The sequence below is a fragment of the Camellia sinensis genome, chromosome 6 (genome assembly GCF_055761805.1).
Source record: "Camellia sinensis isolate YWXY chromosome 6, ASM5576180v1, whole genome shotgun sequence".
Taxonomy (NCBI): domain Eukaryota; kingdom Viridiplantae; phylum Streptophyta; class Magnoliopsida; order Ericales; family Theaceae; genus Camellia; species Camellia sinensis.
Window position 1 is genome coordinate 22,757,529 of NC_138966.1, and position 72,089 is coordinate 22,829,617.

Below are 72,089 nucleotides of genomic sequence, written 5' to 3' on the forward strand. Positions count from 1 at the left end.
TCTCAAAGGATGCTATCACCTTGGTAGGGTATTCCCGCTGCAACTTAGTTGCCGCGGTAGTAGTTGCTGCGGTAGTCGTTCCCCGCGACAAGTTCAGGTGGCATGACCGAATATAGTAGAGATGGCGACGCCGACAGAATGCCTCTGCAACTTGGGCGTTGCAATATTGCCTCAACAACTTAGTTTCCTCAGCCTTCTCTTTCCTTTGGCAACTCCAGATGATCATGACACCGACATTACTTGGAATGGTGGCGGGGCCAAAGATACTTGGACTGGCAGCGCCGAGACAAAGTGCCTCAGCAACTCTGCTACTGCACATGTTCCCTCGGCAACTTCCAGTGGCGGCAGAACCGAAGTTAATAGGAATGGCGGCACTGAGACAATGCCTCAGCAACTCTGCCGCTACACATGTCCCCTCGGCAACTTCACCGCTACAGTTGTTGTCTCTGCAACTTGACTTGGGCATTTTTCTCACTGAGTCCATCTGGAGCCTTGGTGGATTGGACCTAGCTCGGCCCACTTGTTGGCCCACTTCCCTTGGGCATTGACCCACGCTTCTCTCTTATCCCTGGTCGCCTTCTCAGGGCGATCTTAGTGCTTGAGTCCATATTTAGTTTGGGGTTCAATTTCTGAAACTCTACAGTTATTAACACCTGTTTCATGGCATCTTTAATCTGAACTTCTATCTCATGAAGTTCGGTGAATGTAAACAAAGGTTGGACAATCATTTTTTGCAACAACTTCCCGTGCAGATTACGGACTATCATCCTTATCTGATCTTTCTCAGAAGGTCGGATACTCATCATTGATGCCTTGGCCATCCACCTTGTTACGAATTTTGAAAAGCCCTTTTTTGGCTCTTGGCACATTGCCTTAAGATCACGGGTTGTGATCTCGATTTACGTGTTTTATGAGTACTGTGCGGTAAAGGCCTTAGCCATTTCCTCCCAGTTCTATTTCACAGAATCCTCCAACTTGGAATACCATATAGCCGTCATTCCTGACATAGTTCAGCCAAAGAGTGAGAGCTTCTGTAATCTGGTCAAGCCCATCAGCCGCAAAATGTCTGAAAATAGCCGAAGATAAACCATGGGGTCTCTAGAGCCATCGAACCGATCGATGTGTGGCATTTTGAACCGGTCTGGCAACGTCACTACAAAGTCGGTATACCCATTTTTTATGTCAGGAATAGAGTTCACACCCGGCGCTTTCTTGAATAGCTTCTCCAACTTGTTGACTTTGAGCACGGTCGGGTCAACTTCAAATTCAAATGGAGCCTCAGTTAGATACACAGGTGCTTTGGAGGCCTGCGGTGGGATTAGCTCTGCCGGACTTCCTTGATTCTCAGCTTGGGCATTAGCAGTATGGACTGTGGCTTTGGGTGCTAGAATACCCATAGGAGGTGCATGGGATGCGAAAGCCGCTGCCAGCTGTGGTTGTTGTTGTTGTTATTGTTGTTGCAGCCTGTTTATTACTTTGGCTTGATGGGTTGTGACTTCAGCCTGATGAGCAGCATCTTGCGGCATGGTTTTCACTATTTGTTGGAGATGACGTATCAAGTCTTCCATATTAACTGAAGGGTATTGTGCCATCAGAATTGGTGAGTGCTCTCGTGTTGACCTAAATATAGAAGACTTAGCCTGATAAGATGCAGGTGATCGTTGGACTGGTGAATTATGCCTAACTCTTCTCTGTCTAGTAATCGGTGGGAGTGAAACAAACACAGACTGTCCTCTAACAAAGTCTCCAGATCTGTAAAGCCTCCTGACACGAGTCCAGAGTGCTCGGGGGATATCTGAATGTTTTGAAGCTATTGTGATAAACTACCTAGCAAAAAGAAATAAAGCAAAAAGAAGGCAGAAATCAGAAAAATACACAGCACCTTAACTCAGACGTTAACAACACACAAATGTAATCAAAGCTGCAGGATCGCACTTAACACTGAATTCTGCCCCCAAAACTGATACCCAACTTGCAACTGATATGCACGTTCCTGTATAGTTTCACTGTAAAGCACATACCAAAGCACCCTTATGAAGGGGTAAGGTTACCCTGTCCTAGTTTCGTCAGGAACTAGGGTTAAATATTCAAACAAAGTGGTTTCATGCAATCCTGAATTCGAGTCAGCAACCTATCCTAGTTTGGAACAGTCTCTATGGCTTTTCAATATGCAACTAGGCCAAATGGTCAAAAGGGTACCTCGGCAAGACTACTTAATATACATCTCACACCTAACACCGAGAAGTGAAAGGAGGATCAAACGTTACAGCGGTAGTCCAGATCCAAGGGTTGTGCTCCCATCGTGGCAGAGCTTGCGACCAGTTAGCCTTTTGGCAAGCTTTAAGGCAAGCCTCCGGCAAACCATTTAGGAATAGCAGATGGCAAACACAGTGACTTAAATGTACCAACGCAAATGCAATGCAAAGAAACATATAAGTATAAATAAAATTTCATATCATGAATTTCAAGTCAAGTTCTCTAATGTCCCCAGCAGAGCCGCCAGAAACTATAGCTTGACTTTTTCAAGCCCCCTTTCGAAAGGTCAAAATATAAGCCCTATAGTTCGAACTCTCGTGGTTCTGAATCTAATCTCACAAGTGCAATGTGAAATTGATAAACACCAAAGAATTCAAATCCGAAAAATATTTTGGAAAATCGATTTTGAATCGAATTGCCAAAAATAGACTACTTTGCCAGATATAGAGTCGCCACCAAAATGTTTTTTGGAAAACTTAGGAACCATGACTCGTGCCAAAGGCCACGTGTCCGTCATCACCAAGATTGTCTCGGTTCAAAAACTTAGGTACGAGAGGGGAATGTCATGAATGCATTTGAGCACCCCCGCTCGCCCGATCAAAGATCGGCCTGTACTAATCATGATATGATTTTTATCAGCATTATATGCTCTTGTTTCGGCTTATTTAGGCTGGCATTTACTATGTGATGCGCACACACAAGTATAGACTAAAATTGCAAGAATTAGAACATCTCGAGTCATGTTTGTTTTGAAAATTGTTACGAAGTATGTACCACTTGAAAAAGTGATCGCGTATGAACATTTCTCAAATTATTCCAATTCAAGCAACAAGCCTTTATGCACAGGCATACAAGCAGTTTTATCAATTAAGCAATTAGCCTCATGGCAAGCATGTTAGATATGGCAACATTCTCACGCATGTGATTATGCTAAAGCAAATAAAAGCTTACCTAGTACTCCAAGCCAAAAAAAAAACAAAGTTAGAAAAAAATGCATGATCCTAACTTTATGCAGTTATACCTAATGCAACACATGCGATATGCAACTAATAGGATGCGAAACAACGAAATTGCATGTGGTTTAAGCACGTATTCAAAGAAATATTGAGATGACAATGCAGTTAGAATGATGAACCAAGCCTCGGTGCATGTAATACGAATGCATGCAAGCATGAGTTATGCTAATAAAAAATGTGGGGTTGGAAGACATACACATTATTACATTGTGCTCTCACGAAGGAGAGTCTGAATGAATAAACTAGCTAACTAACTAATTAAAGCTAAGCTAATTTAAGCTAATTATTACAAAACAAATGAAATTAGCTAAATTACTTTAACTAATTATTACAAATGAATATGAATCAACTAACTATTCTAGTTAAACAACTAATTACGAAATGAAATTTGAATAAATAATTAACTAACTAATTAATTATAACACTTTACAGAATTAACTAGCTACAACTAATTAACTAACTAATTAATTACAACAATTTACAAATTTAATACATTACAACAAGATTAGTTACATTCGACAAAATGCGTAAGTAAAACAGATGAAGGTTGCATGCACAGCGCCTGAGAGCTACTTTCTCTACCTAAGCCGCCTCTGTTTCACCTTCAGCCACTACCTCTGTTTTCTGTAAAACTGCATAGTTGGCCACACATTGAGGGCCGGCTGTGCATCATTGATGGCCGGCTGGTTATACAGATGGCCGGCCGTGCATCAATTTGGTGCAACGCTCTGTTTTTGTGTTCTAAGGTGAACTAGTGTGGACATAGTGTCCTCAAGCTCTGTTTGTCCCTTTCTTCCTCCTCTTTCATGGGAAAGCCTTGAGAGAAGGTCAAAATTGATTCCAAAGCCATCAATGAGCAAATTAATTGCTTGATGATCTAGGATACGATCTTGGACAAAATTCGATGAAATGCAAAGAATAAGACCACCCCTCCCTCTTATCATAGTATGAACTCAAAGAGGGAGGTTGCAACGCTTCAAAAATCATCAAAATGCCATGGATTAGCATGTGACAACTCTTGACACAAGCAACTTGGCATAACGTCTGGCCAAGTTGAAGCAATTTAAGCCACTTTGTTTATGTCCGTTGATCCAAGTTTTAAGCTAATTATTAAGCCTTGCCATTCTTTAGTCCATTTGTCCGTGGTGATGTTAAAGTCCTCTAAACAAGAAGTAATGTCAAAGAAGAGGTTCTTCTAAAGCATGAGAGAAAGACTATACCGTTGGCACTGAATCTTCAAAAAGATTAAGCTATTAAGGAGGAGTCTTTCTTACATGTTTTGAGCAACCTCAATCGGTTGAAATCATTCTTAAACATGAAAGAGATGGATGGTGAATTGATTGTTAACTTAGACTCTTAAAAATGGAAATGAGTAAAGGGAAGCTTGAAATAACATGCAACAAGTTATGTATGCTAACTTATGAGACAACAAATAAACTAAACAAAGCATGAACCAATGTAAAAGGGCTTGGACAGTCCTAAAAATAGCCCTTAACATATGAAAGATAGAGGCTAAAAGTTAATGAAAATAGCCTAAAAAGATGGACAATAAATAAAAGAATGAAGGCTAGTAAGCAAGAGTAAGGAGGGGTGTCTAACCCCTCCACTTTTGAAACTTTAAAAACATGATTTTTGGCCCTTTGAAAACTCTGAAAATCAGTGTAGATATCAAAGAAAAAGAGTCAAAAAGGAAGGGTTTGAGCTATGAGTAAAGGTGTAGAAGGAGCAAGCTCTCTCTACCCTTTTGGTAGCTCTTCAAACCCAACCTTAAACACTTCAAATAGACTCAAAACAACACAAAACAGTAAAAATTATGAAGCAAATGAAAGAAATGAAAGCAAGAGAGAAGAAAACAAGCTTATACCTTTCAAGGGGTAAGCTTGTTGTTTGTGATCCAAACTTGGTTTCAACCCACTCTCAAGCTTGAATTATGTTTCTCCAAGATCAACCAAGACTCTAAGGTGGTGAGACAAGGTTGTATATGGAGTATAGAGATGATAGAAGGAAGTTAGGTTAGCTCAAAGGTTGCTTGTAATGGAAAAATGAGGAGCTCTCAAGATGTATATGGGCTCTCTAAATTTTTTTTAACCCTCAAAACAATAACACAGCTTCGTTTTTATAGAATTCGAGCTCAGAAGGTGATAAATATCTTCAAAAAATGGACAGCTGGCGGGCTCCTGCCGAGAATAGTGTTTTTCACCACCAAGGGTCGGCCGGCTTTTCATAACCACGGCTAGCTATCACTGATGCACGGCTGGGCTTTGATGCCCTCCCCTATTTTTTTGATTCAAACTTAACGCAGAGTGGAAAAATGTCCAAAAATGATACTCATAGTTTCAAACAAGGTAAATGTTGAAGATTTAAGGTTATTTCGAGAGCTTGATTGAATCCGAATCGCTGCAAATTCACAATTCAACTTTCATCATCGAGTTTATCGAACCAAGCGCCTAAGTCTTGCGGGCAGTTAAAAATGGGGTGTCTACAATGTGTTGCATTAGTCATCTTGCATAGTTAGGAATCATGCATTTTTTTAACTCGTTTCTTTTTTGGCTTGGAATACTAGGTGAGCCTTTACTCGCTTTATCATATCGCATGCATGTGATTGTTGTCATGCTTAGCATGCTTGCCATAAGGCTAAGTGCTTAAGTGATAAATTGCTTGAATGCTTGTGGATGGAGGCTAATTGCTTAAATTGGAATAATTTTTGTAATGTTCATATGCGATCACTTTTTCAAGTGGTACACATTCGAAATGATTTTGAAAACAAACATGAATCGAAGTGTTCTACTTCTTGCTAGTTAGTCTATACTTGTTTGTGGGCGCATCACATAGTAATGCTAGCCTAATAAACCGGAATAAGAGCATATAATGTACATAAAATTCATATCATGATTAGTAGAGGCCAATCTTTGATCGGGCGAGTAAGGGTGCTCAATGCATTAATGACCTTCCTCTCTCGTACCTAAGTTCTCGAGCCGAGACAATCTTGGTGATGACGGACATGTGGCCTTTGGCACGAGTCATGGGTTTCCTAAATTTGTAGAAAATAAAATATTTAGGTGGTAACTCTATATCTGGCAAAGTAGTCAATTTTTGGGAATTTGATTCGAAATCAATTTTCTAAAAGATTTTCCAGATTTTGACTCTTTGGTGTTTATCAATTTCACATTGCACTTGTGAGATTAGATTTAGAACCGCAGGAGTCCAAACTGTAGGGCTTATATTCGAACTTCCGAAAGGGGGCGCGAAAAAGTTGAGCTACAGTTTCTGGCGACTCCATTGAGGAAACTAGAGAACTTGACTCAAACTTCATGATATGAAATTTTATTTACACTTATGTTTTTCTTTGCATTACATTTGCATTGGTGCACCTAAGTCATCATGTTTCCCATCTGATATTCCTGGACAGTTTGCCGGAGGCTTTCCTGAAAAGCTTGCCAAAAGGATGACTGGTCACGGGCTCTGCCATGATGGGAACATAACCCTTGTATCTTGACTACCATTGTACCGCTTGATCCTCCTTTCACTTCTTGGTGTTAGGGGTGAGAGGTATATTAGGTAGTCTTGCTGAGTGGTTTGAGGTGTCCTTTTTTGATCAACTCTTTCATGGCTTGAGATAAAGGCATGTAAAGTGGGGTAAAAGTCCTCTGGGAACGGGCAGGGTTGTTTGAACTTTGTGGTGCTGTTTTGGAAAAGGGATTGGCGGTCTTGGTTGCAGTGGTGACAATGCTCACATCAGATAGCCGCACAACTGTGCTACCATTGGTGGCTTCATTGGAACTGCGCACAAAAGGCCTCTTGGTCTGCTCTTTCTCATCAATAATCAAGCCCTGTTTTATGGCATTTTCAATCTGAACACCCAACTCGTCGAGCTCGGTGAATGTGAACAAAGGTAGGACGATCATCTTCTGTAACAACTTCCCATGCAGATTGCGGACTACCATCCTTATCTGATCTTTCTCGAAAGGCCGTGTGATCATCATTGAAGCTTTGGCCCTCCACCTTGTCAAGAATTCTAAAAAGCCCTCCTTTGGCTCCTGACGCGTTGCTTCGAGATCACGGGTTGTGACCTTGATTTGTGTGTTGTACGAGTATTGTGTAACGAAGGCCTCAGTCATTTCCTCCCAACTCTGCTTCACAGAATCCTCTAGCTTCGCATACCATATAGCTGTTATTCCTGACATGGTCTAGCCAAAGAGAGAAAGCTTTTGCAATTTGGTCATGCCCATCGGCCACAGAATGTTTGAAAACAGCCGAAGATGAACCATGGGGTCTCCAAAGCCATCGAACCAATTGATGTACGACATTTTGAACCGGTCTGGAAATGTCACTGCAGAGTCAATATACCCGTCTTCTATGTTGGGAATAGAGTTCACACCCTGTGTTCTCTGGAAGAGCTTCTCTAGTTTGTTGGCTTTAAGCACAGTCGGGTCAACCTCAAACTCAAATGGAGCCTCAGTTTGATACACAGGTGCTTTAGGTGCTTGTGGTGGGATCGACTCTACTGGATTGCCCTGATTCTCAACATGGGCAGTGGCTGCGGGTGCTGGGATACCTGGAGGAGGTGCATGAGATGTAGAAGTTATTGCCAGCTGTGGTTGTTGTTGTTGCAGCTTGTTTATTACCTCAACTTGCCATGTTGTGACCTCTGTCTAACGAGCAACGTCTTGCTGCATGGTTTCAACTATTTGCTAAAGATGATGGATTAGGTCCTCCATGCTGACTGGGGGATATTGGGCCATCGGAATTGGTGAGTGATCTCGTACTAGACGGGATGTAAAAGACTGAATCTGACTAGATGTAGGTGAGTGAGGGGTGACTGCTGTAAAAATTAAACGAGTGAACTCTGCCTTACTCTTCTCCGTCTAGTAACCGGTGGCAGTGAACTAAACACTGGATTTCCTTTAACAAGATCTCCAGCTCTATAAAGCCTTCTGATACGGGTCTAGAGCGCTTGGGAGATATCCGAACTATTCGAAGCTATGGTGTCATACTACCTAGCAAAAAGAAAGCTGTCATCAGAAACCGCACAGCACCTCAGCTCAGATGTTAATAATACACAGATGTAATCAAAGTTGTAGGACTGCACTCAATACTAAATTATGCCCCTAAAACTGATACCCAACTCGCAACTGATACGCACGTTCCTGTACAGTTTCACTGTAAAGCACATACCATTTAAATGAGAGCCGAAACACCCCTACGAGGGGATAAGGTTACCTATGCTAGTTTCGTCAGTGAAAGAAATCATCGGTCCTTGATATTCATATGTTCTAGGCTTCTTCTACTGGACTTGATATATATGCTGCATGTGTCTTACTCTTTGGGTCTCCTCTCAAACCTTATTCTCACTGACCATCGAGTGAATCACATTGATTACCCGAGGTCCATCTGCCTACTGCGGTGGTGGTAGTAGGAGTGGTGCTGCTTGTGCTTGGGGTAGCTTCGCGTGCTCTTCTCTTGTCTTCGCCTCATTTACTAGGTCTCTCAAGTGACCTTGTCTAACCAGATCTTCCAAGTGTGACTTTAGGGCCCTACATCCCTAAGTTATCTTCCTAGTACTCCTGTCTATGAACTCACCAAGGACCTTCTCTAGTGCTCTATAGTATGGCTGGTTTCTGATCCTCTCCAAAACCTTATAGATTGGAATCTTGAATACCGTGCTGACTGCCTGCATAGCCCTTGTTCTTGTTTCTGGCCAATTAACGTTGGTATTCCCTTGGCCTCGCTTTGACGAGTCATTTCTCCTTTCTTGCTTTGGTGTCTTCGTTCCTTATGTGTCTTCCTCTACTCTGGTATACTTCTCAATCCGTGCCATGAGCTCTTCCATGCTCTTCTGTAGGGTTTTTGCAAGTGATTTCCAAAGTGAGCATTTATCATCCAGGCCGTTCTTGAAAGACACCACAGTCAGCTCTTGGTTACAAGCTGGAATCTGGTTGTACACTTCATAGTATCTCTTGGTGTAAGCCTAGAGGCCTTCGCCATCACTAATCTTCAAAGCCAACAGGGAGTCTACGCTCAGTGGCTGCGACTTGTTCATAACAAACCTGGTCACAAGCATCTCAGCTAGGCCTTTCTAACTCTTTACACTCCCTTTTGGCAGTTGATGGAACCAATCGGATGCTATTTCTCCAAAGAATGAGGGGAATACTTTGCATAGCAACTGCTCATTCCTGCTTCACAAAGCCGTTGAATTCAAATATAAACCAACATGAAAGTCTAGATCAGACTTACCATCGTAGATCTGAAACCTTGGCATGTTAAATATCTTCGAGGCCTCAAACGTATCCAACTCGACCAAGAATGGCGTCCTCGGCTGGACGATGGACGTGATCTCGGTGTTGAGTCTCTTTCTCTGGAGGTAATCTCTTAGGTCCTCCTTTGTTCTACCGGGAGCTCGGCTATCAGTAGATTTTAGCCTCTTCGGCGTGTTGCTCTCAATATAATTGTGCGTCCTCTTTGACTTCCCTTCGTCTACTGCATCAAAACAGAGACCTTGCCCTTGGATCTGCTGAGGTCCTTTGACAAAGGTCCCCTTGGTCCATGGTGTCCTCTATGACTTTCCTCGTACTGACTCTGTTCACCCCGATATCCCGTGACGATGGATGTGAGTTTCCTTGTCCCTTGCCATGCTACGGAACAACTGGGATTGTCTTATGTCCTCCTTTCTAGGCATTAGTTTTGGCTGCTGGTGCTGGCATGTCTCACAATGGGAATGATGGTTACATTATGTTGTTTTGCATTATAAAGTTGACCACTGTCTGCAGGTCTGTCAACTTGTTCTCCATTTCTTTCATCTCCTCATCCCTCTTTAGGCATCTATCCTTCCACACTTGGAGGTCGTTTTCATTGTAGTATTAATCTCGGCCTCTCTTCTTCGGGCTGTTACGCCTTTTCCCGCATCATTCGCCCTAGGATTTTGTTCCTGTGCTCCTTCATTACGGTTCTCTTCTCTGGCATTAGGATCCACATGTTCCTTTTTCTCACTGTGGATGTCGTTTCCAATTCTCTCTTCCTTCTTGTTTTTGGCCATCTATTCTTCTTAAGTTCCCACGGACGGTGCCAAATTGTCGGTGTTAATTTCCGACCACACAACCAGACAGAGAACTTATCTGGAGAGCATCAGCAGAATAGATTGAGCCAACTACTTGCCAACAATAAGATGAGAATTTCGCGGTGGTTCATCTACCTGGGGGCACTCCGACGATCAAGCCAGTAAATTTTATCTCTCACAGATATCAAAACAGTATTTAAACTCACAAGTAAAAATTTACCCCAGACCCACGAGGGTGTCTCGCCTTTATAACTAGCAGTGACCTAGTCCCTTAGAAGCTTGACTTTATTGGACTCAAGCTCAATGCTCATCTTGGACTCTCAGCTAGATAGAGATAAACTCCTCATGGGCCTTATCCTTGTCCAGACTAAGAGCCTCTTCTGTTCTAAGACTCTTATCCCATATCTAGATACCTCAAGATTTTGGCATTACCGTAGAACATCTCCACAATGTCGTGGTCACCTCAGCACACGACTCATCTACGTGGCACTTTAGCCGACATCTTAGGGCTATCTCGGCCACATGTTGCCATTCGAAAATACTTCCCCACACTTTTTACTCTTGTCTTCTCTTTATTGATATGTTTTCATATGTAATCATCTTGAATTCCATCAATAAAGTTTTTGGTTGATCAAGAAAAAGGATCCACACTGTCCCAATATATCTATTTCCATTATAGAAAACACACGTCATTTGGTACGAATGTTATCACACTCTTTTCTTCCCCTTTTCTTTTTTCAAAAATGCCTTTCAACTATCATATCTAATAATTATTGAACAGTTTTCTTATTCATCAGACTATTTAAAATTGCTAAATAATTTTTTAATTGATGAAACCACCCCTGAATCATCAATCTACTAACAAATTAAATATAAATTGAAAATGCATCGCTTTTAAACTCACCACTAGTGTATATATGCGAGCATTATAAATGAAAATGCATACAATTGTGGAAGAATCTCATATTCTGCTTCTTTACATGAAAAAAGAAATTTTGTGGCCTTTTTAGACCAAGTTTACTTTCGATTTTTGAGTCCACTTTGTCAAAAACTTTATATATTTCTCCTAAACTTTCTATGAAAAAATAAACGTGTTTTCCTCAATGCCAATCACTCTTGGAAAGCACTTCCAGAAAAGAATACTGCATAAACATATTTTTGAATATGATACTACTATTCTTATGGGTGAGCATGTTCCAGATTGGTTCGGATTGGGATAAAATCAGGACGAATCTATTATCTACGGTTCCTGAAAAATTGGAACTAATCCAGTCCGTTTAAATAATGGAACCAATCTGTTTAAACACGGATTAGATCGGTTTAGGACCATGGATTCATATAATTAAATAACAAAAAAATATAAAACATTTTAATTTCATAAAAACATAAACATAGTATCAAACAAAAGCAATAAACAAAAGCAACAAACAAAAGCAATAAAACTGGATACACAGTACACCAAGCAGAGTTCTCTTCTGTATTAAAATTAAACATAGCATCAAACAAAAGCAATAAGAAAACTGGTTTAGCTTTTATATGAAATAAGAAATGATATTATGTGGGAGGGTCTATAATATAAATATAGACTATTTGTATACGGTTTGGATCGGTTCCAATCCGGAAACGTGGGGTTCAATTCGGAACCGATCCGTTGCCTACGGATTTTTAAATTTCCAATCCGGAATCGAACCACGGATTCAAAAACACCAATCCAAACTTACTAGATTGGACTGAACTGGATTAGATTACGGATTATATGAATTTCTTGCTTAGTCCTAACTATTCTAATAGATTTCTTTGTCTACAACAATTATGATTGTACTTCGCACTTACATTTTCAGTTCCAAGTACAACCTACCCATCATTTGTCTTTTTTTATTTTTTTTTATTTTTAACAAACCAAGTTACTCGAGTTTCTTGACTATTTGACTTGTTAACATATATATATATATATATAGATATTAAAAATTTGCTCGTTAAATTTCCAATTAAAGATTTAACAACCTACTACTTAACTTGACTCGACTTGATTATATATAGTTTAATTTTGATTGAAATCATCTTTAAAAAGTAAATAAGCCAAACTTGAATGCATTTTATTCATAATTTTTTGTTTTATCGTAGTGGATCAGTATGAGATTATTTATAGCACATCCAATGGACTCTTTAAATGAGGCTTGTTAGCTATTATAGTTAACATTATCATATTTCAGTCCTTTCAATAGGCTTGTTATTACAATAGTGATTTTAACAAATTTCTTCAAAGTTGGCGACATTTGAAGAGCTTTAGAAGGCTCTTTGAATATTTTGTGTGCATAGATAGGTAAAATAAATAGTAGCATCGGAGTATATAAATAGCAAAATAAATTAGACAAAATAAAAAAATTATCTTTTTTTATAGTTTAGCTTAAAAAATGAAGAGTACTATTGAAGTTTCTCTTACAAATATTTTGAGGATTATATAAATTAGACAATTAATTGCATAAAAAAAGTTATTTATTTAAGAAGAAATCACTTATTATTTAGTCAAACCAAGCATATTTTTTATATTTAACTTCGTTTTAGCCAAAGAGATTATTTGAAGATTGCTAAACTAAGGACTTTCAGGAAAAAATTTAAAATGCATAAATTAATTCATTTTTATTTAAATTCAAATCACTCTAAATTTAAAACTGAATATTTTTTTCCGCGCACATATGGCCACTTTGAAAAAAAAAAAAAAAACAGATGTGAAGATTCTGTTACTTTTCTTGGACTCTCTTCAGTTGGTTTTGCATTGAAGCCAATTTGAGAAGACATCAAGGGTTTCTGTGTCAGCTCTATAATGCTTCTGAGTGAATTCAAGAAGAGTTGGCCAAGTGAAGTCTGGATATATCCTTGGATTATCACTATTCACCAATCCATTAGATGGACTCACTACTTTGTCCATGTTTGGAGACAAAAAGAAGGTTAGAGACTTCCTTGGAACTTGTTTGTTTACCACTGCTCTATGCAAGCAACTCTTGTAAATTCCATTTGATAGAGCCTGAAACATTTCCAAACTTTTATGTATTAAAATTCAAGCTTATGCTAATAAACTTCATTAGAAAAGTTTAATAAGATTCTCAGATATTTTGGGTTTTTCATATGATTGAACACATGGTCCTCTATCCCTAAATTCAAGTTTATCCTCAGCTTTTTGAAACCATCACTGACATTAGACACAAGGTCCTTGTCCCTAAATTTTCTTGTTCGTCTCTCAATGCATCCTCAATTATTGAATTATATTTCAAGATTCTCAAATGATTCAATAGTTAAGAGTACATTGAGACATAAAGACAAAGGGATTAGATGAAAAAGAATCCATAGCCATGTCAATCATTCAACAATGTTATAGAGTAAGAAAAATGGTCGCTAAAGTGATTTGGCGATGAAAAAACTACATCGGTCACGAAATATGTTTTTTTTCTTGTAGAGGTAATATAAATACAATTTGTTAAAAAAAAATAAAATCATACAGAACTATACAATATTTTGCAGCCTTTTCATTTGAAGACAAAACACTCATCATTGTAGCCAGATTTACAAAAATATTATTATCACATCATTCTGTATAGATTGTATTATGTATACAAATTCTGTTTAACAATAGTTTTTTATATATATAAAAATTACCTAATAATTAGATGTCATATAATTAAATGTCATTTTAATAGAGTCACATAACTCTATATCTAAATTCTACATATTTGTGTGTTTGTTTATTATTATAATTTTTGAAGACTGGGTCATTTGTTCCTAAATATTGGTGTCCCCAATCCCAAAACATTTATAACTATTAGATATGTTTCGAGATTTTTGAACCTTCACATGATCCAATGACTATAAATGCTTTGGGTGAGAGAAACAAGGATGACAACAGGCAAGACGGGAGAGAAAACTTCGTCCCCGCTTTGGTTTCTCATCAAGGACAAGAAATTGTCATCCTAAATTTAGAGTGAGAGGAAGCTTAGCCCTTTTTGATTAGTTTTCAAACTATTTTTTACTCATAGCATATTCCTTATTTAACATTTGTTTATGTACTCACATGAATGTGTCTCCAATGTTGACAACAAAAGCTTGTGAATTGGGAAGAATGGAGTGCCATTATTGATCAATAAACACTTGAAGCCCACCAACATTGTCTTGATGAAGTATAGTGAGTGAATTTGGATCACGGTGAGGACCAGTTCCAAGAGTCTCATGAGCTTTAAGGCAAGGAGGGTAGTTGTTTAATCTCATTATTGATTCATTTCCTTCAAAGAATTCTCTTAAATGGGTTGGGCCCACTCCTAGGCTCATCCCCAATAGCTCCATGATTCTAAGTGAGATTGTTCATTGCTTCACTATAATCTTGATATATCCTTCTAAGAAAACACACACACAAAAAAAAAAAGAAGAAGCAAGTTTAGCTAAATAATAAATTGAGAGAGAGATAGACATGGCTATGAATAATTAAGAGTATTTTTATTTTTAAATTTTTGGTTGTTTTGTTCTGTGTTTTCATTTTTGACAAAACACAAAAAAATAAAATAATAATAATAAAAACTAAAAATATATTTAATAAATAGTTACATTATATTTTTGACCCCTCATTGTGATATACCTTTGTTGTACTCTTCGTTTTACAACAATAAATAAAAAAAATCTAATAAAAAAATATTTTTGAAAATGGTTTTCATTAAAGGTTTTTGAAGACTCACTTTAAACATCTAATGTTTTTAAGTGGGCAGTTTAAATTCAAAACAAAATCATCTTTAATAATGAAATTAACTCACTTACTTAAAATAATTTAAAATAGTACAACTACAAGATATCTAGTACCTCTCTTGGTATCCATTAATAATATTCTTTTTTAGTAAATTATATTTTGATTTTGTAATTTAATTCTTGTATCAATTTGATCTCAATAAATTCAATTGTATTGATTTTGCACTTCAAATTTTTACTTTGTATTTTGAGAAATTAGAAAGAAAAAAAATTAAAGAAAAATATGATTCATTAAACAGGAATAAATAATTTCAAATCGAATGTTAACCCCTCAATTACTCTAAGATGTGTCACACTTGATTTCGGTTCAACTTTTAAAGGATTGTTATGAATTAGGGTAAATTGACATAACGTAAAAAATTCAAAATAAAACTATAGTAATCAAATTAACACAAAACACAAATTACATGGACTATGGTTCTTTTCTTTGCTAATAAATAAATATATATATATATATATATATATATATATATATTTAAAAGCTTTTCGAGAAACTTTTCTGACTACTTTTAAAAAATATCAAAAAAAAATTATAAAAATATAAATAATCTAAAATACTATGAATTATGAAAAGTTATTTTAAAATCCACCCCGAAAGAATTATATACTGTAAATTTAAAGTTGATGAGATGTGGATCACAATGAAAATGATTATTATTCATAAATATGTTTTTCTAGATATTTTTATGAGTTTACAGCATGGTTGAAAAATACTATCAGACTGATTGGTATTTCTAAATTTTTCATTGTTTTGTTTTAAAAAACACAAAAAAAATGAAAACAAAGGAAACAAAAACATAACCAAATAGAACAACCTAAGTTTTTCATACCCGAATTGTCTAAAATCTTCACCCATTGTGCTGACCAAGTACTCTTCAACCACGTTTGATGATTCCCCATCATCACAATACCTAAAAGAAAGAGTTTCTTTCCATGGAAGCTTGGAAGAGTATCTACCAGTAAAGCTACTAGCATATCCATGATAATCTCCAACTTTTCTCTGAGCTCTCTGTTTCTCTTTCAATGGCATATCAAAAAAACATGTCCATGTTCTTGTGAGCTTCATTGATAAGCTCTTCGCTAACTCCATGATTTATGACTAAGAAGAAGCCATGTTTCTTGCAAGCCTCATCGACAAGTCTAGTAGCAGTTGTGACAGAGAGGGGGTCACCAGAGAGGAAGGCTCCCAAGTCGATAGGTGGAACGATGAGCGGTGGTGGCTCATGGAGGCTAGGTTTTTCGTGGTCCGGCCATATGAATTGTGGAGGTATATTGAATTCGTGCTTGAGAAGAGATGCATCGAACACGGGAGGTTTTGGGTGGTTTAGCGGCAGAGATGATGGTCGTGGAGGAGGAGGAGGAGGAGGAAGAGGAGGCATTGTATTGGTGTTGTTAAGATTTGAGAGAGCTGGCTGTAAAAGAGAGAGAGGACAAAGATATTGATGAAATGAAAAAAAATTACAAGCCCATTTTATAGACTCAATTTTTACACCAAGTGATGTGTCACCAAAAAGATTGGTTGATGATTAGATAATAAATAAGAGAGCTAACTTAAATATGGGACCAACATAGGACCCACATGGTGTAGGTCCCACACCTATGTGAGGCATTTGGTAGAACTTTTGGAACCTCTAACATTACTTTTTCAACAAAGTGTCACATCATTGAGTCTAAAAAATATAACTATACTATTATATAAAAATATTATTGGTTAATTTTTAAATCCTCTTAATTATTGTCAATAATATATTAGTATTATTTCCTTTAATTTTGTGATTTCAAAACATGCAATGATGTAATTACTATTTTAGTTTCAATGGTTATGGTATGAAATTCATATCTATCTCTATACTTGTATCTATACTATTATATAAAAATATTATTGGTTAATTTTTAAATCCTCTTAATTATTGTCAATAATATATTAGTATTATTTCCTTAAATTTTGTGATTTCAAAACATGCAATGATGTAATTACCATTTTAGTTTCAATGTTTATGGTATGAAATTCATATCTATATCTATACTTCTATTTATACAATTATATAAAAATATTATTGGTTAATTTTTAAATCCTTTCATCATTATCAATAATATATTACTATTATTTCTTTAAATTTTGCAATTTCAAAACATGCAATGACGTGATTACTATTTTAGTTTCAATGGTTATGGTATGAAATTCATATCTATATCTATACTTCTATTTATACTATTATATTAAAATATTATTGGTTAATTTTTAAATCCTCTTAATTTTTGTCAATAATATATTAGTATTATTTCTTTAAATTTTGTGATTTCAAAACATGCAATGATGTGATTACTATTTTAGTTTGAATGGTTATGGCATGAAATTCATATTTATATCTATACTTTTATCTATACTATTATATAAAAATATTATTGATTAATTGTTAAATCCTCTTAATCATTGTAAATAATATATTAGTATTATTTCTTTAAATTTTGTGATTTAAAAAATGCAATGATGTAATTACTATTTTTAATTTCAACGGTTATGGTATGAAATCTATATCTATATTTATACTTCTATCTATACTATTATATAAAAATATTATTGGTTAATTTTTAAATCATCTTAATTATTGTCAATAATATATTTGTGTTATTTCCTTTAATTTTGTGATTTCAAAACATGCAATGATGTAATTACTATTTTAGTTTCAATAGTTATGGTATGAAATTCATAAAAAAATCTATACTTCTATCTATACTATTATATAAAAATATCATTGGTTAATTTTTAAATCCTCTTAATCATTGTCAATAATATATTAGTATTATTTCTTTAAATTTTGTGACTTCAAAAATGCAATGATGAAACTACTATTTTTAATTTCAATCGTTATAGTATGAAATCTATATCTATATTTATACTTCTATCTATACTATTATCTAAAAATATTATTGGTTAATTTTTAAATCCTCCTAATTATTGTCAATAATATATTAGTATTATTTCCTTAAATTTTGTGATTTGAAAACATGCAACGATATAATTACTATTTTAGTTTCAATGGTTATGGTATGAAATTCATATCTATATCTATACTTCTATGTATACTATTATATAAAAGTATTATTGGTTAATTTTTAAATCCTCTTAATCATTGTCAATAATAAGTTAGTATTATTTCTTTAAATTTTGTGATTTCAAAAATGCAATGATGTAATTACTATTTTTAATTTCAATCGTTATGGTATGAAATCTATATCTATATTTATAATTCTATCTATACTATTATATAAAAATATTATTTGTTAATTTTTAAATCCTCCTAATTTTTGTCAATAATATATTAGTATTATTTCCTTAAATTTTGTGATTTCAAAACAAGCAATGATGTAATTACTATTTTGGTTTCAATGGTTATGGTATGAAATTCATATCTATATCTATACTTCTATCTATACTATTCTATAAAAATATTATTGGTTAATTTTTAAATCCTCTTAATTATTGTCAATAATATATTAGTATTATTTCCTTAAATTTTGTGATTTCAAAACATGCAATGCTATAATTACAATTTTAGTTTCAATGGTTATGGTATGAAATTCATATCTATGTCTATACTTCTATTTATACTATTATATTAAAATATTATTGGTTAATTATGAAATCCTCTTAATCGTTGCAATAATATATTAGTATTATTTTTTTAAATTTTGTGATTTCAAAACATGAATGATGTGATTACTATTTTTAGTTTCAATGAAATAAAACTATTGGCACATCAAGCTATATATCTAATTTTAAATTTGTAACGCCTCCAAAATATAACAATAAAACCGTCTCATGGTATTTAATAAATAATAATACAATTATGTATATGTACCCTTCCGTTCAGATGATTCCAGTTGTACATATATGACACATGCAATTATATATTCATAAGTCATAACCCTAAATCTATAACATGAGTCATAAGCAAAAAGTATGAAATAAGAGTTAAACAGATACATGAATGCCTTAATGGTTACAATTTTCCAAGTCGTTGCTTGGTTATAGCAAAAGTGAGTTTGAAACTCGATACAAGTAAAGCCCTTGGCTTGTACCAAAATAATTACAACAGAACAAAACAAGAAGCTCTCAGCTCTATGTCCTCCCAAGCTACGGTTTTGGCGGAGACATATCATCAGCACCTGAAAGTGGTTTTCCACAGAGGGTGAGCCAAAACCCAGTAAAGATATTCTAACAAAGTGTATAAATCTTAACAGAGTTATAAGGTGAATGCATATGCAATGCTTATGCCAAAACTTTTTATATCTCTTTCAAAAAACCATGAAATGCCAGGTTTATATCACAATTCATGAAATCATTTCATTTTTACAACAGAAAATAGGGCAGTGAATACAACACTGGAAATCTCTAGGACGTGTCTGCAAGTTGGCTACATGCACTATTGTAGCACTCGACTTTCTTCGCGCGCCCCCCTTTCCTAGAAGGCGCGAATTGGTCCTACTACAGTTCGGACTCCTGTCACGGTTCTGAATATAATCTCATAAAGTGCAATGTAAGACTAATAAATCATCAAAAAGTCCAAATCTGGCAATTGGTTTTGGAAAATCAATTTTAAATCAAAAGCGCCAAACATAGACTGCTTTGCTAGATTATAGAGTCGCCACCTAAATATTTTATTTTTGAAAAATTTAAGAAACCCTGACTCGTGCCAAAGGCCAAGTGTCCGTCATCACCAAAGTTGCCTCTGTTCGAGAACTTGGGTACGAGAAGGAAAGGTCCTGAAATGAGCACCCCCGCTTGCCCGATCAAAGGATCAGCCTCTACTAAGCATGATATGTTATTTCATAAACACATGTGTTCTTATTCCAGTTATTAATCTAACTTACTATGTGATGCGCACAACATACAAGTATAGACTCAATCACGAGAATTGGAACAAAACAGCTCATGTTTGTTTTAAAAAATGGTTTGAAATGCCACCCTCAAGTGGGCTAAAGCGCGGATTTGCCACCCTCAAGTGGGCTTAAAACAAGATGATTTGCCACTTTACAAAGTGGGCTTAAAAACTCACATTTGATGAATTGTTCCAATTCAAGCAACAAAGCCTTCAGTCATAGGCATTCATGCAGTTTATCAAATAAGCACATAACCTCATGGCAAGCATGCTAAACATGGAAACACTCACACTCATGCAAGTATGCTAAAACGTAAACACTTAGGGCATGTTTGATTGGGTGGATTAGAGTGTGGGATTAGGATTATTAATCCGTGGGCCCAATTATCCTATATTTGTTTTAACATTTTTGTTTAGTATTATTAATCCAATGGATAATTAATCCAACAAATTTGTAGGATTATTAGTAATAGGGTAGGGGTGGGATTATTAATCCAATGGATATTAATCCAATTGGATAGTGAATACCACACTAATTTACTAGGACTATTAATACTTCACTATTAATATTGTGAATCAAACATGACCTTACAGTGTACTCCAAGCCAAAACAGAAAACTAGTTAGAAATATGCACGATCCTAACAATGTTAATCAATGCCTAATGCAGCACATGCAATAATGTGACCAAATAGGCTCGGCTATCTAAGATGGCATATGAATGCAACACTTGATAACATGCTTTGAAACACGTATTCAAGAAAGTTGTCACGACCCAAACCCGCCCCTATGGGTTCAGCACCGTAACCGGCCAGTAATCCAAGATTACCGAAGGCTTGCTTAACAGTAAAACAGTAAAACAGAGTACAGGGGCATGGCAAAAGCCAAAACAGTAAATAAACAATGTCCAATGAGCTGTGACAGTCTGTATGCCAAAAAGACTTTTCATACACATATACATGAACAGTACAGAACAGTATATACATATATACAATCATTCAGTTCAGGGGCCTAATCCCTATTAAACAGTACCGTAACAGTCTATACAGTTATACAAAACAGATACAGAGACAGACGGGGAAATTAAAAACACCCCTAAGCCATAACTTGACAGGCTCGGAACCTCGCAGTGAGGCACAGTGGTTGGCTTGACAAAACTGGAGCTTACCCCGACGCTTCTAACCACGGTCTGGTGCCTGTACACCTACATATATATATGAGCAGTGAGCTAAAGCCCAGTGAATAACGTAATGCGTAAAGAGGTTAAGAATGAATGTCTTTACAGTAATGAAAACAGTTCGTTAATTCAGTATATCAGTCATTCAGTCATATGTGGTACATCCATTAGTATAACAGTACAGTAAACAGTAGGTCTTAAAAGAACGAACAGTAAGTGATGGCCATCAATCCGTAAATAGTAGTGGTTCCAACAAGGGAACCGACAGAGATCTCTGTAATAGTAACAGTAAACAGTAGTTGCTAAGGATGTCACAATACAGTTCAGAATATAGGACATACATTCATTCAATTAACAGTATCAGTTCAGAAAGCAGTACAGTTCAATTGTTCAGAAGATAATCATTTTGAATATATCTTTACACAGTTGTTACTCACAGAGCTCTGGGCTACAGTAAAGCTAGAGCGCGCCCCCAGTCGCCAACCCTACACAGTTACAGATTGAACACACACACTAAGCTACATAGTTGGGAAAGATAATAACTTAATCCCTAATTTGCCTCGGTGTGTTCTACATCTATATCCTCATTAAGATGTCTTAAACAAGGCCTAAGAATGCCTAGGATGGGATGAGGATGCAAAGATGCACTTTAAAAGCATTTTCAGAATTTTCAGAAAACAGGGGTCACGCTCGAGCGGACATGCAGACAAAGGTTTCCACTCGAGCGTAGACTTACCCGCTTGAGCATTCTACAAAACAGTCAAAAATGCTGGATAGGTGAAAATCACGCTCGATTGGGCGCTCGACACTCGCTCGAGCATGAGATACAACGTCACGCTCGAGCGTCAATTATTCCGCTCGAGCAGACTTCAAAACAGTGCAAAGTACTGGGAGCACGAATTTCACGCTCGAGCGCCAGTAACCCTGCTCGAGCGTGAGTTCAAAATCTGGAATTCCCAGATTTGAACCTCAAGCTCAAATTCAACTTTTAAAACATAAATTTCGATCCTCTTGGGCCAATTTTCTAGAAAATATCCCAAAACTCATAGTTTAACATGATTCCAAAGCTCAAATGTAAAATCAAAGCCCAAGGGTGTTTCAAATAACTCAGCTTCAAACCAATTTTTCATGAACATGCTACAACCAAGACATGCATGAAATCCAAATCATTTCAAAGCTTCAATTTGATGCTCTAGTGAGCCAATTGTTCCAAAAACAAGACGAAATCATGGACTACACCAATAATATGAACATGCATGTTCCAAATTCCATGTCTTCAACCTCAAAATGCTAGGATATAAGCATGCATGCATGGAATGAACTTCAATTCAACAATTTAAAGTTAATTCATGCCCTTAATCTCTAAACTTCCATGAACCATGCAACATAAGACTTAATTTAGCAATCAAGAAGATGAGTTCTTACCTTAGGTCTAGGATGCAAGATATACAAGCTCAAATATGCACTCAATCCTTCAATTCCTTCAAATTTCCAAGCGAAATTCAAGATGAAGCTAAGTTCCTCTACCTCTCTCTCTCAGTTGGTTTTGTGTCTCTCAAATGGCTGATGAAATGTGTTAAGGCTCACATATGTGAATCAACTAAAGGCTTAAGACTTGGCCCACTAAGTGGTATGTTGGTAATTAAGCCAATATATGTAATTTATCAATATTGATCTAATTTAATCATACCAAATCAGTTTTCAAATAAACACACCATAAAATCACATAAATTCTAATGATCAGAAAACATCAATCGATTCCGGATTCGGCCGCCGATAAGGTCTTCAATTTGCAACTTAAACATAAAACATGGACAAATAATCAAACAGTCAACAGATAGACATACAATTAAACAGATATACTTAATCAATTCAGTTCCAGATTTCAGTCAGTTAGTTCAGTACTTCAATCAATTCAGTTACCAATCATAATCAGTCTCAGTTTAGTAGTAATCAGTGGTTAATCGGTAAACAGTGACGGGGGTTGTTACAAAAGTGTATTAAAATTGCGATGCAGGTTGAATGATGCGCCGAGCCCGGTGCATGCAAGACAAATGAATGATGCAAACATGCAAGCATAAGATATGCTAATTGAAATATGCCCTAATCTAACCATTGAAAGCGGTTAAATAAAAGGAAGAAAGAAATGGGGTTGGAAGACATGCACACAAACACGCACCCTTATTACAACATTACGCCCTCTCGAAGGAGGGTACGAATGAATAAGTTAAGCTATGCTAATTAAGCTAATTATTACAAACCAACTAATTAACTATACTAAGCTAATTAATTATTACAAACCCAATGAACAACTAGCCAATCTAAGCTAATTAGAATATTAGAAAACTTGAATGATTAACTAGTTACACAAACTAAACTAATCATAAGCAATGAAATGGCCTCACGGACGAGGGAGACATGCATGCTCGGCTGGCGTCATCCCGAAAATCTATCGTTTTGCCGTCAATTGCCTCTGTCTGCACTCACCTTGGTTTTTGAACATTGAACCAACCTCCATACTGTTTTTGCCTCAAAACAGAAACATTTCTGCACAAAATTGGACTGATGGCCAGTCGGCCACAAAAAGTGGCTACCGGCCACCTTAACTGGCCGGTTGGCTAGTGAAAGTGGTCGGTCGGCCACCTGTTGTTCCAGACTTCTAGTTTTGCTGCAACAGAGGACAACAGAGGCACAACAATGTATTTTGTAGGAAATGTGTGTACTACCACACTCCTTATCATTTCTCAAGCTCAAAGGAGTGCGACGCTTGGCTTTCAAGCCATCAACCAAGAATTTCAATGCATGATGGCCCAAAAACCAAGCTCATACAAGCTTAATGAATGCGCACATAAGACTCAAAGTGCCTCCGCCCTATCATGCATGATCAAGGGTGTTGACGACCAAGAAAAATGACACATTTCATTACTTTGAGTATGAAACGTCCCACATTTCTTATGTTTGGATTAACGTCCGATCCAAACACATGCAATGCAACACAAATGCTTATATTTCACAAGTTTTACTTTACTTGTTTTGTTTACACATTTTACATTACCGATTAATCCTTTAACCGATTAAGTCCAATGTGGAAGTCCTCTAATGGGAAAGATGGCTTAAGCCACAAGCACCTTAAGCATGAAAGAAGCCTCATGCTTTTGGTTAGTAGAAACCCTCAAGAGAAGGCTAAAACCATTAGGCATGAGAGCCTCGATTCCATGCTTAAACCAACAAAAGGCTTAAGACCACTTTCAAAATCAAATTCAAAAGTGAAGTATGAAAGAAGATTGCAGAAATTCAGTGTTGATATGGCATGCTAAAGACACTAAATCATGCAATCAACATATGCACAACATGTTCGAAGCCAAAAACAACAAAGCTAGTGAAGTGCATTACACTAGAAGCAAGCAATACCAAGATTAAATGACCAAACTAGCTCTGGACAGAGCTTAAACATGCTAAAACAATGGCCAAAACATGTTGAAATTGAAGCATAGCAAGCAAGAAAACTCATGCTCATGTATTGGCTTATAAACAAGGCATAAAGCACAACTCTCAAAAGCTATGAAAGAGTGAAATATGTGAGAGTGTGACTATACCATATACACTGAAATTACATGCTACATGATGCCAAAACATGCAATCATCCCATACACAACATGTTAAGGGCCCCAAAACTCAAAGCTAGTCAAGGGTATTTACACTAAAACCATGCAAGGCAAGCCTCAAAGGACCAAGACCACTCAAAACATAGTTAAACCATGCTAAAACATGAACAAAAACATGCTAGAGCATGGCCAAATTGAGCTAGAATAATAGGCTACAATATCAAGTAAGCTAGGCTAGCAAGCATGATTACACTACAAGTGTAAGAAGCAAACAAAAGGTGCTCCAACCAGCCAAAAATAGAGCTAGAACATGTTAAGATAAGGCCAAAAACATGCTCAAACTAGGCTACAAAAAGGTAGAAATACATGCTCATTTGGTAGGCCATCAACACATACAAACAAGACAAGAGGAGAGGGGACCACCCCCTCCCATTTTGGACCTCAAAACCACATTTCCACCACTGAAATTCCTTTGGAATTCAGTGGTTAAAGGGCCAAAAAGAGATGGTTTCAAAAGCTTTGAAGGATGGCCCAAAAGGCTTGCAAATAAAGAGACAAGAAGGGTGGACCACCCTCAAACTCGAAAGGGGCTTAAACCACCCATTTTAGGATTGAAAAACATAGTTTTCTTCAGTTCAAAACCAAGCCAAAAACAATTTGCAAAGGTGGAAAAACAAGTGTGCAAGACAAGCTTAAAAAGGGAAAAGTGATTACCTTTGAACCACAGCAGCAAAACAGCCTCAACTCTGAGCTAAAACTAGCTTTGAGAGCTCAAATAGGACCTCCAAGAACCTCAGCAACAAGGTAGAGGTGTTTGGTCTAGGGTCACTTTGCAAAAGTGTAGGAAATTCTCACTTCTAAGCATAATATAGGAAGAAAGATAGTCTTCTAGAGAGAGGCTGGAATTTTGCTCACAAAATTATAGAGAGAGAGAGAGAGAGAGAGAGAGAGAGATTTAGAGAGCAAGGCTCCCAAACTTGTCAACTTTTCAAAATATGAGATATGGCTTCAATATATAGCAAAAAGAGAGCCTTGGTCGAAATATCTGAGCTAGGACAGGTGGCACATTGTGAAAATAGCTGGAGGAAATATCTGCAAAAAAATCTGAGTTTTGGACATAAGTGGCCGGTGGGCTACCTTTCCTGGCCGGCCGGCTACCTCAAGTGGCCGACCGGCTACTTTTCTGGCCGACATCAAAAATTTGCTCTGCAAGTCAAACTTCAAATGGGCATATCTCCTTCATATGGACTCGTTTTCAGGTCATTCTTGTGTCCAAGTTGAAGCCCCGGAAGTAATATTTCCAATGGTGGCAGCCTCACATCAAAATTCCAACTGTACTAAGAGATATGCCTCTTTTAGTACAGACTGCTCAGTTTTGGTCCTCACAGATTGATGCCTAAATGCTCCTCAGTTAGTTTTCTTCCCTCCTTTCCTCTTTTCTTCAACTCCAAACCTCTACACAAGGTGCTTTGAAAGATATTTCAAAGATTTCATCTCTCTTTCATTAATTTCTACTTTGTCCTTGCTCGGTTTACCGAAAGGCGCAACATTTAACAAAATGTGAGCTTTGGAATATCGTAGAATCATTTTCAAAAATATTTTGAAAGAGAGGATTTTAAGATCTAAAATCTTTTTGGTCCAAAAATGGGGTGTGAGGTTTGGATTTGATGCTCTCCTTACCAAAGAAATCAAACCTTTGCATATCATAGCCTACACCATCATGTAAGCAATCAGTAGTGTCCAAGTCTTAAGGGCGGTAAAAAATGGGGCGTCTACAACTACCAATTACCATTTTTAACAGTATTAACTGGAAGGCTCGGCACCTATGTGCGTGAGTTTTTGGACTTTCACCAAGGTATTCACCTCTTTTTCTCAAAACAATATACATTTTTAATGTGTTAAATATGTAACAATGCTCAATTCAAATGGATGAGAAATTAGTTTCAATTTACCTAATTCTCATGCAATTTATACAATAATCATGGCTATCCTTCAGCGATAGCCTAAAACAGATATCTCTAAACAAATAACTAATTTCCAATAAAGATATACTTTCCAAATTCTTAAGATGGGAGGGACAATGCATATCCAACTCCACCACCACCATCATCATCATCATTCCAATTCCATAACTCCCACATCATTTCCATTTCCTCTTTATAAAATCAATTATTCACATTTTAGGATAAAATCCCATTTTCTTTATAAACCAATTCCAAGGTTAAAGATTTACCATTTTATCACATCTCAGCAACATTTACAAACCCACAATCATTTTCAAGAATCTATTTGAAAACCCCTCTTTTTTATTTTAAAACCAAACCCTAGATTTTTATCAAAATCTCTAAATCCCATGATTTCTTTGAAAAGGCATAACTAAGTTAAAAACCATACTAAAGTGTGATGCCCCCAAAATACAGTAAATACAACCCACAAGCTAAAAGATAATAAAAATAATATGCTTTCATTTATCAAAGTTCGTATACAAAAAGATAACACATGCAATATACATTCACAAACTATTCATCTTGAATCCACAACATGTGTTACAATGATAAGAGAACTGAAAACTAAACAGGTAATCATATGCCCTATAGGCTTACATCTTTCCAAGTCACTGCTCGGTTGTAATAAAATGAGCCTAGCTCAATACAGTTAAAGCCCTTGGCTATACAAAAGAATACACAAAAGAAAGAAGCTCTTGCCTCCCAAATGTCCCTCCAAACTATTGCCTTGGTGGAGGCATATCACCAACACTTGAAAATGATTTTTCCCAAATAGGGTGAGCCAAATCCCAATCAGAATAATCTAACACAATATATGAGATTTAACGAAGATATAAGTGCGATGCACATATACAATGCCAGTGACAAAAAATTCACATTTTTGTATAATCATAAAATACCAAGTTCATATCTTATTCCATTTTCCTTCAATTCATTTCAATTCATGAGACAATTTCATTATTTTTCAACAATCCAACTGAGACTACAACTTTGTGGTTATCTAATCAACACAATTACCACACAAACACTTTAATTTGCCATTTTACAAAAATTTTGTTTACGGGATCAGCACCCATGTATATGCTCGGTTTCGAGACTTTCACCCAGGATACTCCGAGCAACTTTAATTTGAATGGAGTCCATCCTCTATCTCCTCCCAAACATGGACTACATCTCATTCTCTTCCCAAACATCATACATGTACAATGTATGTAAAACATAGTCATATTCAATGACAACCAACAATAGATTAGTTTTAATTCACCTAATCCTCATACAATTTCTACAACAATCATGGTTATCCCCCACGGATAGCCCAATATAGTTATTTCTAAACAGATATTCAATCCCAAGACAGATAATTTATTCAAAATTTCCAAAGGTGAGAGGTAATACATATCTAACTTTACCATCTATTTCAATATTCGTCCAATTTCATATTTACAACACTAATTTCATTTATTTATACAAAATAAATATTTGAATCATTTTAGGGCAAACTCTTTTTTTTCCAAATATCAATCCAAGGCCAAAATCAACTATTTTGTAACCATAACACCTTATGTTTAACCTCATAACAATTTCCACAACATACACTTAGAAACCCCTCTTTTGATTTTACAACCCAAACCCTAGGTTTGTCTAAAATACATCCAAATCCCACCATTGTTATACAATCACCAAATAGCTAAGTTAAAAACCATATGAAAGTGTAGAAAATCCCTACCTCAAGCTTAGAAGACCAAAGAAACAAAGGAGAAACTTCAAAGACGTCGAAACCAGCTTCTACTTGGATCAAAATGGAGCTTTTGAGACGCTCTACCCTTTTCTCAAAGGCACTAGGGTGAAGATTCCAATGGATCTAGGTGAAATAGTAGAGAGAAGATGAGTTTTAGAGAGAGAAACTCAAGAACTAGGTTTTTGGAAAGTTTAGAGAGAGAGAGAGAGAGAGAGAGAGAGAGGAATGAAAAAGTGATGAAAAATGTCATTTTCGCAATCTATTATACACGCAGTCCGCTCGAGCGTGAAAGTGACGCTCGAGCACAAGAAGTAACGCTTGAGCGCATAATGCACACTTTCAGAAGTTTTGCAGACGAAGGGCATCGCTCGAGCTCAAGATTGGATGCTCGAGCATCCACCTGCTCAAGCGTAGGAAACGCCGCTTGAGCGTAGATTACACTCTTCCGGTATTTGCAAGTCTACAAAAATACTGAGAGTTTGCGAAGCCCGCTTGAGCGCAAGAATGGCCGCTCGAGTGGAGAAGCAGAAATTGCAAAACTCTCTTGAGTGCAAGAATGGACGCTCAAGCGGAGGAGCAAAAATCTAGGCAACAAAGGTTTGAAAAAACAAGTAACCAACCTATTTCAAACACACAACTACAATCCAATAACCAAATTTAAGGGGGATTAAACGGAAAAACGACAATGAACAACATTCAGAAACTATAAGCCCGGGTCCGGAATGGAACAAAAGTCAGGTCAAAACTGAAATCGCTATAACCTCTCCTCTTTAAGGAATTTCGTCCCCGAAATTTCAAATCAAGTTCACAATCATTATTAAACCATTCACAACAACAGTAATCTAATAAGTTCAACACCATGACTCACTCTCCAGTCATCTATTTTCATCAACTCGATACACAAGTCCCATATTGAAAGTGCAATTCATAATTTCCCAAAACATTTACAATGGTCAAAATTTACACAACATATACAATGTTTTCAAAAGTGATACAACACACACGATATTCCATATTCTCAAAACATATGCAATGCTTATATTGAAACCATGTTTCCAAAATACCCCATAACATATACAATGTTATTGTGTTTCAAAACATATACAATGCTTTTACATTTCATTAGCATAATCCAAATCTCAATATATAATCAACACCAACAAATAAGTCTGGACATTTTTCCCGGACTTCCAATTCATGCTCCCAAGTTGCTTCCTTAATTCCATGATGTTTCCATAATACCTTAACCAAGGATATCATCTTGCTTCGCAAGACTTGGTCTTGTGTATCCAAGACTCTCACCGGTCTCTGCTTATACGAGGCATCCTCATCTGCCTCTAAGTCGGTCTAATCCAACACGTGCAATGGATCTGGTTCATACGAAGCATACTAATATGAAACACATCATGAACCCTAAAAAGTTGTGGCGGTAACGCTAAACGGTAAGCAACCTCTCCAATCCGCTCAAGGATCTCAAAAGGTCCAATGAATCGAGAGAACAACTTCCCAAATCTTATCAAACCCCGTCTAGGTGATATCTTCAAAAAGACATAATCTCCCACCTCAAAAGACAAGGGTCTCTTCCTACGGTCGGCATAACTTTTTTGGCGACTTTGGGCTGTAGCCAACCTCTTACGGATAAGTGCCACCTTCTTCGTCATTTCCCAAACCAACTCTGGACCCAACAAAGGTGCATCACCCACCTCGGCCCAACACACCAGGGATCTACATGGTCGGTCATACAAGGCCTCAAACGGTGTCATGCCAATATTCGATTGGAAACTGTTATTGTAGGCAAACCTCACTAAGGGCAAGTGCCTCTCCCATAACCCCTTATAATCAAGGACACAACCTTGAAGTATATCCTCAAGGATCTGAATGGTATGCTTGGACAGCGCATCAGTCTGAGGGTGATACGCTGTGCTAAAAGTCAGTTTAGTGCCCAAGGCACTCTACAAGCTCTGCTACAACTGAGTTGTAAAAAGCGAATCTCTATCCAAAACAATTGTCACAGGGACCCTGCGCAATCTCACTATGTCCCTAATGTAAAGGTTGGCAAGATAGTCTTCCAAATCGCTCACATGCATAGGTATAAAGTGCGCCGACTTGGTGAATCGATCAACTACCACCCAAATGGCATCACTGCCCGTTAAGTGCTCTAAAGGCCCACAACAAAATCCATCATGACATGCTCCCACTTTCACTCGGCTATAGGCGAGGGTTATAACAAACCCTCTAGTCTCTAATGTTTAGCTTTCACTTGCTGACAAGTAAGGCAATTCGACACAAACACGGCTACATCCTTCTTCATACCTCTCTGCCAAAACTAGCGACTAAGATCGTGATACATCTTTGTGCCCCCCGGATGCACCACAAGGCGTGAATGCTGAAACTCTTGTTGTACTTCCTTTCGGCAAGACTTCGCCACAAGTACACAGTCAAGGTGTCTAACACTCAAGTTAGAATACAAGTTCAAGCCTATTTCCACCTTCCCATTGGAGATCTTTTCCCGGAGGGTTTCTACCTCAAGATCATTCTTCTGCACTTATAACACTCGGTTCAGAAGTGCAGGTTGTGCGACTACAAAAAACAAGGCTGCAGACTCAACGGACTTGCCTGCAAGGCGAACTCCCCAATAGCACCCAATATCTCCCATTCCCAGATGGCAACACTAGCCACACTACCCATGGATTTCCTACTCAAGGCATCGGCCACGATATTGGCCTTTCTCGGATGATAATGCAACTCGAAGTCATAATCTTCTATGAACTCCATCCACCTCCTCTGCCTCATATTCAAGTCTTTCTGAGTAAATAGATACTTTAGACTCTTGTGATTCAAAAACACCTCAAACTTCTCACCATACAAATAATGCCTCCAAATCTTCAAGGCAAATATCACCGTCACTAACTCTAGGTGATGAGTAGGGTAGTTCCTCTTATGTGTTTTAAACTACAGCAAGCCATAGGCTATTACCTTTCCCTCTTGCATCAATACACAACCCAAACATTCCCGTGAGGCATCATAATACATCGAATAGCGTAAACCCCTCTCCGAAATAATGAACACTAGAACAGTGGTGAGTCTAACCTTAAGCTCTTAAAATGACTTCTCATACGCCTCACTCTATACAAACTTGATCCCTTTCCTCGTCAGCCTAGTCAATGATGATGCTTGCTTAGAGAAATCCTTCACAAATCTACGATAGTACCCGGCCAACCCCAAGAAACTACGAATCTTAAAAGTATTCCTAGGTGGTTCCCAATCTTACACTGCTTCTCTCTTGGATGAATCTACAGTCACCCCTTCCCCAGATACCACATGGCCTAGGAACTTAACTTATTTTAGCCAAAATTCATATTTTCCAAACTTAGCATACAACTTAAGGGCTCTAAACAACTCAAGTGCTACCTGCAAGTGTTCCTTGTGCTCCTTCTCAGAAGGTGAGTAAATCAATATGTCGTCCACAAAAAAAAACACAAAATGATCTAGAAATTCACTTAAGATTTGGTTTATCAAGTCCATAAACACAGCTAGTGCATTGGTTAGCCTAAACGGCATCACTAAGAATTCATAATGGCCATACCGCGTATGGAATGTCGTCTTTGGGATATCCTCCTCCCTTACTCTCAACTGGTGATAGCTCGATCTCAGGTGTATTTTAGAGAAGCAACAAGACCTCTTCAACTGATTAAATAAATCATCTATACGAGGCATCGGGTACTTGTTCTTGACAGTCACCTGATTCTACTTTCGGTAATCTATACAAAGTCGCAAAGCACCATCTTTCTTCTTTGCAAAGAGAGCCGGTGCTCTCCAAGGTGAAGTACTAAGGCGGATGAAACCCTTATCTAACAATTCTTGGAGTTGAACCTTCAACTCACTCAATTCAGCAGGTGCAAATCTATACAGTGCCATAAAAATCGGTGACGTGCCAAACACTAAATCAATAGAGAACTCGATCTCTCGATGTGGTGGTAAACTAGTAAGATCCTTGGGAAAGACATCAGGGTATTCACAAACCACCCTTGGCAACTCAACCTGGACTTCATCACACTCACCACCCAAGAAGGTTGCAAGAAGGAAACTAAGTTCACTCCACTCACGCAGATCATATATTGGTGATAAAACTCTATCCACCTGGTCCCCCAAGAAATAAAAATGACCACCGCTCAAGGTACATACAGTAACCCTCTAACTGTAGCAATCTATAATGGCCTGGTATGACGATAACTAGTCCATACCCAAAATAACATCAAAACTAGACATATCAAGCAATATAAATGCAAATGGTAGTCGACAACCGGCAACCTCGATATCACAACCCCGACACCCCTGCTTCAAAATAATCTCACCATCGATAAGTGACTCTACACAAATAGGAGATGCTAACTGAGCCAACTCTAACCCCAAAACCAATGCAAAAGCAGACGAGATAAAAGAATGGGATGCACCAGTATCAATCAATACATTAGCAACTTAATTCAAAACAAGAAGGTACCTCTCACCACAAAAGAAGCAGGTACAAGATCTGGCATTGTAACAGCATACACATGCCCCGTAGGTCTCTACTCAACCTGCTTACCCCTCGGAGCATAAGCCTAATGCACTGACTGAGCCAAAGAGTCTCCCTGATTGGCCTTCAAGGCTTGTGCTGATTGTGCTGGCTGGTGACTCTATGTCTTCGTCAAACTAGACGCACCAGATGTGCCACCCAACTGAGGGCAAAATCTCTTCATGCGCCCCACCTGCCCACACTGATAACAAGTGAGTGACTGCCCTCTCTCTTGACTCTGGCCTAGAGAACAAGCTAAAGATGGTGTAGACCGCTGAACTCCTCCTCTCTACGAGCAAGCTAGAGACTTGTGGCCCAATTGACCACATTTGTAACAAGCAACATCTCCCTAACCACCCCTCCCAGAACCCGAACTCGGTACTGGAAAAGTGGACCACGATTGACCTCCCTGGGATGATTGGGGATTAAAACCCCTCTGTCTCTTGCTGTCCCCTTAATTATCCTGACTCCTCTTGGAGCCCCTCATTCTCTCTTCCTCTGCCTGCATAATGGTCTCAAGATGGGCTGCCGCCTCCACAAGGTGCCCATAATCTCTAATCATGGACCCGACTACTTAAAACATGAGCTCGGTTCTTAACCGCTTCTCAAACTCCAGACAATGACATTCTTTAATCACCTCAAGATCAGGAGCAAAACTAGAGAGGCTAGTGAATGTGGCCTCATACTCAGCCACTGGTGTGCTCAACTGAACTAACTTAGAGCACTGGTCCCTCAACTTCTCCCTAATCGTGGGAGGTAGAAACTTGTCTTGGAAGGCGTTGAAAAAAGCCCCCCAAGTCACCCCCAATGTGCCCACATGCATACTTCCACCACTAACCCGCATCACCCTTTAGCTTGAAAGACGCCAAGGTCACTCTCAACTAGTCGTCCTCGATGCCAACCATCTCGAACGTCTTCACTATTTGCTCTAGCCACTCATCGACTTTCAGTGGTTCCTTGGGATCACCCAAAAGCTCATCCAGATTTGACCGAAAAAACTCTCTTCAAAAAGGAAACCCTACCTCAACTACTGGGGCCCAGAATTGATTCTCAACTCTGAGAATGTCCATAGATACTCACAATGCTCCAGCCATTTCACGAGCTAAGGCGCCCATGGCCTGTTGACCCATTGGTTCGGCCACATTGATCTGACCAACTCCTTCCTCTTGTGCCGGAATTTCATCCAGTATAGGCACCTCATGCCTTTTAGGCCTACCACACCTACCACCACCACGTCATGACATCCTAATGAAGGTAACACAAGAAATTAGCACTTTCACAAATGTACCAAAGCTAACTCACTCGCGTTCCTATACATTGGACAACAGTAATTCACTCCATATAATCACATAGTCACATAAACACATACAAATTTTTTTCCTAGATAATGACCATCCCACATCGTTGCTAGAGTTCTAATTAGAAACAGCAATGATCAAGTACTCTTCTAATAGGACTTCCAGAAACCCGTAGACCCACTCAATATCTTAGGAACTAAATCTCATACCCATATAATCATATAAGCATGTTATCACACAAGCATGCAATAGATACTAACATCCCAACTAAACAAGACAAACCCATTGTGGTAATAACCACTTCCCATGTACCCAAAGTAGTCAAACCCAATACACTCTGATACCAAGTTGTAACGCCCCCAAAATTATACAATAAATACAATCCACAAGCGGAAAGATAATAAAAATAATATGCTTTCATTCATCAAAGTTTGTATACAAAAGATGACACATGCAATATACATTCAAAAATAGTTCATTCTGAATCAACAGCATGTGTTATAATGATAAAAGAACTGAAAACTAAATAGGTAATTATATGCCCTATAGGCTTACATCTTTTCAAGTCATTGCTTGGTTACAACAAAATGAACCTAGCTCAATACAGTTAAAGCCCTTGGCTATACAAAAGAATACATAAAAGAAAGAAGCTCTTGCTCTCAAATGTCCCTCCAAAACTATTGCCTTGATGGAGGCATATCACCAACACTTGAAAATGGTTTTTCCCAAATAGGGTGAGCCAAAGCCCAATCAGAATAATCTAACGCAATATATGAGATTTAATGAAGATATAAGTGCAATATGCATATACAATGCCTGTGACAAAACATTCACATTTTTGTATAATCATAAAATACCAAGTTCATATCTTATTCCATTTTCCTTCAATTCATTTCAGTTCATGAGTCAATTTCATTATCTTTCAACAATCCAACTAAGCCTACAATGCAGTGGTTATCTAATCAACCCAATTACCACACAAACACTTCAATCTACCATTTTATGAAAATTTCGTCCGTGGGATCGGCACCCATGTATACGTGCGGTTTCAGGACTTTCACCGAGGACACTCCAATCAACTTAATTTCAATGGAGTCTAACCCCTATCTCCTCCCAAACATGGAGTGCATCCCCATTCTCTTCCCAAACATCATACATATACAACGTATGTAAAACATAGTGATATTCAATGACAACAAACAACAAATTAGTTTTAATTCACCTAATCCTCATACAATTTCTATAATAATCATGGCTATCCTCCACCGATAGCCCAATACAGTTATTTCTAAATAGATATTCAATCTTAAGACAGATAATTTATTCAAAATTTCCAAATGTGAGAGGTAATACATATCCAACTCCATCATTTATTTCAATAGTTGTCCAATTTCATATTTACAACACTAATTTCATTTAATTATACAAAATAAATATTTTAATCATTTTAAGGCAAACTCCCTTTTTCCAAATATCAACCCAAGGCCAAAATCAACTATTTTGTAACCATACCACCTTATATTTAACCTCATAACCATTTCCACAACAAACACTTAGAAACCCCTCTTTTGATTTTATAACCCAAACCTTAGGTTTGTCCAAAATACACCTAAAGCCCACCATTGTTATACAATCACCAAATAGCTAAGTTAAAAACCACTTGAAAGTGTAGAAAACCCTTCCCTCAAGCTTAGAAGACCAAAGCAACAAAGGCGAAACTTCAAAGACGTTGAAACCAACTTCTACTCGGATCAAAATGGAGCTCTTGAGATGCTCTACCTTTTTCTCAAAGGCACTAGGGTGAGGATCCCAATGGATGCAGGTGAAATAGTAAAGAGAAGATGAGTTTTAGAGAGAGAATCTCAAGATCTAGATTTTTGGAATGTTTTAAAGAAACCGATGAAAAATGCCATTTTCTTGATCTGTTATACACGCAGTCTGCTCGAGCGTGAAAAGTGACTGTGGGGATGTGGTTTGGAAATACTCTTCAGATCCTGGGGGACGCTCGTGATCTTCAGCTAGTCACCTGAAAAGGAATAAACACTCCGGTCGGGGGTGCCGGAATTAGCACTTCGACGGATAAGTCAGTATATACTCTCTTGATTACTTGTATCTTAAGTTAAGTTTACTAGTTCTCACACACCTTTCTCTGACTGAAGATCCTGTATTTATAGTATTATCTTTGGGCCTTAGGGCCTGGCCCATCCCTGATCCTTTACATGTACTTCTACTCGGCCTTTGTTCTACTCGTTGGAATGCCAGCCATTTTATTCGGCTCTTCAATTGACTAGGATCAATACCGAATAGAGGTTATGTTCTGGATCGGACTGGTCCATTCGTCTCTATTGATCCAAGTAAAATCGGCTCTCACAATTGTCCCCCAAACACCCCATTAGCATCAGTTAGTCGGCATGTTTGGCTTCTAGCTTGGGAAGTCAAAAATTCGGCGGCTAATCCTCTGCCCAATTCGTGTCAGAACGCGTACACGCTTTTTGGTCATTGTAACGATTTCCCGCCCCTTCGTACACTACCTCCATTTAATGTGATTTGAAATTGTCTCTTCGAATGTATGTTCTAAATACCCAAAGATATCTGGCTCGCCTTCTAGTGCAACTCCTTCACTTCGTGGCCTCTGCAACTCCTTGTTTCTCGTTTTTCCCTTCGTCTCCTATAAGTTTTCTTCTCCTTCATTTTTTATCCCACTTTCTTGTTTGCTTTAGTTTTTCATAATGCTTGGGTTGGCCTAAATGGCAAAACATCTGAAGGAGCTCCTCTCTGCGGATCGAATCTCCGACTTTCGACGTCATTTTTCCATCCCCGATGACGTTCATCTGTCACTTTTGGCAGACAGCACCACTGATATGGAGAGGGATGATGAGAGCACAATCGTCTTTCCTCTCCTATCAATTGTTGAGGGCAGAGTCCGCTTTCCCCTTCACCCATTTTTGAGGGCCTTTCTTCGATACTGGGGTCTAATCCCTTTCCAGCCCAACGTGAATTTCTTTCGCATCATAATGGGAATTATAGAGCTAAATCGGCGTCTTAGGATTAATTTAGGTACACCCACTATTCGGCACTATTATGTCCTAGCCAAATCTACTGGCTGGCTAGGACACTACTTTCTTAGAGCCAAGGATACTGATCATCACTTAGTGACTATGCTTGCTAGCTCTGGTAACCGTGTTGATGACATGATGGTCGTTGTCCGCAGTAATTGAGAATTCGGCGAAGGTGAAGATCGCCTAAACCCTGTGCCAAGGCGAAAAGGCGAACCAGGTGGCCGATTAGATCACTTTTGTTTTTGTTATTTCCATATCTGTATTCGGCACTATATACATCTAATCGTTTTGTTTATGCAGGTAGCGACTTGAAGAGAGTGTTAGTTTCAGACGACGACGTTGTGCTTGTAGAAATTAAAACCGCGCTACAGTTCATCGGCCGTCCAAACTTTCAAAAATAAGGGAGGGCGGCCCACATTCTCCTGCGGTACGAGCCGACTTACACGACATTCTCGGCGGCAGACAACATTCTGATCCCGTGAGGCGACAACCATCTTACAGCCCTCATCTTCTCAAACATCAAAAACTTGAGACAACTTGGTTTAGAAAGATCCGATTCTAAACACGTAGAAGAACAAGCGGCTGAACCAATCACCGAGGACCCGGACCAGTTGGCAGCGAAAGTTGACGAAGCTATTAACTCGGCCTTTGAGGAAGCTGGACTGAACTCGTCTGACCCTCCGTCCACATCAGGCCGAGGGGACGCCTTCAAAGATATTTTACAAATTTGGGAGAACTTCCCGACGCTTATTCTGAGGGTACAGCTGGGGAAAGTCTTACGCAGTTGGCGCGAAAGAAAAATGCCAAACGCATGGCCGCCCGACGGAAAGCCGAGGCCACTCGTTCTGGACCTGCCCCGAGTGAATCTTCCGATCGCATTATTGTAGAAAAAACGGCTCAAGTTCATGCAGCCGAGACGGAGAAGGATGTCGAGCGTCCGATTGCAGAAGAACGGCCGATTTCAGAAGATCAGGGAGAAAAACGTACCGCCGAGAGCGAGGCCGGCTCCGAGGAGGGCCCCGTTGATAAACGGCCACGCTTACAGGAGTCGGGTGTGGTTGCTCCTTTTGTTGTTGAACCAAAGATAAAAACCATGTCGATCTCTTTTGAAGCGTCGGCTTTGAAAGATCCAGTTGTGGCGCTGAGCTTGGCTGCCTCAGTCTCCTTGCCGGCTGACAAGGCAACCTTTCGTGCCGAGCCGGATTTGGTAGCAATAGCATTAGTTGCCCAGTCGGCCCTTCTAGTATGCGAATTGATCTTAACTCCTTATTTGGTTTGGTTTGCATACGGTATTTCTTGGTATGTGACGATCCCAACTTATTTTGCAGACGGTTGGAAGGATAGCTGAACTAGGCCACCGCTAGCATGATGCCATTAAAAGAATTGGCCGCTTGAAGTCGGAAGTCGAAGGTGAGAGGAGCAGGGATGAGTTCGAGGTGGCGAGAGCTACAATGGAAAGTGCACGAACCAAAGCTGAAAAGGAGAGGGCTCGGACTGCTGACCAGCTCAGATCCGATGCCGAGGAGACGGCAAACGCGAGCGAGGAATCGCTCAAGTTAGCCAAGGAAGCGCTTGCCAAGCTGGAGGCCGAATTGGAATAGTTAAAGAAGGCTAAGGAAAAAGCCAACTCCGAGTCTTCCGTGGCGTTCGAGGCTGGGAAGAGCGCTGCCCTTGAAAACTATGTAGAAGAAGTCTCCAAATTTGAGAATCGGGGATTCAAACACGGCTGGCTCAAAGCTCTTGCTGCCGCTGGAGTTACATTGGCCATGCCAATTCCATACGAGCAAGTGGATGTTAAGCCGCTTGAGTCTGATCCCGAGGCTTGATTTGGGAGACATTTTAGTTTTGTTAGGTATTTTCAATTTCAATGTATGTTTTTGTAAACATGTTTTATTTTCTTAGTAGACAACTATTTGTTTGGGGTAATCTTCATGTATAAAATGATGACTATGCTGTATTCAATTTATGAATGAATATTTCCCTTACCTTGCATTGTTTCCTGTATTTAATTTTGGTTATCAATGAAGATTACTGTTTTGTTTTTGGTATTTTGGGTAAAACTATTGTTGTCTGTCGCGCGGTAGACAAACGTTCATGTTCACTTGCCGATTAGATAACTAAGGGTTAATAAATATGATCAGATTAATAAATGTGATCTTGCCGAATATCATTAGTTCGTGGGGCTTAGGTATTTGGCCGATCAGATTAATAAATTTGCCCTTGTCCCAGCCAATGTATGAACTCCAAAAGCTAAATATCATTAGTTCATGGAGTGGCTGCGGTACAAATCGGTCAGCATTTGGCTTAGGTATTTGGCCGATCAAATTAATAAATCTGCCCTTGCCCCAGCCAATGTATGAACTCCGAAAGTCGAATATCATTAGTTCATGGAGTGGCTGTGGCACAAATCAGTCGGCATTAGGCTTAGGTATTTGGCCGATCAGATTAATAAATCTGCCTTTGCCCCAGCCAATGTATGAACTCTGAAAGCCGAATATCATTAGTTCATGGAGTGGCGGCGGCACAAATCGGTCGGCATTAGGCTTAGGTATTTGGCCGATCAGATTAATAAATCTGCCCTTGCCCCAACTAATGTATGAACTCCGAAAGCCGAATAGCACTTCCAGATCAGAATGAATCAATAATGCTAAATATTAGTGGTTGCTGGAGTGCGCGCATTGATGATGTCGCCTCAGGAGTGGGGTGCACTCCTAAGTGATTAAAAAGGGGTTGAGAGATTCCATCTGGGTTTCATAAAGTGACTCGATTCTGCTCGTTTTTCGTGGCCGAAAAAGTGTGAATGTCAACCAGACTTTTCTTTAATAGTAAGGGAGAAGGTAGGACTTTGGCAGAGCTGGACTCATCAATGAATCAAGCTGGCGAGCCTCCCCGTACGAGAGGTAGGGTATCTGCAAAGCACGAGAGGTGCCACTCTCCGCATCGACGAAGCAGGTCACCAAGGAAGGAGAAACGCCAGCGGGGGAGCTCTCCTCGTTCACGAAGTGAATCTAGCGGACCACCACACCCATTGAGCTTTTCTGTTTTCGTTAGGAATAGACCGATGACAGAAGCAGATTCCATCATCCGGGACCCAAACGTGGCGGTCGAATTTGCACGATAGATTTTTCCGCCGAAAGTACAGCAGTTGATGGTTGGTCGACCTGACTTCGAGGTGTTTCGAGAGGGCTTTCATAGGGCGGTGAAAAGGTTGTACACCGCCTATGAAATCGGCATGCACCTTCGTGCTGCGCGACGAGAAATAGAGAAGAAAGATGAACGCATTCAAAGCTTGGATGCTCGCACGAAATTGGCTGAACGTGAGCTAAGGAAGGTCAAGGCTGCTCAAACACAACCAACCGGACAGGCTAACCTAATCGTGGAAGAAAGGGTGACCTAGCGGCTTATCAGTACTGCACTTGCCGATCGTGATACGGCGAGCATGTTTGCAATAGAGTCCACGAAGGGGAGGGCCTATGAAAAAGACTTCCATGAAGGCCAGAAAGTAGGGATACAGAAAACCAGGGAAAAGCTCACCGAGGACGTTTGTCGATGTGAAAATCGTGGATTTAAGCATGATTGGATCAAGGCACTTCAAGCTGAGGAAGCCCTCCGAGCAGCGGGCGTTGATTTGGCGTTGCCGCTATACCAACGTGATAACTTTCCCTTTTCCGCCTTCGAAGTCGAGAAGAGTGACGACGAGGGAGACGCCGGACAAAAATAGACATTGTAATGCTCAAACGCAGATTGCGTGCAAGATTATGTAATTATTGTCTAATTGGATAAAATGTTTTATTTTAAATGTTTGTATTTCATTCTGGATTTTTACATGCTTAATTAGGCATCTCATTTCGAATGTTGGCATGCTTTGTTTTGTTCATGCGGTTGGGCCGGCCCAAGTTAACTAAGCATTTCATTTTGAATGTTTATATGCTTTGATGTGTAAATGGTTTTTGCCGGCTCAACTTAACAGAGCATCCCACTTTGATATGTAAATGTTTTGTTTTGTATGTTTTAACTGTCGTCGTGAAGGGTGCTCTGAATTCAGAATATTATTCGTCCCATGAGCGTCATGCACCGATGGGGCTCCGAATCCGGAGACTTTATTTGGCTAGCCGAATCCGGATGCTTAATCGGCCAAAAGGCATCATACGCCAATCGTGATTACCACGAAGGGCGCTCCGAATTCGGAGGCTTTATCGCCCCAAAGGCGTCATGCACCGATGGGGCTCCAAATCCAGAGACTGGCCAATCGTGATATCCATGAAGGGCGCTCCAAATCCGGAGGCTTTATCGGCCCAAAGGCGTCATGCACCGATGGAGCTCCGAATCTAGAGACTTTATTTGGCCAGTCATGATATCCACGAAGGATGCTCCGAATCCGGAGGCTTTATCGGCCCGAAGACGTCATGCGCTGATGGGGCTTCGAATCCGGAGACTTTATTTGGCCAATCGTGATATCCACAAAGGGCGCTCTGAATCCGGAGGCTTTATCGACCCAAAGGCGTCATGCGCCAATGGGGCTTCGAATCCAGAGACTTTATTTGGCCAATCGTGATATCCACGAAGGGCGCTCCGAATCCGGAGGCTTTAATCGGAACACTTTTGAACTGGATTTCACAGTGAGTAAACAGGAATCTTTGCATTACAAAACTGGAATGTGTACATGGTGAGCCATTCAAAACTAGTATCATTCCCCACAGGTCGGGTTTAATTATAGAATTTACGCAAGTGCGTTGAATTCCAAGGCCGTGGCAGACTCCTTCCAGACATGTCTTTGAGCCGATATGCCCCTACTCTCGCGATCAAATCGACCTAATAGGGGCCATCCCAGTTAGGACCCAATTTTCCATTAACCGTTTTCCTGGCAGCCGGGAGTACTTTCTTTAGAACCAACTCTCCTGGTGTGTAGCGGCGCAGCTGAACACGTTGATTATACAACTTAATAAGCTACTGCTAATACCGCGCCATGGATGCAAGGGCACGGTCTCTTCGTTCTTCAATCAGAATCAAATCCAAGGCCAACATCATATCATTTTGGCCCATATCAAAAACTTTCGATTTCAAGGTTGGGAGGCCGATCTCCAAAGGTATGATTGCATGGGTTCCAAAGCATAGAACAAACAGCGTTTCCCCAGTAGATCGCCTCGGCGTAGTTCGATGAGCCCACAACACACTCGACAATTCTTCGACCCATTTGTCTTTAGCTTTCTCCATCTTTTTCTTGATGCTGTCTAAGATGGATTTGTTAGAGGCTTCAGCTTAACCATTGCTTTGTGGATAAGCCAGCGTGGAAAAGTAAGGCCGGATACCATACTTGCTGCACAACTCTCGGTAGACGCCATAATTAAACTGGGTACCGTTGTCTGAAATGAGTGCTCTTGGAATGCTGAATCGTGTTATGATATTTCTTCAAATGAAATGCTTTACGTCGGTATCTCGGATGTGCGTTAGTGCCTCCATTTCTGCCCATTTTGTAAAATAATCTGTCGTGACAATCAAAAATTGCTTGTTACCCGGGGCACGAGGCAGTGGTCCAACGATGTCAAGTCCCCATTGGGCGAATGGCCAAGGACTGGTTATGGGGCTTAATTCTTCAGCAGGCAGGTGGGTCAAAGGAGAGAACTTCTGGCACTGTTCACACTTTTTCACGTAACATTCGGCATTGGCTCTCATTGTCGGCCAGTAATACCCCTGTGTCACGGCTCGATGAGCCAAAGAGCGCCCGCTAGAATGGACGCCATAACTGCCTTCATGTATTTCAGTCAGAAGCTCTTCAACTTTGTCCGGATGCACGCATTCCAAGTATGGACCAGAAAGGGATTTTTTGTAAAGCTTTCCTTGCGGATCCAAGTAGTAACGCAAGGCTTTGTTTCGTAGCTTGTGCGCTTCTTTCTTGTCCTTTGGGAGCTATTCGGAAGACAAGAATGCAGCAATGGGATCTATCCAACTCGGTCCAAATTCTATAACATTGACCTGGACTTCCTCCGAAGGGCCAATGCTCGGCTCCGGGATGAAACCTACTTCAATGGTCCGTTTGATTTTTGAGTTTATGGCGGAGGCTAGACAAGCCAAGGCATCTGCATGTGTGTTCTGATCACGTGTTATCTGATTCAATTCATGATGGTCAAATTTTTCCAGCAAGGAGTTAGCCGTTTTCATGTAATTCGCCATACGGTCATTTCTTGCTGCGTACTCCCCCTTTAGCTGATTGATCACCAGTTTTGAATCACAAAATACAAGCAAACGCCGAGCACCCAAAAAACGTGCATTACGCAAATCGGTTAGAAGGGCTTCGTATTCGGCTTCGCTATTTGATGCTTCGAAGTCGAGCTTGACAGCCTGCTCAATTATTGCGCCATCGGGAGCCATGATTACTACTCCGGCTCCACTAACCCGTTGATTAGATGATCCATCATAGTACAATTGCCAAATGTCCCCAACATAAATTCTCTAATTCGGCTTAGGTCAAATTTCATCAGACTTGAAGTCGGTAAGGCCCCCTGTGAATTCGGCAACAAAGTCGGCAAACACCTGTCCCTTGATTGAGGTTCTAGGTAGAAACTGAATATCATACTGGCCGAGTTCAAGAGCCCACTTTGAAACACGTCCTGATGCTTCTGCACTTCGTAGTACTGATCAGAGGGGGTAATCTCTTAGCACCCTGATGCTATGCCCCTGGAAGTAATGCATCAATTTTCTTGCTGCCATGACAAGGGCCAGAATGAGTTTTTCCAACAGAAGGTAGCATGTTTCGGTGTCAACCATTGTCTTGCTCACATAATACACTGGTCGCTGCTCTCCCAGTTCTTCCTTTATCAGTACGGCACTAACAGCCCGATCGGAAACTGCCAGATACAAAATGAGTGGATCACCGACCGAAGGTGTTGTCAAGAGTGGAACTGATTGGAGGTAGGTCTTGAGGCTGTTGAAAGTAGCTTCGCACACGGAGGACCATTCAAAAGCCTTGCCCTACCGTGGTGCATGAAAGAATTGTTGGTAGCGGTCCGTGGAACGACTGATGAACCTGTTGAGTGCGGCAGCCATCCTCATTAACTTCTGAACTTTCTCGACCGATCAAGGGGAGCCGAGTTCTAGGATGGTTGTGATTTGCCTTGGGTTGGCTTCGATTCCTTAGTGGTTGACAATGTAACCCAAGAATTTGCCAGAGCCGATCCCAAACGCACATTTGGAAGCGTTCAGCTTCATTCTATATTTACGTAGAATGCCGAATGTCTCTTCCAGACGGCTATATGATTCTGCTCTTCCTTGGACTTGACCACCATATCGTCAATGTACACTTCTATAATGTGACTGAGTTGCTCCTTGAAAATGGCAGTGACCAGTCTTTGGTAAGTTGCCCCTCCATTCTTCAGCCCAAAAGGCATAACCTTGTAGCAGTAGGTTCCTCTTGGGGTGAGCAATGCAGTTTTGTCTTGGTCCTCCGGATGCATGACGATTTGATGGTAGCCTCTGTAAGCATTGAGGAAGCTCATACGCTGATGGCGTGCCGTCGCATCTACAAGTTAGTCAATTCTGGGTAGGGAAAAACAATCCTTGGGGCAGGTTTTGTTTAGGTCCGTGAAATCGACGCACACTCGCCAAGTCCCATTTTTCTTCTTCACAACCACTGTTTTAGAGAGCCATGTAGGGTAGGTCACTTCCCTGATTGCCCCGGTGTCAAGCAACCTGTCAACCTCCTTGACAACGGCGGCAGTGTGCTCTGTGGCTGACCGCCGGCTTTTCTGAATGATCGGCTTGCATTTAGGGTCAACATTCAAACGGTGTTGTGAAACGGACGGATTTATACCCGGACGGATTTTTCTTCTTCACAACCACTGTTTTAGAGAGCCATGTAGGGTAGGTCACTTCCCTGATTGCCCCGGTGTCAAGCAACCTGTCAACCTCCTTGACAACGGCGGCAGTGTGCTCTGTGGTTGACCGCCGGCTTTTCTGAATGATCGGCTTGCATTTAGGGTCAACATTCAAACGGTGTTGTGAAACGGACGAATTTATACCTGGCATCTCGTATGGAGTCCATGCAAAGACATCAAGGTTGCTGATCAGGAAAAAAATTAGCTGCTGTCTGTCAGCTTGATTCAGGGAGGCGCCGACCATGAAGAACTTGTCTGGGCTTCCGTCGATTTCAACTCGATCTAGGGCTTCCGTGGCCTTTTCACTTGGGGGCCGCCCAACATCGTCGAGGCTCTCCCAATCCGGCACCTCAATGGAATTCACTTGCAACTCTTTTGGCGTCTTTCCAGTGAGGAGATAACATCCTTGTGCTGATTTCTGGGAGCCACGGATTTGCTCAATGCCGCGTTCTATTGGGAAGCGTAGCAGCTGATGATACATACTCGGCACGGCCTGCATGGTGTGCAACCAAGTTCGCCCCATAATAAGATTATACGGCGACGGCAGCTTGACGACTAAGAAGTCCACTTCCACTGTTTGGGAGCCTACTCGAACGGGTAGTGTGATTTTCCCCAACGGTTATTCTAGATTGGCGTTGAAGCTGAATAGTGAATAAGGTGCCGGAGAGAGATCCGATTCGGAGAAGCCGAGTTTGGTGAATGTCTTGTAATACATAACTTCCGATGTGCTCCCCAGATCAATGAGTACGCACTCAACGGTGAATCGATTTACGCGTAACTCGATTACCAAGGGACCGATGTGGGTGAGTGTCACTCCGGTCAAATCTGAATCATCAAAAGCAATGCACGCAGCTTCATGGGGCCATTTAGCTGGAGTGAGTTAATTTTGAGGGTTGGGATTCGACTGAATCGTGTGCACCACGGATGACATTGGCAGGCTGTATATCATGTGAATCACGCCGAGTGGAGGAGAATCCTGTCTAAGGGTATTGCTTTGGTTGAGCTGCCTTTTTGGATGTACTGTTGTAGCCGACCATCTTGTACCAATTCCTCCAAGTTATCCTTCAATGCGTAACAACTCTCAGTATTATGGCTGTGATCTTTGTGATACTCGCACCGTCTATCCCGTCTTCTGGTTTCAGGAGGTCCCACCATTTTGGACGGCCATTTGAAGAAAGAAAGATGTTGGATTTTGGACATAACCACGCTGATTGGCTCTGACAACTCTGTGTATTTCTTGTCGGCGTGCCTTGTGCGCCTACCGTCAACTTGTAGTTGTTCATTTGCTCGGTGGGGGCATTGGTCGTTCGATCGGCGAGAATCCCGTCTCTTGTCTCGTTTAGCCCGATACTGTGGTTCAGGGCTCTGAGGTGGTAGAGAGTTTAACGGCTCAGCAATTGTAGAAGGAGCCGTCTTGTTGGTCACGTTCTCGGCTTTAACCCGTAAGGCGTCATCTTCCACTTTACAGTATTCCTCAACTTTCTTCATCAACGACCAGACTGTTTTGGGGAGCCGTCTGGTCAAAGAGCTGCGGAGGGCACTGTCAGGATGTAATCCCATCTTGAAGGCGGTAATGGCCATGGAGTCATTGCAAGCATCATCTACTAGATTAAAACACTCCCAATACCGCGCCGAATACGCATGAAGGGTTTCCCTCGGTTGAATCTGCATTGCCCAGAGGGAGTCGACTTACTTTGGCTAGACCTCATTATTGATAAACCTTGCCCTGAAGGATTTTTGGAGTTGGTGGAAGCTCTTGATCGAAGCCGGCTCCAGTTTGTAATACCATCTGACAGCCAGTGGTCCCAAACTACTCGGAAATATTTTGCACATGAGAGCCTCATCGTCTGTATGCAGCGTCATGGCTTGCTTGTAATGGCGGATGTGATCGGTGGGGTTTGATTTACCATCGTACAAGGTGAATGACGGTGCTTTGAATTTCTTGGGTAGCACTGCTCTTGCAATCCGTCGTACAAAGGGATTATGCTGGTCTTCTTCGTCTGAACTGTTTCTTCTTCGCTTATGCCTTATATGTGAACTTTCTTCAGAGGAACTGGTAGTTCCGGGTCGTCCCTTCTTCTTGGGCTGAGTCGGAGTCATTATCAGTGTTTTGTTGTTGGGCTCGAGGCCGTCGACCACTTGCCCTCAGAGATCGTTTCGGATTTGGGCGTACAGCTTGTTTGGACTTTGCCACTTCCAAGGCCAAATCTTGAAGGAGACGTTCGTTCTCAGCGATCATATTCTCCAACCTCTATTCATTTTGCTTTGCTTGTTCCATGATCGCTTGCATTATCTCAAGTGCTGAAGTCGAGGGTGAGGCAAAGTTCAAGGCGCGCCTTGCGGCGATCGTCTTAGGTCCAAGCATGTTTGTTGGAGTGAGGTCGTCTCTCTGTGTGGTTTCGTCAATGACTATCGGAGGGTCTTCCGTTACGCCTGCCATGGATGTATTTGAGTATTCCCACAGACGGCGCCAATTATGGGGATGTGGTTTGGAAATACTCTTCAGATCCTGGGGGACGCTCGTGATCTTCAGCTAGTCACCTGAAAAGGAATAACCACTCCGGTCGGGGGTGCCGGAATTAGCACTTCGACGGATAAGTCAGTATATACTCTCTTGATTACTTGTATCTTAAGTTAAGTTTACTAGTTCTCACATACCTTTCTCTGACTGAAGATCCTGTATTTATAGTATTATCTTTGGGCCTTAGGGCCTGGCCCATCCCTGATCCTTTACACGTACTTCTACTCGGCCTTTGTTCTACTCGTTGGAATGCCGGCCATTTTATTCGGCTCTTCAATTGACTAGGATCAATACCGAATAGAGGTTATGTTCTGGATCGGACTGGTCTATTCGTCTCTATTGATCCAAGTAAATTCAGCTCCCACAGTGACGCTCGAGCGCATAACGCACATTTTCAGAAGTTTTGCAGACAAAGGGCATCGCTCGAGCTCAAGATTGGACGCTCAACCATCCACCCACTCGAGCATAGGAAACACCACTCGAGCGTAGAAAACACTCTTCCAGTATTTGCAAGACTGCAAAAATACTGAGAGTTTGCGAAGTTTGCTCGAATGCAAGAATGGCCACACAAGCAGAGGAGCAAAAATTGCAAAGCCCGCTCGAGTGAAAGAATGAACAGTCGAGCGGAGGAGCAAAATTCTGGGCAACAAAGGTTTGGAAAAACAAGCAACCAACCTGTTCCAAACACACAACTACAATCCAATAACCAAATTTAAGGGGGATTAAAAGGAAAAACAACATTCAGAAACTATAAGCTCGAGTCCGGAATGCAGCAAGAGTCGGTTCAAAACCAGAATCACTATACTAAAGTGTGGAGAAGTCCCTACCTCAAGTTACAAGAAAAGCAAAAGCAACGTTGAAATTTCAATGGAATCGAAAATTAACTTTGCACTAATCAAATGGAAGCTCTAGGTGAGATCTACCTTTTTAACAAAGGGACCAGGGTATAGAGATCAATGGATGATAGTGTATTTGAAGGTAGACGATGAGTTATAAAGAGAGGTTCTAGATTTAAGGTTTTGAAATGTTTTAGAGAGAGAGATATGAAAAAGTGACTAAAAATGTTGCTGTTACGAATTGATATACATGTAGACTACTCAAGTGTAGGAATGGTCGCTCAAGTGACCAGACACAAAAGTGAGACTGCTTGAGTGAACAAAGTGACCTGTAGACATCCCATTTTTGACCGTTCTCAAGACTTGACGTCATCATTTGTGCACACGATGATTGTGATTGCATGTGTTTGTTATGAGTGCTCGAAGTCCTTAGCGAAGTGCCCTGCCTTTGAGCCCTAAAACCGTGTCCAATCTGTGCCTTGTTTTGGACCAAAACCTTAGTTTTTCACACTCAAAACTCGAGTTCTTCAAACCTCAACACCTTGGGACCAACAGGCCACCTTTGGTGCCTTGTCGACCTCCTTTTGTGCCTTACGGGCCACCACTGTGCCTTGTCAGCCATCATTGGTGGCCTGCAGGCCACTGATGCCTTTTTGCAGATATTTTCTTGACAGTTGTTCCTGTTGTTGGCACAATGAGCTTTATCACCATACACGTGTATGGACTGATTTAACTCAGCCAAATGCATGTTTTTCTATATATATGGGGTGTCCTCCCCCATTTTTGAAGGTTAGAAAATTTGGGACCAAAATATATCTCTCTCTTTAGATTTCTCTCTCTTTCTTGCAATTTTGTGCACATTTGCCTAATTATATCACTCTTGTGCATACACATCCTTAACCAAAATTGATCACCTTTGAACTGAGGTCCCTTAAGGTCTTGTTGGAACTCTTGAAGGTGGTTTTGACTTGTAGTTGTACCTAAAGTTGTACTTGGCTTCAAGAGGTATAACACTTGTCTTTCAAACTTGTTTTAGTATACTTGTTTCTCTATCTTTTCCCACTGTTTTTAGGCCATTTTTTATCTATAAAAATCCCTGTTTTAATCGGCTGAAATTGGTGTTTTAAGACATTTAAGGTTAGGAGGAATTCTCACTCTTCTTTATTCCTTGCTTCTAAGGCTTTTGTACCTTTGTTTCCCATTTTTGAACCAACCTTTTTTGGGAATTTAACCACTGAATTTAAGAGTATTTTCAGTGCCAAAAAATATGTTTTGAAGTCCAAAATTGGAGGGGTTAGCCTCCCCTCCTTGTGTCTTGTTTGCTAGCCTAGTTAACTCCATTTGTTAGCATGATTTTCTAGCTTTTTGTAGCTACATTCCAACATGTTTTGGGCTATTTGTGTCAGTTAAGTCTTGTTTTGCATGGTTGTAGTGTTAAGGTCCTGTCACGACCCAAACCCGGCCCTATGGGTTTAGCCCCGTAACCGGCCAGTAATCCGAGATTACCGAAGGCCTGCCTAACAGTAATCCAGTAAAACAAAGTGCAGGGCCTGGCGGAAGCCAATACAGTAAATAAACAATGTCCAATGAGCTGTGATAGTCTATACATACATGTACAATCATTCAGAACAGGGATCTAATCCTATTAAACCGTACAGTAACAGTCTATACAGTAAACAAAACAGTTACGGAGACAGACGGGGAATATTAAAACACCCCAAAGCCGAAGCTTGAACGGCTTGGAACCTCACAGTGAGGCATAGTGGTTGGCTGACAAAACAAAAGCTTGCCTGACGCTCCTAGCAGCGGTCCGGTGCCTGAACACCTACATATATATATGAGCAGTGAGCTAAAGCCCAGTGAATAACATAATACGTAAAGAGGTTAGGATGAATGTCTTTTCAATATTTAAAATAGTTCATTGATTTAGTATATCGGTCAGTCAGTTTGTGGCTCATATTTGATGCCGTAACAGCCATTTAGAAATCATAGTAATCGTACGTGGCACATCCATTAGCAGTACTAGTAGCAGTGTCAGTACAGTAGCAGTAAAGTAGCAGTAACGGTAACAATATAGTAATAGTACAGTAACAGTACAGTAGCAGTAACAGTAACAGTAACAGTAACAGTAGCCGTACAGTAGCAGTACAGTAGCAGTAACAGTAACAGTAACAGTAGCATTTCAGAAAACAATACAGTTCTTATGGACTCAAGAGGTGTCTCGCACAGACTCTAGAGGTGGCTCACTCTGTAGCACTTAGTTTCGTGCAGCACTTTGCTCCAAGCTTCACAGATTATAACAGTCATATGCGGTACTTCCAATAGCTAAACAGTACAGTAGGTCTTAACAGACCAGGTCTTAATAGACCAAACAGTGAATGATGGCCATCATATCAGTAAACAGTAGTGGTTTCAACATGGGAACCGACAGAGATCTCTATAGCAGTATTAGTAAACAGTAGGTGCTAAGGATGCCACAATACAGTTCAGAATATAGGACATACATTCATTCAGTTAACAGTAATCAATTCAGAAAGCAGTACAGTTCAATTGTTCAGAAGATAATCATTTTGAACATATCTTTACACAGATGTTACTCACAGAGTTCTGGGCTATAGTAAGCTAGAGCGTCTCCTCGGAAGTCAACCCTACACAGTCAACAGATCGAACACACACTAAGCTACACAGTTGGGAATGATAATAACTTAACCCCTAATTTGCCTTGGTGTGTTCTACATCTATATCCTCATTAAGATGTCTTAAACTAGGCCTAAGAATGCCTAGAATGGGATGAGGATACAAAGATGCGCTCAAAAAAATATTTTCAGAAAATCAGAGGTCCCGCTCGAGCGTGGGTTTCCCCGCTCGAGCGGACATGCTGACAAAGGTCTCCGCTCGAGCATAGATTACTCCGCTCGAGCGGACTGTAAAACTGTGTAAGATGCTGGGAGCTCGAATTCCCCGCTCGAGCGCCACTTTCCCCGCTCGAGCGAGAGACCAAAATCTGAAAAATCCAGATTTGAACTCCAATGCTCAAATCAAGTTTCAATGCATCAAATTCGATCCTTTTGGGCTAATTTTCTGGAAAACACTTCAAAACTCATAATACATGTTTCAAAGATCAATTTGAGAAATCAAAGCCCAAAGGTAGTTCAATTAAACATGATTTCAAACCAAGTTTCAAGAACATGATGAACATGCAATAACCATGAATTCAATCAACCTCAACACTTCAAACACTTGCTCAATGAGCCAATTCTTCTTCAAACAAGATGAAATCATGCACTTTGACAATAATATGAACATGCATGTGAGGAATTATGAACTAGAACATCTAAACTTCAAAATACATACATGCATGCAAGCCTTAAGCTTCAATTCAACATTAAGAGGCCAATTCCTGACTCAACTCTTCAATTAACATGGAACATGCAAAAACTAGCTTGAATACAAGAATGAGAAGATGAAATCCTTACCTAAGTCTTATACATCAAGTGTAGAAGCTTAAATATGAAATCTATACTTCAATCCCCTTAATTTCCAAACAAGACCAAGCAAAATGAGATGAAATCCAACTCTCCCTTATCTCTCTCTCTCTCTCTAGTCGGCAAAGGCAAGGAATAAGCTGAGCAAATGTGTACTTAAGTGTATACTAAGGCTCAAAGGTTGATCATGCAGTGGGCCACTAGAGTGGCAAGTTAGTAAATAAGTCAAACTATGGAATTGGCTCGTTTAATCTACTTTAATCATACCTAATCAGTTTTCAGATAATTACACTATAAAATCACATAAATTATGATGATCATGAAACGCTAATCGGTTTCCAGTTCGGCTGCCGATAAGGCCTTCAATTCGCAATTTAAACATTAAAACATGAACAGATAGTTCAACAGTCAAACAGATAGACATGCATTTAAACAGATACCGTCGATCGATCAGTTTCGGAATTCAGTCAGTGTCAGTTTAGCAGTAATCAGTGACAGTATCAGTAATCAATGGTCAATCAGTGATCAGTGATGAGGGTTGTTACACTCTTCCCTCCATAAAAAGAGTTCGGTCCTCCAAACTCGAATTAACATACGGCAACAGAGATAATGCCTAACATAACAGTAGCTTTCACTCTTTAACAGGAGCATAATCATATTCGTAACAGTTTCATGACCCCATCTCAATCTTAGCAGTGCACAGAAACAGAATCATAAATCGCATACAGAGATTAGGGTCCGAATTATAATGGAGTCTTATACCTAGTCAGGTTTTAGAGTCAGGAACAGATTCAGATACAGAACAGAAGCTGAGCCCTCATGACGAGGCCTCCGGTACGGGTAACAGAGTGCAGACAAATATAAGTTCCATAAGGAACCTCCAATACCGGGCAGCTAACATATACCACATAATATTAAGAGTCACGAATACATATCAGAGGTTGAACACTTAATCAGTATACAGCATATAGCATTTCAGAAAACAAAACTTATTTCGTGACACAGAACATGAATACAGTTGCACACGACTTTACTGTAGTAGTAATCACACTACTTATATCAAGTACTTATTGGGGTTATAGATTGCACTGGCCTCATTTCATAAGTAATTTTCCCGTTAAGTTACAGAGATTCAATTCATTCACTTCTGAGTCATTCATCTGGTCTTTGTTCAATTTGTCCCCAATTCGGTAATCCACCACAGTCAGTCCAGTTCATTCAGGAGTTATTGGAAACATAAGGCGAATTTGTACATTACTCCCATTACAGTAGGCAGGGTTCTGAAGTAATCATTCACACACTATTCATCAGTTTCAGTTCTCACTGATTCGATCATACTACGTATCAATACGGAAGCAGTCATACTGATTTCATATACTTCCAGATAGTGAGGGTTTATAATCAAGACTAGTTTGCTGTCAACAAATCCCATCAGTTCTGAAGTACAGTAATCGCCAAAACAATCATTCCCTAATCAAACAAGTTCATAGTTATATGGTAATACCGGGTGATTAATCACATGGCATGTACCCAGTTTTCCCCATATTGGAAACAAATCAGGTAATAGCTCTCAATAAGAGTTTTCTTAAGTCGATGAAAGTTTGACTAGGTCATTTCAGATACAAGTTCTGTCCAATCATAATAAGAGTGAGTTCGAAGCACAAGCATCAAACAGAAGTTCTATTAGTTACACAAAGGGTTTCATCAACCCACGGTTCTATCAGATCAGATCAGGTAGCAGTTTCATTCTTATCATTTCCAGATGAGGTACAGAAGTTCATACTCCAGTCATTTCAGTACATAGTCAATAGTTTCGCAATTAGTCTGAGTCCATTTATTGTCAAACTTACATCAGGGTCTGGTATCATTATAATTCATATCGAAGCAGTACAGATCATATACAACGTGTTCCTCCCATTAAGTTTACAGGCAATGCAGTTATTCACATCGAGAGGTAAACATCACAGTCAGTATAGCAACTTCCAAATAAATCTTTCATATAGGCATATGGCATACAGTAATACATTACGCGAGATTCTCGGACACATAATAGGGAGTTGCCCTACGAGGGTTCCAAATCAGTCATACAGTCACTAGAGCATAGGCTCGCAGGTCTATTCAAACAGTCATGTCAATTTTCCACAATCACGATTCACAGTCAAGAGTTTATTAGTCGGGGTCTTTATTCAGTCACACAATTCTGGAGTCATAGTCCCAATGGTTAAGTTATCGACAAATTATATACCAATCAGTCCGAGCAAAGGTACAGTCATATATGTGCACTTTCAGAGTCTACTAATATTCCCAATACGGATTCACAAGTTCAATGTACAATACACAATAGTTTTCCCCAGATACGATAGTTAAGGTAGAAAGTCATAAGTCTACCCAGTCTAGTAACATCCTTAAGCAAAGGTATGCGAACATGTACATGAGTTCAAACAGTTTTCATAGTGTAGGTAATTGTTAACATAAGGCGTTACGGTATTGTACATAGTCCGCATCAAATAGTAAATCTCGAAAGATTCATTAACCACAGTCCATTCCTGACAGTCCTAATAGTATTACAAGCATGGGAACATATGTACAGGTGTGAGTCTAAAATCAATTATCTTGTGAGCATTCGTTCGCAAATTCATACGCAGTAGTTCATCTTTACAAACTAATATGGGTTCTTAATTTCAGAAGTCTCATACACAAACAGTTCACATATATAATTCGAGTTCAAGGGTCCGTTCATTCAATGATGTCCGTCAATATATAACAGTTCAGTCCGAATCATAGCTGTACAAATTTCTCAAATTATAGTCAGTCATAAGGTGTTCCCACGTTCAACAGTTCTAGCACAGTTCAAAAGGTCATGCTTAATAGTTCACATTCAGTTATTGCAATATGATACAAGGACCTAACTCAGTAAACTCTCGTTGGTCACAAGTCCTAACAATTCTCATAGTATAGGGTTCATAATTTCAGTAATTCAGTTGGTTCAATCAGTATGTTCACAATATTTATCGGATTAAGGAATGTACGATTCCCACACAAATGTTCGTATAGGCAATTACACCTAATTAAGGTAATACCCGCATCAGTCATTTCAGTGTTCCGAGCATTCTTTGGAACTAGGGTCTAGATTTAGACTCAATATCGTTCGATTGAGTTTGTGGGCAAGATTTAGGCAAGTGTCCTTCTTGTCCACGTCTAAAGCGAGTTTCCGACAGGCGGTGGCAACGCCCCAATGTTATTTCCCACAATCGGTACAGATAGGTATATCATTGGTCAAGGCTATTGCCCGAGGTTTTCCATTCACAGTGGTCATTTTCACTTTCTGTTACTTCCGTTTCATTCTTTCTGATTCGGTTGACGATGTTGATTTGGATATTTCAATGATGCTATGTTGTCTCAGGCATTAATACTCTATCCAGGACATCTACATGCTTTGTTGGGTTTTAGCACGTCAATTCAGTCAAACACATCTAGGTCACGCCCACCTTCAATTCTTTTCTATTCTTTTGTGGACAGTATCTAACATGTGGGGTGCCTATCGAATTAGCTGGGTAAATTTTGCCTCGTATTCGACCACCGTCTTATCACCTTACTCAAGTTGTTCAAACTTGGATACTTCCCTATCTTGGATGCATTGAGGGAAAGTATTTTTCGAAGAACATTTCACCTATTTTCTCAGTTTCTGAACCCAAGCCTCAGTTTTCAGTGGTTCGGTACTTCCTAGAAATTTCAGTGGTTTCAATTTGTTGGGTTTCTGTATCAGTGTCATCAGTTCATATTCAATTGGTTCAGGCATGTATGTTTGCCTTTACTATCTCAGATTTTCGATTACGGCTTCAATCATTCATTCTAGCCTATTAATCCTCAGATCAGAAGATTCAGTTTCGTTCACAATCCTCGCCCTTTCCCTTGTTTATACACAACAGGGTGATTATCAATCCAGGAGAGGTTCTTACTGATTTCACGTTTTATTTCATATCAGACGTGTGCATGCTTTCAATTCAACTCAGGTACGGTCACATGACCCTTTACTACCACACGTCCATAATCACATAGATTCCATATTCGGTATTAACATTCACATTACATGTTATACCACTTAACTTCTTTAAGTATGCATATAGGTTGCGTTCATTTCACCATAGACAGTACGGTAATCATAAGCATAGACAGTTGAATACTTAAACACATTAACACATTTATTCAAATCATGGCCACACATACTTCTCATGTTCATGCAATGCCCTAATTACTTTCCTAGGACATCTTATAGCTCACTTGGACACGTGTGTGCAGTATAACTCATGGTTAAGTATCGCTCTGATACCACTCTGTCACGACCCAAACCCAGCCCTATGGGTTTAGCCCCGTAACCGGCCAATAATCCGAGATTACCGAAGGCCTACCTAACAGTAATCTAGTAAAACAGAGTACAGGGCCTGGCGGAAGCCAATACAGTAAATAAACAATGTCCAATGAGCTGTGACAGTCTATACATACATGTACAATCATTCAGAACAGGGATCTAATCCCTATTAAACCGTACAGTAACAGTCTATACAGTAAACAAAACAGTTACAGAGACAGACGGGGAATATTAAAACACCCCAAAGCCGAAGCTTGAACGGCTTGGAACCTCACAGTGAGGCACAGTGGTTGGCTCACAAAACAAAAGCTTGCCTGACGCTCCTAGCAGCGGTCCGGTGCCTGAACACCTACATATATATATGAGCAGTGAGCTAAAGCCCAGTGAATAACATAATACGTAAAGAGGTTTAGGATGAATGTCTTTTCAATATTTAAAACAGTCCATTGATTTAGTATATCGGTCAGTCAGTTTGTGGCTCATATTTGATGCCGTAACAGCCATTTAGAAATCATAATAATCGTACGTGGCACATCCGTTAGCAGTACTAGTAGCAGTGTCAGTACAGTAGCAGTACAGTAGCAGTAACGGTAACAATATAGTAATAGTACAGTAACAGTAACAGTAACAGTAACAGTAGCCGTACAGTAGCAGTACAATAGCAGTAACAGTAACAGTAACAGTAACAGTAGCATTTCAGAAAACAGTACAGTTCTTATGGACTCAAGAGGTGTCTCGCACAAACTCTAGAGGTGGCTCACTCTGTAGCACCTAGTTCCATGCAGCACTTTGCTCCAAGTTTCACAGATTATAACAGTCATATGTGGTACATCCAATAGCTAAACAGTACAGTAGGTCTTAACAGACCAGGTCTTAATAGACCAAACAGTGAATGATGGCCATCATATCAGTAAACAGTAGTGGTTCCAACATGGGAACCGACAGAGATCTCTGTAGCAGTATCAGTAAACAGTAGGTGCTAAGGATGCCACAATACAGTTCAGAATATAGGACATACATTCATTCAGTTAACAGTAATCAGTTCAGAAAGCAGTACAGTTCAATTGTTCAGAAGATAATCATTTTGAACATATCTTTACACAGGTGTTACTTACTGAGTTCTGGGCTATAGTAAGCTAGAGCGTCTCCTCGAAAGTCAACCCTACACAGTCAACAGATCGAACACACACTAAGCTACACAGTTGGGAAAGATAATAACTTAACCCCTAATTTGCCTTGGTGTGTTCTACATCTATATCCTCATTAAGATGTCTTAAACTAGGCCTAAGAATGCCTAGAATGGGATGAGGATACAAAGATGCGCTCAAAAAAATATTTTCAGAAAATCAGAGGTCCCGCTCGAGCATGGGTTTCCCCGCTCGAGCGGACATGCTGACAAAGGTCTCCGCTCGAGCGTACATTACTCCGCTCGAGCGGACTGTAAAACAGTGCAAGATGCTGGGAGCTCGAATTCCCCGCTAGAGCGCCACTTTCCCTGCTCGAGCGAGAGACCAAAATCTGGAAAATCCAGATTTGAACTCCAATGCTCAAATCAAGTTTCAATGCATCAAATTCGATCCTTTTGGGCTAATTTTCTGGAAAACACTTCAAAACTCATAATACATGTTTCAAAGATCAATTTGAGAAATCAAAGCCCAAAGGTAGTTCAATTAAACATGATTTCAAACCAAGTTTCAAGAACATGATGAACATGCAATAACCATGAATTCAATCAACCTCAACACTTCAAACACTTGCTCAATGAGCCAATTCTTCTTCAAACAAGATGAAATCATGCACTTTGACAATAATATGAACATGCATGTGAGGAATTATGAACTACAACCTCTAAACTTCAAAATACATACATGCATGCAAGCCTTAAGCTTCAATTCAACATTAAGAGGCCAATTCCTAACTCAACTCTTCAATTAACATGGAACATGCAAAAACTAGCTTGAATACAAGAATGAGAAGATGAAATCCTTACCTAAGTCTTATACATCAAGTGTAGAAGCTTAAATATGAAATCTATACTTCAATCCCCTTAATTTCCAAACAAGACCAAGCAAAATGAGATGAAATCCAACTCTCTTCCTTATCTCTCTCTCTCTAGTCGGCAAAGGCAAGGAATAAGCTGAGCAAATGTGTACTTAAGTGTATACTAAGGCTCAAAGGTTGATCATGTAGTGGGCCACTAGAGTGGCAAGTTAGTAAATAAGTCAAACTATGGAATTGGCTCGTTTAATCTACTTTAATCATACCTAATCAGTTTTCAGATAATTACACTATAAAATCACATAAATTATGATGATCATGAAACACTAATCGGTTTCCAGTTCGGCCGCCGATAAGGCCTTCAATTCGCAATTTAAACATTAAAACATGAACAGATAGTTCAACAGTCAAACAGATAGACATGCATTTAAACAGATACCATCGATCGATCAGTTTCGGAATTCAGTCAGTCTCCGTTTAGCAGTAATCAGTGACAGTATCAGTAATCAATGGTCAATCAGTGATCAGTGATGAGGGTTGTTACAGGTCCACACAAGCTTGGTGTTTTAGGCTATTAGACACCCCTTGTTTGAGTTGATTGCATGTTTTGGTGTTGTTTTGTACTTCATATCAGCACCTAAAGCTCTGTAACCTCCCTCATTTCTTCACTCTTTATTTGTTTTGAAGATTGTTTCAAACTTGAGATTCTTTAAGCTTAAGATTGAGGTCCATGCTTAATGGTTTAATCCTCTTTTGAGGGTTCATTACCAACAGCGTGAAACTTCCCTCATGCTTTAAACCACCCCTTGGTTGACACTTCTTTCACTTTAGAAAACTCTCACCAATGGACTTAATTGACTAAGTAATGGTTGGTAATTAAAATGAGTAAATAAAATGGCAAGTAAAATTGTGCAAGGTAAGCATTTGTTTGTGTTGCATGTGTTCAATCAGACGTTAATTGAACACAAGGAGAATTGGGGCATTTCATACTCAAAGTGATGAAATGTGTCCAATTTCCAAGGTCTCCATTGCCCTTGATCATGCACGATATGGTGATGGTTGTTGAGTCTTATTTGTGCATTCATTAATTTGTACATCTTGGTTCTTTGGCCATCATGCAATGAAATTGCTTGATTGGTGATTTTGGAACCAAGTGTATCACTCATTTGAGATTGTTTTGATGATAAGGAAGGATACATAGTACAAACAACCTGTTAGAATACCATCTCTTTGCCTATTTTCTCTCTGTTGCAGCAAGGAAATGTGTGTCATCAATGGTCAGCAGGCCACTGCTACTGGCCGGTAGGCTATCAGCGTTGGACGGCAACCCCTCAATGGTAGTCGGCCAGCCACCACTTCTGGCTTGCTAGCCACCAATGAATTTTGAGCAATATGCTTGCGAGGCATGACAGAGTTGATCTGGAGAAGGAAATAGTGCAAAGGTTGTGCAAACAGAGGCTTACAAGGGTAGACAGCAGATGTTCTTCGGGGTGGAAACTGAGCATGCATGGGCCTTCCTCGCTTTCTGAGATGAGTTATCTTGTCAATTAGTTTAATTTAATTAGCCTATTTTGTAATTTCATTAGGTTATGTTGTACTCTTTAATTAGTTAGTTGTAGCTAATTAATTTGTGTTGTAATTATTCAATTAGTTAGTTAACTAATTAGTTGAAGTGTTGTAATAATTAGTTAAATTAGTTTAGCTATTTATTCAGTTTTGTTATAATTAGCTTAATTAGTTTAGTTTAGCTAGCTAGTTAGCTTTTATTCATTCGGACTCTCCTTCGTGAGAGTGTAATGTAATAATGTGTATGTCTTCCAACCCCACGTTTTTCTCCCTTTTATTTATCCGCTTTTGATGGTTAAATTAGAAGCATCACGTTTCATTTAGCATACCTTATGCTTGCATCCATTCGTATTGCATGCACCAAGGCTATTATTCTAACTGCATTGTCATTTCAATACTTTAATGAATACGTGCTTAGACCGCATGTAATCAAAATCAATCCATATGTCATATTAGTAGCCGAGCCTATTAATTGCAGATTGCATGAGTTGCATTAGACATCTTGCATAGTTAGGAATCATGCATATTTTTCTAACTCATATCTTCCTAGCTTGGAGTACTAGGTGAGTTTTTAATGCTTTAGCATACTTGCATGAGTTTGAGTGATTGCCATATCTAGCATGCTTGTTGGTTAGAATGGAAGACATGCTTCATCATCTCCAGCAGACCATTGAAACTATGCTGCTAGATGCCACCAGCCAAGTTGAGGTTGCAGCTCATCAAGCAAAAGTGATAAATAGGCTTTAGCAACAGCAACCACAACCGACAGTAGCTTCTGTATCCCATGCACCTCCAGCGGGTATTCTAGTACCTGGAGTTACTGTCAATGTCCAAGAGAATTTGGGTAACCCTGTAGACTTCATCCCACCACAAACCTCCAATGCACCAGCATACCAAGCCGAGGCGCCGTTTGAATTCAATGTTGACCCCACTTCACTAAAGGTCAACAAGCTAGAAAAGCTTTTCAAGTGGGCACAGGTTGTGAACTCGATTCCTGACAACGAGGATGGATACACAAACTCCGCAATAACTCTGCTGGATAGATTTAAGATGCCACACATAGACCAGTTCGATGACTCCGGGGATCCCATGGTCCATTTGCGATTATTCTCTGATATCCTGTGACTAATGGATCTTACTACACTTCAGAATCTGTTGCTTTTTGGCCGGACCCTGTCGGGTATAACGACCATCTGGTATGCAAAGCTGGAAGACTCTGTGAAACGGAGCTGGGAAGAAATGGCTGAGGCCTTTATCACGCACTACTCCTACAATACCCAGATCGAGGTCACAACCCGTGATCTTGAAATGAACCGTCAAGAGCCAAATGAGGGCTTCTTAGACTTTGTAACCCGATGGAGAGCTAAGGCCTCGATGATAACTATCAGGCCATTCGAGAAGGATCAAATTAGAATGGTGGTCCGCAATCTGCAAGGGAGATTATTGTAGAAGATGATAGTCTTGCCATTGTTTACATTCGCTGAGCTCCATAAGATAGAGGTTCAGATTGAAGATGTGATGAAATAGGGGCTGATTGCTGATGAGAAAGAACATCCCACGAGGCCCTTTACACGCAGTTCTAATGCAACCACGAGTGGTAGCACCTTTGCAAGGCCTTCAGATGTGAGTATGGTCACCACCACACCCAAGACCGTCAACTCTTTTGCCAATACATCTAATACAAATCCACAAACCTTAACTAGCTAGGCCCGATCTCAAAGGGTCTTTACCCCGCTATACATGCCTTTATCCAAAGCCCTAGGGGTCCTGACCAAAAAAGGACATCTTAAGCCATTAAAACAACGCCCACTACCAGATCCTCTCCCACTGAAACATAACCCGGCCAAATACTATGCTTTTCACCAGCAGCACGGTCATGACACTGATCAAAACTATATACTGCGTCATGAGATTCAAGATCTCATCGACAGTAAGATGATAGCACCTCCCCAAAAACCCAATGTCACTACAAATCCTCCCCCATCACATAATCAAGTCCCTCCACCTCGCTATATAAACCTCATCCACACATTGGCCGTCTCTTATGACTCCAATATATATATCACCTTTTCCCACCTATCTACATCGCCGTTGTTCATCCCTGAGAGCACGAACTTATGCATGATGAACACGTCTACACTCCAACCTAAACCCGTGGTGGTGACAATGGTAGATGAAGGAAGGTTAGCCTTGGTGGAAAATGTCAGTCCATTGCCCGAGGGCTCTGAGGACTTATCTAAAGGGGTGTACAACCTGTACTGCTATATTGTGCTAATTAATCAAGCTAAGCCGGAAGTGGTGTTGTTGGATGGGATGGAGGTCAGTGTAGTTCGAGAGGATGGCCCAAGTCAGGGATTAGATAATCTGGCTGACCTAGAGGAGGACATAGACAATTTGTAGTTCTTTGATGAGTAAGATCAAAGGAACGTACATATTGATTGGTTTGATCTAAACGGGTCAACAGACAATTCTGGGTGGTTAAGTGATGAACCCGATAGAGATGAGGGAACTGAATTGAAGTCAGAAGAACAGAAAGCAGGAATTGTTGCAATGGCTGGAATGGCCAATGGGAAGGGTAAATTGCCAAAAAACACCGGTGTAGAATAATTGGCTCAGGAACTGGGCATCATTAGTACTGTACATACAAAGCAAGAAGCCACACTGAAGCATTTTGAACAAGAAATGGGTGAAAACAACCGAAAAGCTAGAAAAGCCCAACACTCTGCGGGGGAGATTTATGACAAGAAGATAATCTGAATGGAGTCAGATAAATGCTTGTTGGTTGCTGAAGGAATCTAGTGGGATGACGACGACCTACGCCTGGCTTATACTAATGAGGATTGGGGTGAAGACCTTCCTGACAACACTTGGTATGTGGAAGAGGCCAACCATATGACAAGAAGTGGCCGATATTTCAAATCACCGCATTTGGACCAACCCGAGGCATCTGGGAAGGATAAAGAAGTCAAGAGGCAGAAGGAAAAACAATTGGAAGAAGAGGCTGTGTTGAAATAGTTGAAGAAGATTCAAGCTAATATATCTATCTGGGGTTTGCTTATGGCTTTGCGAGTGCATAGACAGGCTGTACTGTCGGCGATGGATAAAGCTAAGTTGTCCATTGACACTACCTCGAAACAACTGGTAGGATTAGTCTTCCCGGGAGGCACTGTGCCAACTCTAACCTTCTTAGACAATGAACTACCACCGGAAGGCTCTGCACACAACAAGCCTCCATACATATTAGTGAAGTGCCGAGAAAAGTGGGTACCAGTGGTATTGGTCGACACTAGGTCAGCAATCAATGTCTGTCCATGTCGCACAGCTTATGCTATTGGCTTGAGACCAGCAGATTTCGTACCTACAGCCCAGGTGATCAGAGCGTTTGCCAATACTAGCAGAAAGGTAATGGGAACAGTACAGATCAGAGTACAGGACGGCCCAGCTCAACAGGATATCGAGTTCCATGTCCTGGATGTTTCGGCCACTTTTAACTTACTACTTGGGTGACCCTAGCTGTACCAAGTGAAATCTGTCTCTTCCACCCTCTACCAAATGTTGAAGTACCTCCACGGGAAAGGGGTGGCCATAGTATTCGGGAATTCATCTATACATCCTCCACCAGAGGTAACTACGCTTGTGCTGGAAATAGTTCATAGCGAAACGGATGTTTTCCTCTCTGGATTTACCTTAGTTGAGGCCCGGATATTGCAGAACATTTTGGCTGTTAATGAGGGCTTATATGTCAGCGCCCAATCTGTATACCTCATGAACAACCTCCAACACGTGCCAGGAATGGGACTGGGAAGGAGTGGCCGGAAAGGCGTCACTGCATTGGCTGATATGCCACATAACCACATGCCTTTGGTCTTGGCTATACACCTACCAAAGAGGATTAGGTTAGGAATGGAAAAGAGACGGCCAACAGAGCCAGAGCTAAGCAGACCGGGAAGCGCTATGAGCTTGTGCACTGACCTATCCGGGGGACCCTGAATGTCTATTATGTTCTGGAAGGTGAAGACTCCCCATTCTGTGGTTTTCCCGAACCCTGGTTCAATTATGAGAAATAGTGGGTTCCTGGCTTTGAAACTTTCTTCGACTTGAAGCTGCAAGACAGTGATACAGAGGAAATGGCTAAACCAACTGCTGAAGCTGAGAAGAGCACAAAAAGTGATTCCAACAAGAGTGAGCTTGAAGTAAGAGCAGCACTGGCATGTCTCTTTTCGGATCCTCCAATCGACTCAGAGAGCTTGGGGGATAACCTGACCGTTTCCATGATCGGGGACCAACTGGGTGTGAACCCTGTTAGTAGCATTTTCGATGCATCTGATGCACCATCCCTCGTTGGGCAGTCGGAGCAGGGCTACCTAGCAGTTCTGAGTTAGGTAGTGAACCAGAATCTAATTCTATAGAGTCTGTGCAGTCGGAATCAGATTCTGGTTCTTCTAAGTTTGGGTCCGGTATTACTGGGGTTGATAACCCGGATGCCGAGGTTTTGTCCACACTGTCCTTTTCTTTTTCCTTTGAGTCGGTTGTAATTGAGGAATTGGATGAGCTTGACCTTATGAATAAGAATGCCACTGCAGATTCTGAGTATTTCTCTGTGCCTCTTGTTTATTGCATTGATCATGATTTTCAAAATTTTGATGAAAACGATAAGGAAGGAATTCCTCTACTTTTGAAAATTTTGATTAATCGAGAGGAGGAGAGGTTTGCAAAACCCCCTGTTGATGAAATCATTACTTTTATTGTGCGTACTGAGAAGGATCCACGTATAGTCCAGATTGGGTCCACGTTGTCTTCGGAGGAGCGCGAGCGCTTAGTCGCTTTATTATAGATTTCAAAGATGTTTTTGTGTGGTCCTACGATGACATGCCTGGAATAGATCCTAAGATTGTATAGCATCGGATCCCTCTTGACCCTGTGGCCCGACCTGTCAAGCAGAAATTAGGAGGATTGGGCTTTGAAGATTAAGGAGGAGGCCACCAAGCAGATAGACACAGGGTTCTTTCTAGTATCTAAGTATCCAACTTGGTTGGCCAACATTGTCCTACTGTTGAAGAAAGATGACAAAATTTGGGTGTGTGTGGATTTCAGAGATCTGAACAGAGCCAGTCCGAAGAACAACTTTCCTCTATCGTACATCGATGAATCAGTGGACTTCACTGCGGGTCATGCATTGCTCTGCTTTATGGATGAATTTTCCAGGTATAACCAGATTCTGATGGCACCCGAGGATAGAGAGAAAACTGTTTTCACTACGCCGTAGGAAACCTACTGCTGCAGAGTGATACCATTTGGGGTGAAGAATGCCGGGGCTACCTATCAAAGGGCTGCAACCACATTTTTGCATGATATGATCCACAAAGGGGTCGAGGTGTATGTGGACGACATGACATGTGATTGTCAAGTCCAAAGAAAGAGGGGGCCACTACACCACCTTGAAGAAATTCTTTCAACAGATCAGAGAATACAGACTGAGGTTGAATCCACAAAAGTGTACTTTCGGCATAACAGCAAGGAAAATGCTGGGTTTCTTGATTACACAGAGAGGCATCGAGGTAGATCCTTCGAAAATCAAGGCCATCCTAGAAATGCCACCACCAAGGACTGAAAAGGAGGTGCGAGGCTTTCTGGGTAAAGTGCAATTCATAAGACGATTTATTTCTAAATTAACCTTGACTTGTGAACCACTATTTGGTCTCTTGAAGAAAGGAAAGAAATTCTGATGGGCTGATCGATGTCAATTCGCTTTTGAGCAGATTAAGCAGTATCTTCAGAATCCGCTTGTGTTGTCGATGCCAGAGCCAGGGAAGCCTTTGATTTTGTATCTGTTAGTAACCGACACAATAATAAGATGCATGCGTGCTTGGGAATCTGAGGATAGGGTGGAGAAAGCCAACTATTACTTGAGTGAGAAAATGTTGGATTATGAGACCCGTTACACCCCTTTGGAGAAAGCTTGCTTAGCCTTGGTATGGGCTAGCAGAAAGTTGAGGCACTACTTGTTAGCTCACTCTGTAATTCTGGTTTCGAGATTAGATCCCATCAAATATCTCTTTGAGAAACCAGTGCTTACAAGTAGGCTACCCGTTGGTTGCTTCTTCTTTTCGAATTTGATCTGAAGTATGTCACTCGCAAGTCGGTCAAAGGGAGAGCTGTAGCGGAGTTCCTAGCAGATCACCTGGTAGAAGAAGATGAAGCGGTAGAATACCTGTTCCTAGATGAAGCTATTCTGCAAGTTGAGGAAGAGATTTAGACAATGTACTTTGACGGAGCATCTAATTAGTACGGTTATGGGATAGGGGTATTGCTGATAGCACTCGACAATTACCATATACCCTTAGCCTTCAAACTCTGGTTCAAGGTATCCAATAACAAAGCAGAATATAAGGCGTGTATTGCTGGTTTGGAAGCCGCCCTAGAACTAGGGGCAAAAGTGTTGGACATCATCGGGGACTCGAACTTGGTTGTGTCTCAAGTAAAAGGGGACTGGAAGGTCAAAGCAGAAAATATGAAGATCTATCACCAGACCTTGGACGTTCTGATTCCTAGGTTTGAGAAGTTGACTTTCACACATCTACTAAGAGAGAACACCAGGTTCGCTAACTCCTTATCAACTCTATCATCTACGATAGACATCCTATTTGGAGTCCGAATGCATCCGATCATCATTGAGTAGAGGTATATGCCGGCCTACGAGACTATCACCGTAATAGATGAAGCGCAAGATCAAAACCCTTGGTACTATGATATCTAGAACTTATTGGAAAAGGAGGTTTATCCACCAAGGACAAATGCCAAAGATAAGAGGGCAATACGGCAGATGGCCGTTCAATTTATCATCTGTGGAGGTAAACTGTACAATAGGGGTCATTTGGGAATGCACAAGTTGTGTGTCAACGTAGAAGAATCAAAGCGCCTAATGGAGGCCATCCATAAGGGAGAGTGCGGAGCGCACATGAATGGAGTAATGTTAGCCCAGAAGATTCTCAGGGAAGGTTACTACTGGTCTACTATGGAGGAGGATTGTATCGGTTTTGTTCGGCGATGCCACAAATGCCAAATTTATGCCAATCACATAAATATCTCGTCGTCGAAGCTGTACAACATGACTTCACCATGGCCTTTCCCAGTTTACGGAATCGACGTCATTGGCGTCGTTACACCGAAAAGGTCAAATGGGCAAGAATACATTATGGTGGCAATTGACTACTTTACAAAGTGGGTGGAAGCTCGGTCTTATGTAGTGTTAAAAGCAAAGCATATGGCTAAGTTCATCCAAAATAACAGCATTTGCTGTTATGGCGTCCTAAACGAGATCATTTCAGATAATAGGTCCCATTTCAAGAAGGAAGTGATTGACTTGTTGGAGAAATACAACGTGGCTTTTCATAAGTCATCTACATACCGATTGCAAACCAACGGAGCTGTTGAGGCCACCAACAAGACCATCAAGCATATTTTACAGAAGGTGGTTGAAACCTACAGGGACTGGCCAGACAAATTACCATTTGCACTCTAGGGCTATAGAACTTCAATCCGGACGACTACTGGGGCAACTTCTTATTCTCTTGTCTATGGTATGGAGGCTGTTTTGCCAATTGAAATAGAAGTACCATCACTGCGAGTTATGGCTAAGTGTCAAATAGCAGAGGCAGACTGGCAACATAGTAGGTTTGAAGAATTAATATTGTTTGATGAGTGAAGGCTAAAAGCATTGTACCATGTTCAGGGTTATCAACGCAGGATTGCCAGGGCTTTTAACAAGAAAGTTAAGGCTATGAATCTCAAAGAAGGGGCTTTGGTGCTGAAAGACAACTGAGCTTCCATCCATGACCCTAGGGGCAAGTTCAGACCCAATTGGACTGGTCCTTACATCATCAAAACTATCTAGTCGGGTGGAGCTGTAATTCTCATGGACTTGGATGGCCTAGAATTTTCCCAACCTATCAACATAGACAAGTTAAATAAATACTACCCCTAAGAGGCTCGCTAGGATGAAAACCTGGAAGGGTGACCTAGGCAAAAGTTAGAGCACAAAAAATTAGAAATAAAGAAAAATTGAGCTCTCAAGGTTGAAAACCCTAAAAGGCGGCCTTGGCAAAAGTTAGAGCGTAAAAGGAGATCGTTAATACTCGAGTGAACCCAATCGAACTATATAAGCCCTAATTCCTATCTTTAGGATACGTAGGCAACTTCATTCTGAAGTTCGGCCGTAAACACCTCCAATTCAACTGTTTTGTCCATATGTTTGATCGGGTCATCTTTGTTTGTTCTTTACCTGAAAGTTTGGTTGTGATCTCTACTCTGAGAGAAAAGCTGGTTACAGTGCTGAGCAATGCTACTCAGTCAAGGGGCAATTTGTGATCTTTGGATTCAGGGTTGTACATCTTGAGGATAGATTCCATGTGTGTCAAGTGGTGGTTCTTATCGAAAATGGTTTTGAAAAGTTTTGATAAAAGTTCACTTTGTTCAAATTTTACATTTTACAACTTAGACCATTTTTGGACCAAAAAAAAGTTTTCAGTGCTCACAGCTTCAATTTCATTGTTTTCAATACAAAGTTATCCAATTCTATATTCAAACCAAAGTTTCTTTTATTACATTCATAAAACTTGAAAAGTAAGATCAAAGCAATAAACTAGGGGGATAGATGAGTCGGGTGCTCCTGCGTCCCCCGCTTGTGTTTGTGGTAGCTTCTGATGCCAAAGTGGGCCCGAATTGTGCCTCATCTTCGAGCCAAGTCAGGCACTCGTCAAAAAGGGTGCATCTGAAACTAGAGGTAGGGGCTAGAAGCTCTCTTGTTCTCCAAGTAGTGAGGTACATAGCCAAATGCGAACCTCAGATTGGGAATGAAACCGAGTACTTTATCCCTTCTTCTGGGCAAGTCTGGTCATGCCCGAACTGACGTTGGAACCAGAACGAGAAGTAGAATATATAGTGTATAAGGCCATTTAGCTCAATGCCATGTTACTGAGTCATGCTATAGCTCATTTCGGTTAGATTAAGCTAAGGGCAACACCAAGCAATGTCAACAACAGACCTGTTGCACATCCAGTGGCACCACCATCCTTCATTCGGGAAATCCACTAGTTGTTGGCAGAAAAAGTACGCTCGAGCTGAGTATGTGGGGCAAAAGTCCAATACCTTCAGATTGTCCATTAGCCATATCTGGGGAGGGATGAAAGAAAAGAGAGATTAAAGGATAGAGACATGTATGTTGAGAGAAAAGTGAGAAAAGGGCTTTGAGAGAAAAACAGAGCATGAATGTCGAGTGATGTAAGAAACACATATTAGAAAGGATGGGAAACATTACCTGAAGAAGTAGTGGACTCCCTACGAATTTGTTGGTCTCTCGTCGATGAAAGGTGTCTAAGCCTATCAAAGTCTCAGCCAGCACCAAGCCAATGTAACTCTTACCCTCTTTCAAACCTTGGGCCACTTCAACTAGCCGAATGCTAGACCCACTGAAACTAGGGGCAAGAGGGAGATGAGCCAACAAACACAAACAAAGGGTGTGTTGCCGAAAACCCCGCCAAAGGAGATCGCCTGGGTCGCCGACTTCAGAAAATCGATGGATCAGGCTGGGAATATCCAGTTCACCATTGTGAACCAAGGATCGAGCTTTATGTAGAGTAAGCCCTCACATCCGTCCCAAAGCTTGGATGTGGCCAAAGCGGGGTTGAGGTAGGATTTCCTCATCGTGCTGGGATTCCATTAACACTTGGAATTGCTCAATTGTCGGGCATATTTCTTGTCCCCCAAAGTTAAAGACGTGTGTAATCGGGTTTTAGCATCTAGCTGCAACATGAAGGAATGAAAAACAAAGCGGAGAACGACTCAACGGAGAATAGTGCATTTAAGCCAAAACCCCAAAAATTCACCTTTTTCAAGCATCCAGAGTTACAATTCAATTCGAGAGTTTTTCGACGAAAAACAACTCCATTTGTGAAGAATTTCCAGCTGAAATAAAGAAACTACGATGCTCAATCTTTTGTAGAAGATAAGGTAATGAATGGAAGCCAGGTGTCAACAATCTAGAGGTTTTACATATTGGTGGCCGGCATGCTACTTTTATGGCCGGTAGGCCACTATTGATGGCCGGCAAAAGGTATTGATGGCTAGCAGGCCCTCTTTTATGGCTGGCATGTGGCCGGCAACCCCTTTTTGTGGCCGGCAGTCTCTCACTTTGACCTGCTGTCCACCTTTGTGCAGAACAGTGCTGGAAGCATGTGTTTTGTTCTGCTTTTAGTCTGTTTGTTTTGAGTTCTTTTGATTTTAGCAAGTTTTCTATTTTTGTATGTCATTTGTTGTGGCATAGTTTTGCTTATCGAGTTGTATGTTGTTCTGTTTATCGAGTTGGCATAGTTTTGCTTATCGAGTTGTTGTTGTGTTGTTTATCGAGTTCGTATATTGGGTTTTTTTTTATTATTTATATTTATTTCAATTGTTGGTCGGTTCATTGCCCGATTAAGAATGTTGTGCCAATATAAGTGTTCAGTTTTCATTATCAAAGTCAATTTTCATTTTCATGCAATGCGGTGCTCATGATGCAAAATAGAACACTTTTTCATAAAAACTAGTTTTTATTCTAATCATGGTTGATTTTACAAAAGTGCAGTACAAGTTTTTAAAGCAAATAAAACTTGTCTAAAGCTATACATATGCTAATGCTACTAACAAAAAGAAGCTAAGAAAAAATACAAGAAAATCAGCACTAGCCATCTCAGGCTCGAGAGGCCCTCTTCATCCTCTTCCTGGGTAGGGACTCAGAGCTGTCTCCATCAGCACCGCTATCTGGCTCAGATACTGAGCCGGAACTGGAATCATCACCACTCTTCGCCTCAGAGCCCGACTCAGCATCGCCTCTACTCTTAGATCTAGAGCCACCGTCATCTCCACTCTCAGAGGACTTAGACTGTAGACTCACTGCCTGCTCGGAGCCACTGGTCTCGGCATCGTCGTCACTCAACACTGGCTCTAAAGGGCTCCTCCAGCCTCGACCATGATGCTCCTCTCAGCCACGTGCTGGAACCCATCTCTTCCTCCCCTCTGCTGCTCAAGGAGGTAGTGATGGTATAGGCACAGCTGCCACCGCTAGTGCTCTCGGTAAGGCTGGAACCAAAAAAAAAAACACAGTATTGATGTATCAGATACGAAATATGGTTGCAGATGCAATATGATGAAAGTGAAAGAATGCAATGACCCAGATACAGTGTAGTACAGTATGTCGGTGCAGCATGTCAGTGTGTTGTGACAAGGGGCAAAATGTATATTGTGGTATGAGTATCAGTGTTTCAATGAGAATGGTGTGTACAACAATGTGAAAAATACTAAATTGCGGGCAGAGAATAGGGAAAATACTTGGATGCCCTGAAGACTAAGCAGTGCCTCCCTCTTCAGTATCATGCTCTCGAATGACGCTACTAGCTCAAGAAATCCCTCAGTGTACCCCGGGGGTTCCTGCAAATGCATTAGGAATGATCAGTATCTGGAAAGAACGAATATTAGAAAGAGAATGGAAAACTAGGAAAGATGTGGTACGTACCGGAGGTGTGTCGCGAGCTTTGACGTATCAATGTCCGGCCTCTATTGGCTCGATTAGAATCTAATAGGATGCCCTGGCCGGCCTCCAACATGTTAGTGTGGTCGAGATCTCTGGCCAACCAGTAGCCTGTCCCGCAGGAGGAACCCCTCCAGTCCTAGCCCTTGTCGGTCGAGTCCTACCTATCATAGGGGCACCCGCCGCTCTATCTGCACGAGCACCCGTCAAGGGAGGCATTAGGTGTGTTTGGATGAATATCGCATAATACCTCTCCCCGAGGAAGTAGTCAGCATCCAGGCCCCCAGTGAAGTGAATCATCTCTTGGGAAAAGAGGCTCTCCGTGGCCCTCATAGATGCTGGAGGCGTCATGGGAACTACTGGCTTAGGCAAACCCAAGGTCTAGCGCACGAATCACCCACCTAGAAACCAAGCTTGGCAAATTGGGCCCTCTAGTAGAAGTAAAA

General features: G+C 40.4%; 1 pseudogene; it reads right to left on the reverse strand.

Annotated features, from left to right (window-relative positions):
• Nucleotides 1-13,087: 13,087 nt before the first annotated feature.
• Nucleotides 13,088-31,210, reverse strand: LOC114319714 (gibberellin 20 oxidase 1-D-like; annotated as a pseudogene).
• Between the last annotated feature and the right edge of the window lie 40,879 nt (nt 31,211-72,089).